This window comes from Camellia sinensis, chromosome 2, assembly GCF_055761805.1.
Source record: "Camellia sinensis isolate YWXY chromosome 2, ASM5576180v1, whole genome shotgun sequence".
Taxonomy (NCBI): domain Eukaryota; kingdom Viridiplantae; phylum Streptophyta; class Magnoliopsida; order Ericales; family Theaceae; genus Camellia; species Camellia sinensis.
The window spans coordinates 48,716,184-48,788,272 of NC_138962.1; the positions used below are offsets into that span (position 1 = coordinate 48,716,184).

The 72,089-nt window shown below is 36.8% G+C and overlaps 2 protein-coding genes and 3 non-coding genes across 7 annotated transcripts; 4 read left to right on the top strand and 1 right to left on the bottom strand.

Moving 5' to 3' along the window:
* Window positions 1-15,732: 15,732 nt before the first annotated feature.
* TRNAM-CAU (transfer RNA methionine (anticodon CAU)) lies at window positions 15,733-15,817 on the top strand. Its single transcript is given in 2 exon segments — window positions 15,733-15,770; window positions 15,782-15,817. It is a non-coding gene; the product is annotated as a tRNA-Met (tRNA).
* Window positions 15,818-16,788: 971 nt separating this feature from the next.
* LOC114286461 (chaperone protein dnaJ A6, chloroplastic) lies at window positions 16,789-33,797 on the bottom strand. Its single transcript, XM_028229631.2, has 8 exons — window positions 33,571-33,797; window positions 31,546-31,657; window positions 30,337-30,478; window positions 30,173-30,230; window positions 29,437-29,479; window positions 18,323-18,371; window positions 18,149-18,229; window positions 16,789-18,028 (listed from the first exon to the last, which is right to left on the bottom strand). The coding sequence occupies exons 1-8, from the start codon at window positions 33,764-33,766 to the stop codon at window positions 17,168-17,170; spliced, it is 1,542 nt and encodes a 513-aa protein (XP_028085432.2). The 5' UTR covers window positions 33,767-33,797; the 3' UTR covers window positions 16,789-17,167.
* Window positions 33,798-46,736: 12,939 nt separating this feature from the next.
* LOC114286476 (uncharacterized) lies at window positions 46,737-51,869 on the top strand. Of its 3 annotated transcripts, none has more exons than XM_028229642.2 (2): window positions 46,737-48,399; window positions 49,648-51,869. In XM_028229642.2, the coding sequence occupies exons 1-2, from the start codon at window positions 48,357-48,359 to the stop codon at window positions 51,582-51,584; spliced, it is 1,980 nt and encodes a 659-aa protein (XP_028085443.2). In that variant the 5' UTR covers window positions 46,737-48,356; the 3' UTR covers window positions 51,585-51,869. The 3 variants fall into 3 exon arrangements, with proteins under 3 accessions (XP_028085443.2, XP_028085447.2, XP_082770419.1); XM_028229646.2 differs by having other exon boundaries at window positions 47,592-48,509; XM_082914293.1 differs by lacking the exon at window positions 46,737-48,399 and adding an exon at window positions 49,215-49,348.
* A 7,107-nt stretch (window positions 51,870-58,976) lies between these two features.
* TRNAH-GUG (transfer RNA histidin (anticodon GUG)) lies at window positions 58,977-59,069 on the top strand. The gene is made up of 2 exons: window positions 58,977-59,013; window positions 59,034-59,069. It is a non-coding gene; the product is annotated as a tRNA-His (tRNA).
* A 7,058-nt stretch (window positions 59,070-66,127) lies between these two features.
* TRNAH-GUG (transfer RNA histidin (anticodon GUG)) lies at window positions 66,128-66,219 on the top strand. Its single transcript is given in 2 exon segments — window positions 66,128-66,164; window positions 66,184-66,219. It is a non-coding gene; the product is annotated as a tRNA-His (tRNA).
* Window positions 66,220-72,089: the final 5,870 nt, after the last annotated feature.

Genomic DNA, 72,089 nt, shown 5'->3' on the forward strand with positions numbered 1-72,089 from the left:
TAAAGTCTTCAATATTGGTGTTAGAGACTTGAAATTAAATCTTATTTTAGAAAGTAGGTTAAAAGTTAATTTTTTAATTTTGTTTTTAAATTTTTTTTAAAAAACGTGTAAAAAAAAATAATGTGATAAAAAAATTCAAAAAATTAATTAAATTTTAACCAACTTACCAAAATAAGCCCAAGGTTTTTTTTTTTTTTTTTTTGAACAAGAAAAAAAAAGATGCTCGAGGTGTCATCGCGGCATCCGTGGGCTCAGGCTCCGGGATAACTGGTTGCCGGCCTTATTTGACTCAATCCAAAAGAAGGGACCTACCACCGATGTACCAGTAGAACTCAACCATAAGCAGCAGACGAATCCAGATTTCGATGATTTAAATCGACATACAAGACGAGATCTTCAAAAAGAGCCAGCTGTAATTTACCTCCTAAAATTCAAACCTAGATCATACTTGTGAAGAATGATGCCTTCTCCACTAGACTATCACCACCTTGAGATCTTCAAAAAGAGCCAGCTGCAATTTACCTCCTAAAATTCAAACCTAGATCATACTTGTGAAGAATGATGCCTTCTCCACTAGACTATCACCACCTGGTGATAAAATAAGCCCAAGGTTTGTCTTCGGTTTATATGGCTATTCCCACATGTAACCCATGATTCTGCTTGGATCTCCCAAAAAGGGTCATCAAATCTTAGAACCACAAAATGAGAGAGAGATTTCCTCAAAAATAAAAATTAAAAAAAAAAAAAAAAAGGGTGAGAGAGAGGAGCAGAGTAAATCTAAAAACATATACTATATACATATTTTCAAAGAGAGAATAAAAGAATAAGATTTTCAAAGATTGGAATCGGATAGATCACACTAGATGACGATGCTATATGATATGGTAGGTATAGCAAAAGGTCGTATACTTATAACAGTTGCAGGTTGAAAATGGCGTTTGTCTTGTATCATCTTCCACTTGATGCAGTTTTTTAGGATTCCTTTTGCGACTTCCTTGTTCCACACTCGAAATTTTAAAATACTGAAAATTGTGACAAATAGTAAAATCCGGCAGTTTAAACATAGGTTTTGTTTGTCATAATTTAAAAAAATAAAAAAGTCAAAAAATTATTATCTTATTTAAATTATATCATCTTATTTAAGTCATATCACTTCAAACCTAACTCATACTCAACTCATATTTCATAAAAAGTCAAAAAGTACACTTATTTAGATCATCTCAAACCACCCCGTAATTTACATTGTGTCGTTTTGAAAACTTTCATAAAAATCACGTTTTTTTATCATTTTTCAAAAACGCAAGTGGCCAAAAACGCAACAAAATTGGTTTGGGAAGGGCCAAAACGCAAGTGTGAAATTACAAATTAGGGCCTATAACAAAAAAATAAAAAAATAAATTTCTTATGTTGGGTAAGGATATTTTGGTCATTTTAATTTAATTTGACACCATAAATAAATATTAAAATAAAAGCAAAAAGTCAGATTTTTACCAACTTCCCAAATCACTTTCTAAAAAGCTAAAAAGTTTGGTAAAAAGTCAAAAGCTAACTTTTTACCAACTTCCCAAAACACTCTATTATAAGTGAAGTATTATCTTCTCTTATTTAATGTAGTGCGTTTGATAAAAATAAAAAATCAAATTAAAATTTGAAAACTGAAAATAAAAAATAAAAAATTAAATGTTGAATTTTTTAAGTTAAAAAGTTGTCTGATAAAAATTTAAGTGATTAATTAAAAATAAGTTGTTTGATATGTATAAAGTCAAATTTAAAATTTATTATTTTTAAATTGTATATTTTAATTTTTATATTGCGATAGTAGTTGTGTGTGCTGTTTTTTGACCACACTGCGAAACAGGTATTCAGCTAGAGAATACCGGCAAAATAGATTGCGCCCGAACGACCTGTCACGGAAAGAAAAGACTCCGGCGGTGGTTCTTCCACCTAGAGGCACTCCGACGATCAAGTCAATACTCAGTTATCTTTCAATGATAATAATTAGTACTTAACTCCCTAGCCAGAATACAAAAAGCGTACCTTACTTTTATGGCCAACACTAACCTGATCCCTGTAGAAGCCTAACTTCAATGGACCCTAGCTCAATGCTTATCCTGGACTCTTAAATAGATAGAGATAAACTCCCTAAAAGTTTCATCTTTATCCAAACTGAAGTCCTCTCCCATTCTAGGACTCTTAGAACTTATCCGTTTATCTCGGACTCCAGCATCCCCTCAGATAACCTCGGCCTAGCCAAGATCATTGCGGTGTCATGACCAAGACATGTGGCATCTCGGCTGGCACTTCGGTGCCACCTTGGCCACGTGTCGTTATTCAAAAAATATGTCCCTACAACTGCCCCCTAGGTTCTATTACCTCGGCATCTTAAGGTGATGGAACCTATATTATTTGACCATATGGCACGTCAGCTAAGCTTGCTCTACCTTGTATTATCGAGGTTATCACACATCGGCTTTCATATGACAAAAACTTCAGTGTGTTTGCATCAATGCCTTAGAATCAAGAACCAAGTTTTTTCAAGTTCTTTAGCCGAGATCGTCCCCCTAGCCGAGGTCTTTGCTTCATTAAATCAAGAACTCCAAGAGTTTCTTACATGCGTATGAGCTGTCACGCACAGTAACTCAACCGTTTTCGCCACGCGTCCTTTCTTTATTAAACCCTACACGTGCCATCAAGTCGTGTCGCATTTGCGTGTGCCGTCTGACAAGCACGTTGTCCTAGGCACACTAATTGCGACTTGCCGCCTTTTCATGTTTTGACAAAAATACTTCCCTCTCTCTTTATATTTCCGCTTCACATTTTCTGATTTCTCTCTGTGCTTCAAACTTTCTCTCTCTCTAAACCACCATTGTCATCTTCTCAAAACTTTCTGCAATCGTTTCCGTTCACCTCCACCGGCGAAGTATCCACCGTTCTGCTACATTCGCCATCAGCGTTTAACTCCGGCGTTCCTCACATCGGCGTCACTCCTTCTGGTAAGTCACTGCCTCCCCTCTTATCAATCTGTGTTTTTCTTAAAACACTCCACTGCATTATTTGCTGTCATTGCCAACCTATTCATGTTCTTGATTATTAATTTGTGTATTGAATTCTATCATGTATTTGGGCATGTTTGTCTCATGTTTTTGCTTCTGCCCAATCTCTTCATGAGTACATACACATTGCTCATATACTTGTTTATTTTGCAACTAATCTTGGCCTCGCACCCTTATACACACTTTGTCACAGTGTTCTTGATATTTCATCACTATTCTTGATTCGTGCACATTTACATTTTATGCAATGTTCTTGAACCCCTTCTGGTTTTCTTGAGTCTGAATCACTATTCTTCTCTGTTTTCTTGTTGTCTTCTCTACATTTCTGCATTCAATTCTTGTTTGCATAGTCTTAGGTTTTGGGATTTGTTGTAGAACTCACAAATTGTAGGAAAAATTGAAACAAATTCCCCTTAGATCCTCAAAAACTCTTGCCCCAGCATACGTTTAGGTTTTGTCGAGGTCCTTTAAATCTTAACAAACCACTTCCTTCTGAGATACAACACCTCCCCCACTTAACCGATGTTATGGGTATGTTCAGGTAGAGGGTAAACACCCCAACTAAGTTAGAATACTTTAGGCAGGAGTTTGCCATCCCTGCCGACGTTCATCGTAGGTTGGCTGGGGAGGAAGACTACATCATGCCCAAAGACGACTCCATGCCCTTCCCAATGGTAGCCTTCATAGAGTGTGGATTTAGGTTCCCTCTTGACATCCTCTTTCGAGAAGTCCTTCACTATTACAAACTGAACCCAATGCAGTTTGCCATTAACTCTTCCCGAGTTATCAATGGTATAATTGCCTTAGCTAAAAAAGAGAACGCTAGGGTTACTCTTGCCGATATCCAGTACTGTTACACCATGTGCGGCTTGAAGTCAGAAAATGGCTATATCTATTACCTTAAGCCGAGATCCACGGAATACAAACTTGTCGCCGACCTCCCAGACTCCAACAAGGGTGCTGGAGACGATTACTTCATCGTCTCAGGAAATTGGGAGTTCCTACCAGATAATGACTTTCACCTCTATCCCCCAAGCCGAACAGTTTCAGAGAGGGAGATGGTAAGAGCCAAGTGTTACCTTTATTTGCTTTCAAGTCTTTTTTACTTTGATATTTTTGTATTCTCTAACGTCTGTTTGTTTTATTTTGCAGTTCCTCCTCAACCACCCAAGGACTTCCGCAAATCCTTCTATCCCAGCAAGGATTTCAAGAGGTTGTTGGGTTTCCCGTTGACCAACGGAAAGCCCCTCTGCTGCTCAACTATATCCCAACCTACAAGTCCATTTTGCCTGACGTCCCAAAGAAGAGCAAGTCCCCTCCTTCTGCTACAATTCCTGCTACAACTTCGTCACCTCGGCCAGATCAGGGATCAACCTCTGCCCTAGCAGAACAGACATCAACCTCTGCTCCACAACTGATTCCACCTTCTCAACGCCAACGCCGATGTCGAGCTCCACTGCTCGCACTAGCAGACAGGACGCGAAGCTGAAAACGCCGAAGTGCTGAGGCGTCAGCTTACGACCCAGCAAATCCACCAACAACTCTACCAGCAATTCACTTTGGTACAAGGGTCACAATCCCCGCCACTACCGACGAGATGGACCGAAAACCTACAGTAGTCGAAGATTTGCTAGCCAACCTTCCTGGCGTTGTCAACGTCCGGTCTTCATTCTCCCCGTAGTCAACCCCTAAGCCAAAACGAGTGAAGAAGGCCAAGGTAAAGGCCACAGTCACTCAGATTGATTCTGAGGACAATATGTCTATCTCAAAGTTGGCCGAAGCTGAGAAGAGCGCCCCCTCCACCGAGAAACGTCCTGCTGAGGACCCATCTTCCGAGGCCCCACCTGCTAAAAAGCCGAGGTCAAACCACCAAGAGGGCAGCAGCTACCCCCGAGGTATGGTCTGGGCGCCCGAGATCATGCTCGACGACAGACCTCTTACCGCCGGTGATAGTGCTGCCAATCTTGAGGTCTGTGCCGCCTTGTCCACGGCAGTTCTTCTGCCCGAGGACATGAACAGAATGGCCAAGCTACACGAATATAAAGACTTTGCCTTCATGATACAGCACTCGGTCTTGGTAAGCGTTCTTTCTTCCCTTTTGTTAATCTTTCCATACTTAGTGAAATTTTCCTAACTTGTGTTACTTCTTTACAAGCCATCCAATATGCCCATTCTTATGCCACCAAGACCGAGATGATGAGAAAGGATTTGGCAAAGAAAATAAAAGAAGCAGCCAAACTCCTGTCTTCGCTTAATTAGGCCGAGGCCAACAATCGTTCTCTTATGGATAAGGCCAAGGACGCCAAAACAGCTCAGAGGCTGGTCGAGGAAAAGGCCAAGGCTACAAACGGCGAAGTCGAGGCAGCAAGGGCCGACCTCAAAGCTGCTAAAGTCAAAGTAGCCGATCTGGAGGCCAAACTGCAAGAGGCCATCACCAATAAAGAGGCCGAGGTTAAGGAGGCCGACGAAAAGGCCTTTGAAGAGGGGCAGGCCGCTGTTCGCGACCAATACAAGGAGCAAGTCAACCTGGGTTGCAATCGAGGTGACTACCTCGGCTGGACGGTGGCCTTTAACAAGTTGGATGTTTCTATGGACTCCGACCTTCGCGACATCAGCAAGCTCCAAGTGCCATTCCCCCCAGAGAATAAAGAGGCCGACGTTGAAGACGAAGATGATGCCGATGATGGCGAGTCCGACGAAGAGGATGGGGAGGCTTGCCACTGATAACAAGTCTCCTACCCTCAATGAGCAAATAGACTTAACTCAAGATAAGGAGGATGACTTGGCATCCAAGGGCGTCTCCCCCGCTCCAACAACTTCTGAAGTCGAAATACTTTGTGCCGAAAAGAGTCTTGACAAAACCTTGCAAGAGATTGATGCTGAGCTTGAAGCCGAGAGGACTACAACGCTACCCTCTGATCAAGCCAAGTCTAGTACTTAGAATCTTTTCTTTTCTTGTACCTTTTTGAACAATGTTTAGCTTTTATTTGGCCAATGTGCCTTTTTGTACTCTGAACAAGTAACCTTCAATGTCAGGCCGAAGTGCCTTTTCTTTTCTTTTTTGCATGTATGCTGCCTTTTTTCGTGCTTTCCATGCTTCCAAACTTAGAATATTTTTGTATTTCTTCAAAGTGTACCTTAACTGTGCAATTTTCTCAGGGTAAAATAATTCGGATATACCTACTTAATGTTTATCTTGGCCTTGTCTTAACACTTAAAAAACATTGTAAGAAAGTTTTCACAAGTGTTTATCTAAAACTTGCCACTTCACTTTCAGTTATCAAGACTTCTGTCTTCCATTATTTTCCAAGTCGTGGCAATATGGTAATCTCGGCAAGTACGTAGATACTTCTTTCAACATAATCTTGGCTTAACTTCAACTTGTAAATTTTTCTTACAATTTCAACAAGTGTTAAACCAACTTTAACTTGTAAATTCTAACTCCCAAGCATTATTCTCCAGCTATCTGCCCCCTAATGTGAACTTAAGTTCTACTTGGGTTCCCATTAAGTATGTGGCTTATGACCTCGTTGCTGAATTTTAAACAGGGACTAGCCGAGGTTCTCAACCATGGTTCATCTGTTAATCTTACCCGAATGCACTTAGTTTCAATCTGTGTTTGACTTTGCCGATATGGCAAGTCCAGTTTAGTTCAACTCCATTATATGCGAGTATAATTCAACTCTGCCATATGATGAGTCTAAGTTATTTATCATGCTTCAATCAGAAACATCGCCAACTTAGTTCAACTCTACTATATGCAAGTATAATTCAACTCTACCATATAGTAAGTCTAAGTTATTTGTCATGTTTCAATCAGAAACATCGCCAACTTAGTTCGACTCTATTATATGCAAGTATACTTCAACTCTGTTATATAATAAGTCTAAGTTATTCATCATGTTTCAATCAGAAACATTGCCAACTTAGTTCAACTCTATTATATGCAAGTATAATTCAACTTTGCCATATAATAAGTCTAAGTTATTTGTCATGTTTCAATCAGAAACATCGCCAAGTGACTGGTTAATCGTTTTACACAAGTTTGAAATCAAAAATCGAGCTAAAATTTTATTAATTACTTCGGCGAATAACAGAAAACTTACAAAAAATAAAAGGAAATCTAATGATAGAAAAACTACAGGCTGCAAGTATTCCAAGGTCTTGGCAACTCTTTGCCTTCACTGTCTTCAAGTCAATATGCCCCATTGCCTAGGACCGAGATGATTCTATAAGGTCCCTCCTAATTTAGGCCAAGCTTGCCCTACCTAGGATCCTTCTTGTTGCCGACGACCTTTCTCAGGATGAGGTCCCCAACTTGAAACTCTCGTGGGTAGACATTTTTATTGTAAGCACTGGCAAGCTGCTGCTGGTATGCCCCCAGTTGGATTGCTGCTTTCTCCCTTCTTTCTTCTTGTAGGTCCAGATCTCGGGCTAAAAATGTATCATTAGTCCTATTCTTCACTCCCTGGGTTCTGATCCCTGGGATGCCGACCTCTAATGGGATTACTACCTCTATGCGAAAAGCTATGGCAAATGGGGATTTCCCAGTTGATCTTCTTGGTGTAGTCCAATATGCCCAGAGTACACTGGGCAACTCATCCACCCACTTACCCTTTGTTGTTTCTAGCCTCTTCTTAATCCCATCCAGGATAACCTTATTGGATGCTTCTGCTTGACCATTACTCTGAGGGAAGCTTGGAGTAGAGTAATAATTCTTGATCTTGTACTTTGCACAGAAGTTCTTGATTAGCTTACTGTCAAACTGCGTACCATTGTCTAGTATTATTGCTCTTGGGATCCCAAACCTGGTGATGATGTTCTTCCATATGAAGTTTTTTGTATCAATGTCCCGAATCTTTGTGAGGGGTTTAGCTTCAATCCACTTGGTAAAGTAATTTGTTGCCACTAGCAGGAACTTCCTTTGTCCAGTCACTTGAGACAATTGTCCAACAAGGTTCATGCCCCATTAGGCAAATGACCAAGGGCTAGACACTAGGTTCAGATCTGCTGCTGGTTGGTGTATTAAAGGTGCAAACCTCTGACACTTCCCACACTTTCTGACATATGCTTCAGCATCTTTTTGCATGTAAGGCCACCAGTACCCCTGAGTAATGGCCCTATGAGCAAGTGACCTGCTCCCAGTGTGGCTTCTACATACTCCTTCATGTATTTCATACAGGAAGTCTTCAACTTGGGGAGGATGCACACACCTCAAAAGGGATCCAGTAAAAGATCTTCTGTAGAGATGCCTTTCTGCTGTCAGACTAAATCTTGCCAGCTTCAGTCTGATCTTGTGTGCTTCTTTATGATCATCTAGCAGTTTTCCATATCTGAGGAATATTATTATTGCATCCATCCAGCTTGGTCTCATCTCCACACGCATTGCTTCATGCTCTGTGTTCAGTGGTTCTACACTTGGACTTGATAAGTAGTCAACCATTATTGTCCTTGACTCTCTTGGTTTCATTGCACTAGCCAGGTTGGCCAAAGCATCAGCATAGTTGTTGTCATCTCAGCTAACTTGCTGTAGTCGACAATTTTGGAACAATGCTATCAGTCTACCCACCTCCTTTACATAGGCCACCATCATTTCATCTCGGGTAGCATATTCGCCTGTTTCCTGGTTGATGATAAGCTGGGAATTACAGAAAACCATTATCTCGTCGGCTTCCATTGCTGCTGCCAACTTTAATCCTGCTATTAGTGCTTCATACTCTGCTTCATTGTTTGAGGCCTTAAACCCCAAATAAATGGATTGTTCCAGCATCTGTCCATCCGGCGATACTAGCACTACTCCTGCCCCCGATCCTTGTCAGTTTGAATTTCCGTCAACAAACAGTCGGAAGGAGTCGCCGACGTAAATACTGCAGGGCCAGAGTTTCTCTTCCTCTGTTTGGCTATCCCTAACTAGGTTTCTCTTTGTTCACCTGGACATCGTATACCTCAGCTCAACGAAGCCCGATGTATGATAGCGCCTGGTGTGAACTCGGCTACGAAGTCGGTCAAAACTTGGCCTTTGATTGTTATTCTGGGTTTGAATTCCAGGTCATATTAGCCCAATACCACTGCCCATCTGGCTATCCTACCTGTCAAATCTCCTTGCTGCAACAGGGACTTCAAAGGATGCTCAATTAACACCACAATCTTATGGGCTTGAAAGTAGTGATTTAGCTTCTTGGAGGCCATTACTAAAGCCAGTGTCAACTTCTCCAGGGCAGGTATCTGGTCTCTACATCTGCTAGGGTTTTACTCACGTAGTAAACTGCCCTTTGTTCTTCATTTTCTTTCCTAATTACCATTGTACTTACTGCATGTTTTGAAACCGCCAAGTATAAGAACAGCTCATCTCTAGGTATTGGATTTGAGAGAACTGAAGTGGTGGTCAAGTATTTCTTCAAGTCGGCCAAAGAGACTTCGCACTCATCTGTTCATAAAAAGTCTGCGACTTTCTTTACTAAACTGAAGAAAGGTTTGCATTTATCAAAACTTCTATTTATGAATCTATTTAGGGCTGCAGCCCTTCCAATCAACATCTGCATTTGCTTTGCTGACGTTGGGCTCTTTAACTCCAAGATGGCCTTGATTTGATTTGGGCTTGCCTCAATGCCCTTTTTAGTGACCAAGTATCCCATGAATTTCCCAACTCCAAATGCACACTTCGATGCATTGAGTCGGAGCCGAAATGTCCTTAGGATGTCAAAGACTATCTTCAGGTCGGCTAGATGATCTTCAGGTTCCTTAGTCTTCACGACTATGTCATCAATGTATACTTGAACATCTTAGTCACAAATCTCTGGTAAGTTGCTCCTATATTTTTCAACCCAAAAGGCATCACTCTGTAGCAATACAGCTCTTTTGGGGTGATAAATGCAGTCTTCTCCTCATCTGGGGGGTACATGGCTATCTGATGGTACCCCTTGTAAACGTCCAGGAAGCTCATCCTTCCATGCCCTGAAGTGGAATCCACCAATTGGTCAATCTTGGATAGTGGGAAATTGTCTTTGGGACAAGCCTTGTTCAGGCTGGTGAAGTCCACACAGACTCTCCACTTCCCATTCTTTTCTTCACAACAACCGTATTTGATAACCATGTCGGGTAGTTTACCTCTCGTATGGCTCTAGTCTCCAGAAGTTTATCCACTTCATCTTCTACTGCCTCAACATGCATCAACGTCGGCCTTCTTGCTCGCTGGATGGCAGGTTTAGCCGACCTGTCCACATTCAATTTATGGCAAGTGACCTCGGGGTCAATGCCAGACATCTCGTACGGTGTCCAAGCAAACATCTTAAGGTTTGCTCTCAAGAATGCTTATAATTCCCTTTTCTCTTCCTCGGCCAAGCCTGAGTCGAAGAGGAAGAAGCACTCTTCATCCTCTTACTAGACTAAGATCTCCTTCAGGGCTTCCTTACTTTTCTCGGCTGGTTCTTTGCCGACGTCGTCAAGGACCTCTATGTCCTCATCCTCAATCTCAGCTGTTTCTGCCTCTCGTATGTTGCAGGTGGATTTCATTGCTGCCATGGAGCAATTCTTTGCCTGCACCTGATCCCCTCTGACCTCCTCAATTCCATGTTTCTATTGGGAACCGCAACAGTTGGTGCAAGGCTGAGGGAATAACTCCCATTGCATGCAGCCATGGCCTTCCCAGGATAGCATTGTAGAGAGAGGGGGTGTCAATTATGGTGAACTCAGTTTTTACCTTCTTGGTGCCAGCCTGCATCTCCAAACTTACTACTTCTAGGGGCCACGTTGGCATTCCATTGAACCCAACGATTGGACCATTGGATTGTTCCAGATCGTCTTGATGAAGGCCGAGCTCCTTGCAACACCTGACATACATGATGTCACAAGAGTTGTCCTGGTCGATCAGAATTCGCTTTACCTGGAACTCTCCAATCTAGAGGGATATTACCAAGGCATCGTTGTGTGGATGTTCCACCATCTCTAGGTCGTCTTCAATAAAGGACACCACTAGTCCCTAGCACTCGTTTGACCTAGGTCTCTTCTGCCGGACTTGATACACATGTTGCAAGTGTTTTACCTTTTGAGTTTCCCCACGTATCTCGTTCTCATTGACCTTTAAGTAGATCACATTGATCACTCGAGGTCTGCCTGCTTGCGGCTGTGGTGCAGGAGGAAGTGGTGTTGTCGGTGCCTGAGGCAATCTCACTTGCTCTTCCCTTGTCCTGGTCTCATCTACCAGGTCCCTTAGATGACCTTGTCTTACCAGGTCTTCCAGATGTGCCTTTAGGGCTCTGCACCCTTGAGTTAGATGCCCATTCTCGTTATGTAGGCACAACGTTTCCCCAGACTTCTTCCTATAAATTCACCAGGAATCCTTTCTGGTGCTCTATAATAGGGCTGATTCTGAATTCTCTCCAAGACTTTGTAGATCAGAATTCGAAATACGATTGTGACTGCCTGTGTGGCCCTCAATCATGTCTCTTACTTATTGTATCCGTCATTACATCGACCTTGCTTCGGTGAGCTATTTCTCTTCTCTTGTTCTGACGCCTTTCTCCCCGGCGTGTCCTCATCGGCCTTAGCATACTTTTTTATCTTGGCCATAAGTTCCTCCATACTTTTTGGTAGTGTCTTTGCCAGTGATTTTCGAAGCAGATAGTCATCTTTCAGGCCGTTCTTAAAAGACACCACCGCCACCTCTTGGTTGCATCCTGGTATCCGGTTGAATACCTCATAATACCTCTTCGCATAAGCCCTAAGGCTTTCATCCTCGCCTATCCTCAAAGCCATCCGGGAGTCCACCCTCAACGGCTATAGTTTGTTTGTCACAAACCTGGCCATGAACATCTCGGCCAGGCCTTTCCAGCTTTTCACAGTTTCTTTTGGCAACTCGTGAAACCAGTCTGATGCGATTTCCCCAAAGAATGAGGGAAACACTTTGCAAAACAATGGCTCGTTCCCAGTGTACAGTGCCATTGAGTTCAGGTACAAACCGACGTGAAAGTTAGGGTCAGACTTACCGTCGTATATCTGAAACCTCGGCATGTGGCACTTTTTCGGGGTCTCAAATTTGTCCAACTCCACTGAGAACGGCGTTCTCGGCTTGACCGGAGAGGTTACCTCAACATCTTGTTTCTTCCTCTGGAGGTAATCCCTCAAATCCTCCTTGGTCCGTCCAAGAGCTCGGCTATCAACGGATTTCAGCCTTTTTGGTGCACTACTCCCGGTGTCGTTATGAGTCCTCTTGGATCTCTCTCCATTAGTTGCGTCGAAACAAAGTTCCTTCCCCTGAACATGCCGATGTTCTTCGGGGTCAACTTCTTTGGTACGATGCATCCTCCGAGAATCTCCCTTCATTGTCTCTTCTCGCCCGACCTCCCTTGAAGGCCGGTGAGAGTGTTCCTTAGTCCTAGTGTGCTGGGGGACTGTAGGGACTGTTTTTCGCCCCCCCTTTCTGGGCATTGTTCCTGGCCACTGGAATCGGCGTGTCTTGTAACAGAAACGGTGGCTGCATGACATTATTCTGAATCATAAAATTGATGACTAATTGCAGGTCTGCCAATTTATTCACTATTCCCTTCATCTCTCCGTCCTTCCGCAGGCATCTATCTTTCCATACCTGGAGATCGTTCTCGTTATAATACCCGCCTCGGTCTGCCTTCTTTGGTACGTCTCCCTCCTGGCCGAGGTCCTTCTCTCCAGGATTCTAATCCCGAGTTTCTTTATTGCAGTTATTCTCCTTTACGTTGGGATCAAAGTGTTTACCACTTCCAGTAGGGATGTCGTCCCCGACCTTCTCTTTCTGTTTGTCATTGGCCATCTATTCTTCTTTCTTTCCCACAGATGGCGCCAAATTGTGTGTTCTGTTTTTTAACCACACTGCCAAAGAGGTACTTAACTAGAGAACACCGGCAGAATAGAATGCGCCCAAACGACCTGTCACAGAAAGAAAAGACTCCGACGGTGGTTTTTCCATCCAGGGGCACTCCGACGATCAAGTAAATACTCAATTATCTCTCAAAGATAATAATTAGTGTTTAACTCCCTAGGCAGAATACAAAAAGCGTACCTTACTTTTTAGCCAACACTGACCTAATCCTTGTAGAAGCTTAACTTTAATGGACTCTTACTCAATGCTTATCCTAAACTCTCAAATAGATAGAGATAAACTCTCTAAGAGTTTTATCTTTATCCAGACTGAGGTCTTCCCCCATTCTAGGACTCTTATAACTTATTCGTTTATCCCGGACTCCAGCATCCCCGCAAATAACCTAGGCCTAGCCGAGATCATCTCGACATTATGACCAAGACACGTGGCACCTCGGCTGGCACTTCGGTGCCACCTTGGCCACGTGTCGTTATTAAAAAAATATGTCCTCACAGTAGTAATAGTGGTGGTAGTAGTGTTGGTATGATATAATGGTGGCAGTGACATGATGGTGGTGGTAGTAATTGCGTTGGTGTTGGTAACGGTGGTAATGGTGGTAGTGATGGCAGTGACACAATGGTGATGGTGATAATAGTAGCAATGATGATGGTGGTGGTGGCGTGATAGCGATGGTATGATAGTAGTAGTAGTGGTGGTGGTGGCAGCAGTGATGGTGACAGTAATAGTAACAATGTTGGTAGTAATAATAGTTGGGTGTTTAAAAAAATAAACTGGATGCATATTCAACTGAATTGTGTATTCAAAAAAAATAAGTTAGGAAGTTAAAGGTAAAACATTAGACTAAATTTTATATATATATATATAAACAAATAAATCCAAGTTGAATTAAACAGCCAATGTTACATGTAGAGTCGCTCATTCTGAAAATTAATTAATTTTATATTAAATGTCACATCAAATAATATCAAATATAACTGCTAACCATTACTCTTACCAATAAATAAATAAGACAATGTGCCTGTTTGGTGCAGCTTAAAAACTGCTTATTTCAGCTTTCAGCTTTCAACTTAATTTAAGTTATTTTGATATGTTTGGTTTAGCTTATAGCTTATAACTTATAACTTTTTGGAAGTCAGAAATCAACTTATTCTTTAAGTGAGACAGGAGATGCTTAATTTATAAGTCAGAAATCAGCTTATGTTCATAGTTATAAGCTATAAGCAGTTTAGCCATAAGTTATAAGCACTTTTCCAATATCTTCTCACTCGTTCGAAATTAGACTGAATTTTATTGTTGGACTTTGTGACTCATCACACATCTCATATTAATAATTTAAATTATTTAATATGTAAATCTCGCCGAATATTTTATATTTATAAAAAATCATATTGATCAGATATCGATAATCACTTAATTAAATCAAATTTATATTAATAATAATTATAATTTTAAAAATAAATTATTAATACAAATATAATCTAATCAAGTAGTTATCAATATCCCATTAACATAATTTCTTATAATAAAAAAATATTCAACAAATCCTATATATTGACTGCTCGAATTATCAATACAGATTCTATCACAACCCATAGAAAAGACTAACAATACACTCTAATTAAGATATCTAACTGAAGAGAAACATGAGCCAATAACTAATTCACACCGATAAGTGCGTCTAATATTTCTTTTTTATGGTTTATTTAGGCCAAGTTTGACTAGTTTAAAAAAAGTCAAAAAGTTAAAAAGTTACTCAAAAAGTTAAAAAGTCATTATTATTCACCAAAAGTCAACAATTACGGCTGCACAATTCTCAATTCTAATTTTCTCTTACAAACTAATTTTTACAATTTTTTATTACACATTTTTCCATAAAAAGTCAAAAAGTTAACCCAAACATTCATATTTTCAACCTCAACTTTTTAGTCTAAAAAGACAAAAAGTACACTTATTTAGTCTTCCCAAACTTGACCTTAAATTATGTTTTTTTCGTATCTCTCACTCTTTTCACGTCATCTCTTCATGTAAAAAGATATTATATTCCGTCAAAGAAAGTGAAATCATTTGTTTAAGAAAGTTGAAAACAAGTGCAAAATTAATGGAGCATCATCTTGACCAAATTGAAGATGCATTATTATCGTAAAGTACAAGAAGTCCTTCTCCATTAATAAAATATATATAAATTGCAATATTGCTCTAAACTACAATATAATTGAAGTTTATGTGTCTACCAAATCAATAATAATAATGTAGCCTAATGGATCAGGTTGGCATATAAATGACAAACTTTAACGATGTAACAAATAATATAGAACATACATGTTTGTTCACTCAACTATAATAATATATTAAAGAGCAATTTCTCTCCAATCTAAAAATTAATTAGATCGTGCAATTCACTCTGTCAAATTGCACCACATCATAAATTTTTGATTTAAAGAGTAAAATTACCTCATGTTTACATCTCAGAATATTTTTTTTTTCCCTTGATCTCATTATATATATATATATGACAATCGTGTCAAATCAAAATGTGTCCCTTTTTAAGAAGATAAATTAACATGTCAAATGGACATCATAAATAGTAAGTTTGTAGGAATGTGTGTATCCTTTAATCAAATGAATTTTCATAATTTTAACTTTATATATTTTTTAAGAAGTTCATTGAAAATGTTGAATGTGCGTATCCTTTAATCAAATGAATTTTCATAACTTTAACTTTATATATTTCTTTAAAAGTTCATTGAAAATGTTGAGTCTAGTTTGAGTTGGGTTAAACAGATAAATAGACGACATTAAAATAATTTTCTAGTACATAGAAACAATGGGGTGGTGGCGCAGTTGGCTAGCGCGTAGGTCTCATAGCTTCTGAGTTATCCTGAGGTCGAGAGTTCGAGCCTCTCTCACCCCAAATTCCGCTTTTTGTTCATCACACTGGAATGGCAATAAATAATTTTTTTCACAATTCATGAAAAACATGTATATGTATATATATATATATTTTTTTTCTCTTATCGTACCAAACATTATAAAATGAGTAAAATATATTTTATTAAAACAAATGCATCTAAATTTCATGACTCAAACCTAGTCGCCATAGAAGTATAATATTAGACAAAATCAAAAATCTATATAAAGATTTTGATAATCATCTTAACATTTCTCATAAAAAGTATTTTAATACTTTAACCAACATAGGTCGAGGTTTAATTTCTTTACATGCCTAGTTTTCTATTTCAAATTAAATTAAATCTCATATCATAATCAAGTGAGATTGATTATATAAATTATTTTTCTTTATTTAGTTTTATCAATAATTATATATTTAGTCAAATTAAATAAATTTATATTTTTTTTTCAAAAAAAATATAGGGTATGTTTGGTTTGATTTGGGAAGAGTAGTTTTTAAAAATTATTTTGGGAGAGAGTTTTGAATTTTTTTTGATTTGTTTAGTTGTGTATTGTGAAAATAGTTTTGAAGTTTGGGAGTTTAGAATGATTTGATATTTTGTTACAATTGAGTAGATGTGTGTGAGAGAAAAAATGATTGAGAATGAGAGAGGAGAGAGGAGAGAGGAGAGAGGAGAGAGAAAAAGTAATTGATTGATAGGTAAGAGAGAAAAAGTGATTTTTGAAATTATTTAGAAAAATTTACAAACCAAACAAATTTTTAAAAAAACAAATTCCAAAATCACTTTAGAAATCCAAACCGAACATTTTTAAGAATCTCCCCATGTCTTACATCTATAAGTCCTTCAACTATACTTGTCCAAAAAGTTGAATAATGACATGGTGCCTCTCAGTTTTAGCAGGGACAACATTCATATACCAACGTAAAAGGACCAGATCAGATCAGATCAGCAGTCTAAATTGCAAAGACAATTTTGCAATAAACTAGAATTGTACGATAAAACATGAGAATAGAATAACAAAATTGTGGGGTTTCACCCAAAATTTACAGTCCAATAAATATGTAATCAAAGACCATGAAAAGAGAAACGAAAAGGCCAGTTTCCAGAATAAATGGCAGAGAAGTCTCCCTCTTAACCTCTTTCTTCCTTCCCTTGAGTATAAATGTATGTAATACACAAACAAAAACTAACCCTGAAAAATTCCCTACCACAAAAAGCAGCTGCTGCAGCTACACCGGCTGACAATCATTGTGAAAATTCCCACTACCAACACGATCACTCCACAACCAAGAGGGAAAGAAAGAACAAATACCTATTAAACAGCGAAAGACAACCACCCCCGACTTCCACTATCTCCTGCTGTTGAGAGGTTTCGCCTTCTTTAGGTCAGCGAGTTCTTCAATAAGTTTCCTCTCTTCACCGCTCAATCGTTTTGGGATCTCAACTTGCACCTTCACCAACTGATCACCCCTGAGGTTGCTTTTGTTAAGGAATGGTACACCCTTTTTGGCCATCACTAGGGTTGTTCCGGGCTGAGTACCGGCCGGGATCTTCAAGTCAACCATGCCGTCAACAGTGGGAACCTTCATTGTAGTTCCTAAAATTGCATCGATATAAGAAACCTTGCAACTGTAGAGAATATTAGTATCGTCTCGTTTCAAGACAGGATCCGGAAGAACATCAATAATCACAAAGAGGTCTCCAGGGGGCCCGCCTCGCTTTCCTGCGTTACCTTCACCCCGGACCCTTAACCGGCTGCCGCCATCAACCCCGGCCGGAACTTTTAGGCTAATCCGTTTTGACTTCCGTAGTCGCCCATCACCACCACATGAATTGCAAGGAGTCGAAGTCTCCCCGGTCCCACCACAAGCAGAGCAGGTCATTACCTGTTGGAAGACACCCAATGGGGTTCTTGCTGACTGGACAACTTGCCCTTGTCCACCACATGTGCTACATCTCGCAGGACTGGTCCCCGGTTTGGCACCTGACCCATCACAGGTTCCACATGACTCAAGCCGAGTTATATCAATCTCCTTTTCTACCCCAAATACAGCATCTTTGAAGTTCAAAACCAGATTGTAGATCTGATCCTCGCCCTCTGTTGCCCTACTCCGAGAGCCCCGTCCACCCATGCCCATACCACCCATCCCGCCCATACCACCCAAGCCATCAAATAATGACTCAAACAGATCAAAGGGGTTGCTGAAATCCTGGCATAATGAAATGCTCAAAATAAGAAAAGAACATGCATTAAGAGGAATAGAAACAAATTTAGAAATTGAAACCAGTGATTTTGGTGTTTGTTTTCTTTCTAATAGACAGGAACTCACCCCTGTGCCCATGCCAACACCTTTAAGGCCAGCTTCTCCATACCTGTCATATATGGAACGTTTCTCATCATCTGACAAAACCTGTAATACACGTATTTATTTGCCATTAGATCTGCCACTACTCAATTGGAAATCATCAAGCAGAATAATATGCATTAGGATCCAGATGTTTACCTCATAAGCGTTACTGATATCCTTAAATTTCTGCTCTGCTCCGGGTTCTCTGCAGGAACGGAAGAAGAACAAGAGTAAAAACAAAGCATTTTACTTCTAGAATTCTAAACAAACCCCCCCCCCCAAAAAAAAAAAAAAAAATGAGCCAGTATGTGTGGACAACTTCTCCAGAGCCATAGGAAATAAAACAGCCAAGGGTTCACACCAATGACCTTCCACATAATGCAAAGGCATCGCCGCATCATATGTGTAAACTAAAGCCGTGTCTTTACTTTCCTAGGAACTCACAAACATGTAGCTCCCATTATGGTATTTGTCATTTAAATTATTTGCCAAATTTGTATCTATATGGAAGAAACAAAATATACTGGAGCCAACCAAAAAAAGGTTAAATTATCAGGTACCGTATATTTCAAATTGGGAGTATGCAAATGCTTAAAAGGAAATCAAAATTAGTGGGCAATAAGAAAGGATTGGGAAATGTAAATCCTCTAGGAGGAAATGCCCCAAAGACTCTTCAATATATCACATTGAAAAGTAAAGTCTATGAATTAATATATTAGAAATACATTGATTTCCATACTTCACAACAAACAGGCAAAGATTATCCACTCCAAAAAAAAAAATTCCACATAGCACATTCACATTGCTACCTACAATGAGTGGTGAATGCTGACACTATCCATGAATTGGGCAATTAGAGGATTAGGAAATATTAAAAAAAAATGATCATAAAAATGGTAAAAATGGCGGTAATGATGGTACAATTGGCGGTAAAATGGTGGTCCTTAGATGGTGAGTCCATTTTCTTTGATTAGTAAAGACCTATATTTTACTATCCATGAATTGGGCAATCAGAAAGGATTAGGAAATACAAAAAACTCTTTGGTAAAAATGGCGGTGATGATGGTACAATTGGCGGTAAAATGGTGGTCCTTAGGTGGTGAGTCCATTTTCTTTGATTAGTAAAGACCTATGTTTTAAGTAAAGCACTGCAAGAAAGAATCTTTTCCCCCTTATTATCCAATGGTGATGAGCCACACAGAGTATCCTCCCCTGCCAACTGCTTGCCATGTGGGGCTCAATCCCAATTCCCATGTCTCTAAACCCAAACCACAAAGAGACTTTGCCAATGAAGAGCTACCACCCTGAAGGTGGTGGGTCAATTTTAAAATCAGCATTGCTCAATCACAAGAAGGTTACTCATATAGGTTAGATCTTCATTGGAAAAACTTGGGTAATTTGAATCTTATACCCCAAGATACTAGACCAATTCAATGAGAAAAATTTCAAGTATCCCTTCTTTGAATTTTATTTCCACGCTAGTGCTGCCATCACCAGTTCAAATCACATCACTACGCCACATGAATCCTGTAGCAAATGTGCATTATGGGGAAAGGGGTTTTCTGTCTTGGCCAAGTGATATTTCAAAAAAAAAATATGATATGTCCCAATTGACAAAATCAAACAGCAAACGCATGCAATATCAAATCAAATATGTGAGCTAGAAACAAATCTTCATTCTTCCAACAAGTTTTTGGGCCACACGATCAACTAACTTCGAACATCTTTGGTCAGATAATGGCCTAACTCAACAAGCAACAGGACGTCAACAAAGCATCTTTCATAGATGAAGCTACCTGAGAACTTCTGGCCCGACGTTATCTTAACTACTCCAAGTTTATGATGTCAAAAAACTTGGGAAGCAAAGAGATAGAATCTTCACTTTCTTTTATATTATTTTGGATGACCACAATACCATTAACAGATATAATAGTAATTTTAAGCCTCGTTTGGCAAGAGGCTATTTTAGCCAATTAGTCAAAAAGTTACTAAATTAGCCAAAAAGCCAACAACCCATACCAAAAAGTCAAAGATTCTCTTTTCTCTCTACTTTTTGCACATCTTTTCGTAATTAGCTAAAAAGTCATCCCAAACATACAAGTTTTTTTTACTTACCTTTGTAGCCAAATAGCCAAAAAGTTACTAAATTAGCCTGTTCCCAAACGAGGCCTTAGTCTCCAATTTCGCATCCCTATAGCATGCTTAATGAGCTGAGTATGACAGCTTGACTTATCTATATCTTCCTTCCTTAACAGTTTTATAATAAAAATAAAAATTTGTGGAAATGTAGCTCCTCTCGAAGCCACAACATCTCTTGGTTTGTCTCTCTAAGCAGCAAGCACCTCTACCAATGTCAAACTTAAATATTCAGCCCTCAAAAAACTACAATCCTTCTCAAGATTTTACAAGTGGTGCTAAATAGTAGAACAACAACAATAACTTGCATAAATAGCAGGTTTCTCAATTCTAAAATCTAGCTTGGACCTTTGACAAAACATCATTTCTAAGGTTACAAATTGATGATAGAGTGTAGACACCCTATTTTTGACCGCCCTTAAGACTTGGGCGTTACTGATGGTTTACTTTGTGGTGAAAGTCGTGCAGGGCAAAGGGTCGATTTCTTCAGCAAGAGGAGAGTCAAATCCCAACTTCATACCCCTTTTGGACCAAAACTATCTTGATCAAAAGATTTTTAGACCTTGAAACCCTCTCTTTCAAAATAATTTTTGAAAAAGTTGATTCTACGATGTTCCGATGCTCGCATTTTGTTAAATGTCGCGCTTTTCGGTAAACCGAGCGAGGACAAAGTGGAAGTGAATGAAAGAGAGATGAAATCTTTGAAAAATCTTTCAAAACACCTTGTTTAGGGGTTTGGAATTGAAGAAAAGAGGAGAGAAGAGAAGAGAAGAAACCAAGTTGAGGGAAAAAATGGGCATGAACCGTTAAGAAAGAGTCGAGCAGCGCTCGCTGAATCGGGCCTATCCATCTGTAAACTTGGATTTCAGCTATGAGGCCACCACTGTTGGAAAGAAGACTTCCGGGCTTCATTTTTTATTCAAGAATCTCCTTGAGCCGAGTCCGGATGGGAGAGATATGGTTGTTGGAAGTTAGGCATCAATCCGGTTGGACCGAAACTGAGCAGCCTTCACTAAAAGAGAGATATCTCTTAGCACAGTTGGAATTTTGATGCAAGGCTGCCACCATTGGAAAGCTTACTTCCGGGGCTTCAATTTGCACACAAGAATGACCTGAAAAGTATCCAGATGAAGGAGTTAGGCTTTCTTTAAGTCGGGGACTAGGACTGATTTTTGCTGCTGAACTCTATGGGAGTGTGCCGGCCATGAATGGCCAATGCCGGCCCTATGCCGTCCAAAAGTGACCCCATGCCGGCCAACAATGATCAAGTGCCGGCCATTGATGCCAGAAAGCAGATTTCGACATATATTTTGCTCCAGCTGTCCTTTTTGAGATATTTTCGACCCAAACCTCTCTTTTTGCTATATATAGAGGCCTTATCTATTGTTTTGAAGGGTTAGAACATTTGGAGAACTTCTTGGACAAGCTTGAGAGCTTCTCTCACTAAACTCCCTCTCTCTCTACAAAACTTCCAGCACAAGATCTCTGCCTCTCTCTCTAGAGCCTCTCCCTCTTGCCTTTTGCACATGCAAGTAGAGAAATACCTCTCTTTTGCCTAGACATCCTTGGTGAAAGTGGTCCATCTTTGGGAGGAGGTTGCTTGAAGCTTACTTGGGACTTTGTTGGAGCTCCAAAAGGTGTTTTGACTCAGATTTTGAGCTGGTTTTGCAGTTGTGCATCAAGGGTAACATCTCTCTCCCTTTAAGCTTGTTTTACACATTTGCTTAGCCATCTTTTCACACTACTTTGGGCTGTTTTGGGGGTGGTGTTGAGCTACAAAAACCTCTATTTTTCCTCTGTTTTTCAGTCCTAAAAGTCTTGGTTTGTGCCTTGGTTGGCTAGGGGGTTGTCCTCCTTTTTGCTCCTTGGCTTGTAGGCCTTGTGAGCTAACTTTCAAACCTTTCAAACAATTTCTTTTTGGCCTTAGAACCACTGTAATCCAAAAAAATTTCAGTGGTAAAAACCTTATTTTGAGGCTCAAAATAGGAGGGGTTGTCCCCTCTCCTCTTCTCTTGTTTACTTGTGTTGATGGCCAACCAAATGAGCATGTGTTTTTACTTCTTGGAGGCTTTGTTTAGGCTCATTTTTGTGACTTATCAGACCTGTCATAACTCTGTTTTTGGCTGCATTGGTCACCTCTTGTATGATTATTGCACTTGTAGTGTAAATCCTCTTTGCTTGCCTTGTTAGCCTTGCAAAGTAGCATCTTTTTGTGGCTTGTGTTAGCTCTTTTCAAGCATATTTTTGTGACTTTTAGGACATGATATAACTCTGTCCATGGCTGGTTTGGTCACCTTGTGCATGCATCTTATATGTGTAGAGTAATCCCACTTGTGGCCCATCAAAGTAGCATGTCTTGCTAGCATGTATTGACTCCATTTCAGTGAGTTTTTGACCATCATTTGGCATGTCATAACTCTGTCTAAAGCTGTTTTGGTTGTCTCTTGAGTGGTTCATATACTTGTAGAACAAATCTTGCTTACTAGTCTTGTGCGCATGATGTTTTGGCTCATCATTCTAGCATATTTTGACTTTGCTCCAACATGATTTTGTTCTTATTTTGGGCTGTTCTAGGACTGTTTTGGGCTGCCATGGCCATATCACTCATGTTTTGTATAGCTATAGTGTAAATGCTTAGGCTAGCCTTGGGTTTTGAGACCCCTACCATGCCATACATGTGATGTTTGCATGCTTTGCCATCATTCTAAATGTTATTTCAGTCCATGAAATGTAGTCATACACTTGCATTTGACATGCCTCTAATGCCTTGGAGGCTTGGCTCTTTATGCCTCAAGGATGGACTTTTGTGCATGCCATTAAGCCTAAGCTTTTGGCTCATCATATCTGTAGAAATTTAATGTATAAAGAGAAATAAAGAATTGTATTATTGATTCATGTATTGATATATATTACAATGATTCATGATTCCTATATATAGAAGAGGGTGAGTGTGTAGTAGGTAAGGAGTAGGTGAAGTGGAGGTGGTAGTGGTGTAGTGGGTTAGGTTTAGTGGAGTAGGTGAGGTGGTAGTGGTGTAGTGGGTTAGGTTTAGTGGAGTAGGTTTAAGTGGGTGAAGTAGGTGGAGAGTAGGTGGATTTTAACAGCCCCCCGCAAACTCAAGGGGGATAGGAACTAACCAACTTGAGTTTGGAGAGAGTAACAAAACAAGAAAATACATAAAAATAAAAGAGGATAGGAGACACTGTATGGTCGTGTCAGACCATTGGTGAAGACACTGAATGGTGGTGTCATAACGTTGTAGAGGACACTGTATGGGGGTGTCATAACGTTGTAGAAGACAGTTTATGGGGTCATGTCGGACCGTTGTAGAAGACAGTTTATGGGGTCATGTCGGACCGTTGTAGCAGACAATGTTGTGATAGTTGTTGTGACAGTTTACGGAGTCTTGCTGGACCCTTGTAGAAACTAACCGGAATCAATGTCGGGACAGTTTACAAAGTCTTGTCGGACCCATGAAGGAGCTAACCGGAATCAATGTCGGGACAGTTTACAGAGTCTTGTCGGACCCTTGTAGAAACTAACCGGAATCAATGTCGGGACAGTTTACAGAGTCTTGTCGGACCCATAAAGGAGCTAACCGGAATCAATGTCGGGACAGTTTACAGAGTCTTGTCGGACCCATGAAGGAGCTAACCGGAATCAATGTCGGGACAGTTTACAGAGTCTTGTCGGACCCTTAAAAAGTCGCACCCTCAAAAGGTGTGCCAAATCTTTCAAAAGGTGTGCCATCAAAAGGCGTGCCCAATCCATAAAAAGACGTGCCATCAAAAGTTGAGCCCTCAAAAGGCGCGCCCACTTCATCAAAAGTCGTGTCCGACAGAAAGCGTCGAGCCATCAAAAGGGGCGCCTGACACGCGGCGATGCACGTGATTGACAGAGCGCGTGTCGGCCTCGTCGTCTCTGTCTTTATAAACCAAAGCGAAGTCTGAGGCTTGGAAGCATAACAAACCAGTTGAAACCTCTTCGTTCTCTGTAACATTCTGTAACCAACCCTTCTCTGAAACACTCAGCAACCCAAAAAACATGGCCTCTTCTTCCCGTTCAGCTACCCAGAATATGGCCTCTTCATCCCGTGGTCTACTCACTCTCTTTCCCGACCTCAATGAGTCAACAAGAGAGAGAACTGGTGCGGTGGCCAGTGAACCTCAACCAAACACCTCTGTGTTTGCTCCGTTGAACTTTCCGATGCGGTCGGTGGAGCAAAAAATGGCGGTGCAAACTGATATTGAGGCCAATCAGTATACTCTGAAGTCATGTGTGGAAACCATGACTGCGGTCACAAACTTGTCGCACCGGCTGCAGAGCAGGACAAATGAGGTGCAACAGTTAAACTCCCAGCTGGCTCTGCTCCAACGCATGTATAAGGATGCGCGAGCAGAGATAAGTGTGCTAAAGGCAGAAAACAAGGAGCTGAAGCGGAAGGCCACCGTTATGTTCCGATTTGGAGGGCCGCCATATGCTGTAGTGGAGGAGCAGGGAGGAGGCAACTTGCTTGGTGGTCTAGGAAGCATGGAGGCTGGGCAGTCACAGGACAATCAAGAGAAAAGCAAGAAGAAGAGACCCGCAGTAGAGTAGAGAAGAAAAATCCCACTGGGGGTGTGGGTGTTTTGTTTTTTGTTGGTTTGTTTGTTGTTGTTGTTGTTTTTTTTTTTTTTTTTTTTTTTTTTTTGGATGTAAAATGGTGATCGGGGTGAGTCCCGATATGAATAAAGCAAGTGTGTTTGGCAAACTCGAATGGTAGGTGTGGTAATGCAGAAAAATTAACTGGAATGAATTTTTTTTTTTTGTTTTTTTTTTTTTTTGATATTGGTATCATGGAGTGGGCGGTGGTACAAAAATATTGTGTAGAAAAAGAGGGAGATGGTGGAAAATTATTGTTTAGACAGAGAGAAGGCATGTGAGGTGTAAAGTGGAGGACAAAATAAAAGAAAAAAAGGTGAGAAATGTGATGATTTCTGTCCCTTCGCACAAAAACAGTACCACTAAAAGATGTTGTGGCTGCAAAGCCTGAAAAACTCAATGCATCAGTGGTTGATGGCGGAGACAATTGGAGTGTGGGACAGAGACAGCTTCTGTGCTTGGGGAGAGTCATGCTAAAACACAGCAAGATTCTGTTTATGGACGAAGCAACGGCTTCTGTCGACTCCCAGACCGATGCTGTCATTCAGAAAACCATTCGCGAGGACTTTGTGTCGTTTACAATAATCAGCATAGCTCACAGAATACCCACAGTTATGGACTGTGACAAAGTGATGGTTATGGATGCTGGATGGGCAAGGGAATATGAAGCCCCATCTCAGTTGCTCGAGAGGCCTTCGTTATTAGCCCAGCAATACTCAGATTACTATGCATTTAGAGGCCATGAGGTGTACCAAACACCATTCAAGGAGGGGAAGAAAAGAGGGTCTGAGAAGCTTGATCAGAAGCAGGTTGTCCATAGGAAGTCCATTGATGCATTTGGACAGAGGACTTCACAGTATAGAGGTGTCACAAGGCATAGATGGACCGGTAGATATGAAGCCCATCTATGGGACAACAGTTGTAAGAAAGTTGGAAGAGGCAGGAAAGTGAAGGTATGTGTACAAAATTCCAGCGGGCAGCGAAGGCAAGGTTGCCGGCCGGCTGCCCGCCGGTGAGAAAACAAAATACGGGCCTAAATCTTATGGCTCTGATACCATGTAGAAATTTAATGTATAAAGAGAAATAAAGAATTGTATTATTGATTCATGTATTGATATATATTACAATGATTCATGATTCCTATATATAGAAGAGGGTGAGTGTGTAGTAGGTAAGGAGTAGGTGAAGTGGAGGTGGTAGTGGTGTAGTGGGTTAGGTTTAGTGGAGTAGGTGAAGTGGAGGTGGTAGTGGTGTAGTGGGTTAGGTTTAGTGGAGTAGGTTTAAGTGGGTGAAGTAGGTGGAGAGTAGGTGGATTTTAACAATATCAGTGCATTTTTGGTCTTGTTATACCATGATGTAACTCTGTTTTATGTTGTCCAAGTCATGCCATGTTTGGTTTCAATAGGTGTAGTGCATTGCCTCTTTTGTAGCCTTGCATGCTCCTTTTTTTTTGGCCTTGCGTTCTAACTTATGTTGACTAGCTTCGAGCTTGTTTTTGGTCTTATTTGAACCTGCCTTGGGACTGTTTTGGGTTCCCTTAGCCCTTTGGGGCTTGCTTTGTATGGCCATGGCTTAAGTCCCTTTGCTAGTTCTTAGCTTTTGAGCTTCATGCATGCCATGCTTGTGTTATGTGTGTGATTTGGCATCATTCCTAACATCATTTCAGAGCATGTAGAATTGTCATACTTGCATGCTTTTCACTCCTCAAGTGTGCCTAAGAGTTGCATCTTTATGCCTTAATTCTTGGGCCCATTGGCATGCATGCTTGTCTAGCATTTTGTACCACCAATTCAGCACCTTATGGCCACTGATTGGGGCATAGTTAAGGTCTGCCCATATTGGTTTAAGACCATCCTTGCATGTTGTTGCATGCTTGTCTTGCATATTGTTGTATGCTTGCTCCATCTTTGCATGTTGTTGCATGCTTGTTATATCACATGTTGTTGCATGCCATTAGCCTTGTTAGGTTGTTCATATTGCATTGCATGTTTGCTTGCTTGAGTCGCATGTTTGCCATGCTTGTGTTGCATTGTTGTTTGGATTAAGTGTTAATCTGAGCACGAGAAACGAGGAACGTTTCATACTTCAAGTGATGAAACATGTCTCAATTCTTGGTCGCCGACGCTCTCCATGATAGAGTTCTAGGCTTTATGAGTTTATTTGTGCATTCATTTCATATTGATTTGCACAAGTTGGATCTTTGGCCATCATGCATCGGGATGCGTGATTGATGGTCGTGGATCCGATTATGCCTCTCCCTTGATGTTTCGAGGTGATATGAGGTGGCATACTGCGTACATATCCTTGGGAGATCCTCCATTTTCTCTATTTTGTGCTCTGCTGCAGCTTGGTGTCACAGCACATCAGTGGTCAACAGTGCCCTACAGATGGTCGGCACCTCCTCATCCTTGGCCGGCAGTGTGCCATCTTCGGCCGGCAAGTGGTCGGCAGCATCTCTCCATGGCCGGCAGGCCACTGATGCATTCCCCAGACTAGTTTTGGTAAGTTCCAACAGCAAGGTCTCAAGTACACCCTGTAGACAGAGCCTCTAAAGAGCAACCGGAGAGCTTACCGGGACAGGAACCGAGCATGCATGTTCGCCTTCTTCAACTTGCCGAGGCAGCATTGTTTAATTGCTTACTTGTTAGTTAGCATTTGGTTTTGTAATTAATTAATTTGTTAATTAATTAAGTTTTGTAATAATTAATAAGTAGTTCGCTTATTAATTTGGTTGTGTAATAATTAATTAGCTTGTTAGTTAGTTAATTAGTTGGTTTGTATTATTTATTCGAACCCTCCGTCGAGAGGGCTAATTTTGTAATAAGTGTGCGTGAGTGTGTGAATGTCTTCCAACCCCACGTCTTTCTCCCTTTTACTTACCTGCTTTGTTGGCTAGTTCTAGGACATATTTTCAATTAGCATCCTTATGCTTTGCATGCGTGCATCCATTCATCTATATTGCATGCACCGGGCTCGGCGCATCATACTAACTGCATTATATTTCAATTCCAAGTTGAATACATATATCAATTGTTGCACCTCATATGCCATCTTAGAATAGCCGAGCCTATTTTTAGTTGCATTTTGCATGTGTTGCATTAGTCATCTTAACATGAACTAAGATCATGCATTGATTACTAACTAATTCTCTGTTTTGGCTCAGAGTACACTGTGAGTGTTTACGCTTTAGCATACTGCATGTGTGTGAATGTTATCATGAAAGCATGCTTGCCATGAGGCTAACTGCTTATGTGATATAACTGCCTGAATGCCTGTGGGTGAAGGTTGGATTACTTAAATTGGAACGATTCATTGAAATCTGTGTTTTAGCCTACTTACGAATAGCAAACTTCAAACCATTTTCCGAACAAACGGATATGCAATGCTTTGTTCCAAATTAGGCGATCTAGTCTATACTTGTTTTGCTGTGCGCATCACGTAGTAAGATTAGCTAATTAACCAGAATAAGAACACATGTGTTTTAAAAAACAAGATATCATGTTTAGTAGTGGCCGATCTTTGATCGGGCAAGCGGGGGTGCTCATAGCTGACCTTCCCCAATCGTATCCAAGTTCCCGAGCCGAGGCAACTTTGGTGATGACGGACACGTGGCCTTAGGCGCGAATCAGGGTTTCCTAAATTCCCCCAAAATAAAATATTTAGGTGGCGACTCTGTATCTGGCAAAACAGTCCATGTTTGGCACTTCTTTCTTAAAAATCAGTTTTCGAAAACGATTTGTTGGATTTGGACTCTTTGGTGATTTATCGGGTCTTGCATTGCACTTTGCGAGACTAGATTCAAGACCGTGACAATTTGAGTCCGAACTATAGCATGAGGTCCCTGAGAGCGCGTCTACATAGAGGAGAGAAAGGAGAAAGAGGGAAGGCGGGGGGACGAGGCTGTTGGGAAGAGTAAGAGTGGAAAACCTAACCCTTGGCAATATTTACACAGTGGCTGCTCTCATACTCAAACATGCATTCCCATGCTTGGTAGCCCCAAGCATTTACCATTACAGCAAGCAATGAACCTAAGGTTTTAAACTATCTTATAGATGACAATTCACTATCAACTAGATTAAAGGAAAAAATACAAAAGGTTTCAAACTGGTAACAGACTACAATTTCAAGGAGTTGTGTTAATGGTTTTGAACTTTTGGCCGTAGTTTAATTAAAACAAGCAAAAATGTTTGATGGAATGAAATTAACATATTAAAAAAAGCATATTAATAAGAATTAAGAAATAAGAATGGTGAGTGGAAATATTACGAGAGAGAGAGAGAGATGTGACTTAACAAATGAAGATTTTTCATCTCCAAGAGAAATTAATGCAGTCCTCTTTATAAGCTTAAAAAATTTTCAGGGTGTGAAAAACAAAGAAGCTTGGCATACACAACCAACATAACCGAGCAAATCAATGGTGGAAAATAAACAGACATTGTTGAAATTAAAAGCCAAAGAATTTGACAACAGATTGAAAGTTCAGTTCAACTTACTTGTTCACATCAGGATGATAACTTCTGGCAAGCTTCCGATAAGCTAAAAATGAAAGAAGAAATAGTTAGCAATATAATATGAACCAAAAATTATTACTAAACAATGCCTAGAGTTAGGATTGAAGAACAAATATAGACAAAGAAAGCCAAATCTGAACTGGCACAATAAGTTAAGATCCTTTTAATAAAAGGTAGAAATACTTTTTTATGAGTAACATCATTAAGCTTTATTGACAAGACGTTGAACAAAAAAGGCCACATCCAATAAGGGAAAGAAAAAATCCAAGCAAATCGCCAAATAATGCCATAGAAAGAAGCACAAACACTTCTATGGAGGAGGCGCGTCATGTCATACACCCGTGTCGGACAACAACACTTTGCAGACGCTCCTAAAAGCATGTCCGACACAAGGCACTAGATACTCGAAGGTCTCTTTAGAATGACAGCAAAAGACATGTATATAGAAGAATAAGAAGAAAAAAGGAAGTAATCTCAAAGAAAAAGGAACAGTAAAAAAGAAGCAATCAAAGAAGTAGCAGTAATGTATGTAAGCATGTAGCACACCATTAACATGTCAATAATGTTTGTTATCAGATGATACTCTATAAGGGACAACCCTTGTAGCACGAGAAATAGTTACCCAAAAAAAAAGTGTGCACATACAAATTATATCCCCCAAATAGGAACTATATCACAGCAATGAGAAAATCATGAAAAGAATCAAGAATCTACTTACCACTTTTGATTTCAGACTTGCTAGCATTTTTTGGCACCCCAAGGACAGCATAAAAATCCTGTATGTACATAATATTGGTAAAAGTAGATATGATGGTAAACTCTCAATAACACAGCAAAGCACAAAACAGAACTCCCAAGAAAAAATTCAAATAGAAAACTCACACTATTAGCTCTGACAATCAAACGAGCTCCCCTATGGTGAATTGGATTCCTAGATGACCCCATATTAAATAGTGCACGCAACGAATCTTGAGAAAATATGCTTGAACTTGGTGATGCCAAGGCTCTTATCTTGCTTGATACACTACAACAAAATGATAATGCATAAAAAATGGAAGTCTAATAAAGGACATGTGATCTTTCCATGAATAAGAGAAGTGCAAAGCAGGAAGATTCAATGTAACGCATGCCATATAAAGCCCAGATGAACATGAAATGGGTTACTATAGGCCATTCTTAGATATGTTTTGCCAAAGAAATTAGGACAATTTCAAGCACCAGTTCAGTTTTCCTTGTAAAACTGAATTAAGATGTGATTCCTTTTCAGTCCAAAAGCAGATTGTAAGCAACCATCTGTACAACTTTTCTAAGCTATGATAACTTGCACGAAAACAAAAGAACAAACCAAAAAAGAGAACATAATTATAAGTGAAATGGAACAAAGTACAAGAACATTTTTTTTCTCACTCCATAGTGAGATATGATTTTCATAACAAGGGAAGAAAGATTCATCTCCCAAGTTTGAAATGAATGAACAGTGAAAGATAGTAATGTGACAATAATACCGAGTGAAGGCAGGACTTGAGTTGTTGGAAGTTGACACGTTTGCAATTCAAGAGGTTGGTCTCTTGTGTTTCATTGTTTCTCAAAAAATTTAATACAACGTTATGTTAAGAGTTTCAATGCAACACGGAAAGAAACATTTGTCAATTTTCACAAAATACAAAGAAATCTGGATAAAATTGCCATGACATGTCTATATATAAAAATTCTATTTGGACAAAATAGTCAAGTGATTTTATGGATATCATTGTAGACTTGCCATAACATGTCCATATACAAAAATGCTATTTGGACAAATAGTAAGTGATTCTATGGGTATCATTGTAGAATGAACACAGAAATTCTGTCTGACTTGGACATTGAAAGGACAGATTTACATCAGGATTCATTTTCACATCAACTCCTGCTGAGAGAAAAATTTCCAACCATTATTCCTCCATTGATTTAGTCACTTGTACACCATCACAAAGACATAACAGCAAACTTGAAGTTAAAAGAATGTGTAAACAACATGAGAAATTTCACTGGCCAAAATGTTCCATAATCAATAAGTATATTACTACCAACAAAAATTAACTAAATACTCACCAATTTGAAGATGTAGGCAACTTGTTTGTAACAAAAGATCTTAATACAAATTGAGGTTGTCCCCACCGAGCCACCCATGTACTTCCACAAGGTACTATCGCCATTGAATGTACTGTATATTAAAGAAAAATGTCTTAACAAATGGCAGCATTTTTGTGCCAATTTCGTAAGATGAAAATGGTAGCTCAAAATGATAAGGACACAATGCTTGAAACAAAAATATTAAAGAGAAAGTCTCAACCCACACAGACAGATACTATTTACAACAGGGTTAGTTCACTTTAAAAACAAGTATTATGCCACCATTAGTGAAATTAATATAGTTAAATTGATAATTAAAAAAAAATAAGGCTAATGGAGAAATTGACGAATAATTATAATAATAGTAATTTTGCTCAGGTCATCAGAAGGTCTCAACCGACATAGACATACACCATTCACAACATCTATTAGGTTAGGTGACTAAAAAAAAAGTATTAAGCCACTATTAGTGAAATTAATACAATTACATTGATGAAACAATGCTAAGGAAAACAAAGAAAACTGTGTACATAATGCTCTGCTCAGGTGAACAAAATGTCTCAACCTAGATAGACATACACCATTCGCAACATCCATTAGGGTTAGGTGGCTATAAAAACAAGAAATATGCCTCTATTAATGAAATTAATGCATTTACATTGATGAGAAAAATGCTAAAAAAGAAGAAGGGAACCGTGTACATAATGTTGCTCAGATGAGCAGAAGACACACACCATTCGCAAAGTCTATAATGGTTGGGTGGCGTTAGAAACGAGTATTCTGCAAGTGCCACTATTGGTGAAATTGATAGTGTTAGATTCATGAAATTAACGCCAATGGAGAAGAGGTAAACGGTGAACGAAATCTTGCTCAGGTGAATAAAAGGTATCAACCCACATAGACATACACCATTCGCAACATCAATTTGGGTAAGGTGGTATTTTGAAGGCAAGAGTATTATTCTAATAACATTGATGAAAATAATGCCTAGGGAGAAGAGAGGAGAAGGAAATTGGTGAAAATAATGCTTGCTCACATGAGCCCAATGACATTAAAGTAATCATAAACCAAATATGAGATCATTGCCACACCAATTGGTCAAGTATGGTTCAGAATTCAAAACTATTCATATCAGAACAAGCCCTGCACACCAAATTACAAGACTCAAGACAGCCAACTTGAGAAGAGGCAATGCTTGGATGTCAGACTGTCAGGGCTATTTTTCCTATATATATATATATATTTTTTTTACATCGGAGCCTTTGGAGTCTTGCCTGTGGCAAAAACCAAACCATTGAACTCCTAGGCCCCATTTGGAACTTTATAAAATTGAAGAAGGTTGATTAATGTAAGTAGATTGATAACTCTAAAGTAATGGATGCATATATTGTTAATATTTTTGTACACGTAGAATCATTCATGAAATGATTTTAAATAATTATCAAATCCATTAATCTAAAAGCCTCAAATCCATTATTGAATCCAATACACTGAATTAAATGTTACACTCCATCAATGCGTGATACCAAATCCATTCATTTCAAATCCAAGTATCCAAATGAAGCTCTAAACTCCTAATAAGATACAGAGATTCTGGCCAACGGGGCTGCTATTTCCTAAAATACTTGTTTCCAGCCCAAGGACAAGAGAGCATATCACTCCGCATCCTCCCAAAACATTCACAATAAAATTCGAGCTCCAAGAAAACAACTTTCCAGGAAAATCTATCCAAGCTGCAATTTTCCCAAGAAAAAACAGTGTCTTTTGGAGAAAGCATGAATCTTGATATACACACTAAACCCAAACGTGACGAGAGAGAATACCTCATTTTCAATAAACCCTCTTTTACAAAACCTCAAGTTTCTGAGATTAGGGCTTCCTACCGATTGAAAACGAAGAAACACATATGAAGCTATACAGATAATATAAATATATATATAGATAGATAGATAGATAGATAGATAGATAGATAGAGAGAGAGAGAGATTGAAATCGATGAAGAACCTGGAATTGAATGTGGAGACTTGCAGTCCGTTGGATTTGCGGAGCTTTGCTTGGGTGTTGAGTGGTGGTGCAGTTGTGGTAGTTGGTGGAGCAGTGGAGAGAGAGAGAGACTTGTTGGGTCGAAGTTTCGAAGATGAGGCTCTCCAACCACGAAGAGAGAGAAAAAAAAGGTATTTGCATAACGATGCGAATACATATCTATTGAAATATCACTGACACCATTCTATTCCTTGGACATCACATTGACACCCCTCCATTTATTGAAATATCATTGTCCTTCATTATTATTATTATTATTATTATTTTTTTTTTTTTTTTTGGAGAAGCATGAAAAACTGTTAAAAAAAAAACAAATCAAACAACATACGGATAAAAATAAAAACAATAAAATCTCAAAGGGTCAAACAAACAATAAATTACAAGCAACAAAAATAAATTTCCAAAAAATCATCAATCTTCGCATAGATGTGATTTGAAAAACTAGATTTGGATCAATATCCATTATTGTCATCGATGTCATCTCTATTGCCGTTATCCAACTCTACCACCGCCATATTTCGAACACTACTTGTAAGAACCTAAATTTTTAGACAACTAATTAGTTTAATAATAATAATATTAAGCCAATCAATAGTGATTGTTAAACCATTAAATTATAATATTAATAGGACCATAATTAAGATCAATATTAAATTCTTTTAAATAAAAATTATTTATCTTGATGTGATTAAAATTCTGTATCAAAATACAGTTGTGAAAACTAAATGGATTAAATTGATAGTAAATAAGCTAGTTAGAATTTAGTAGGAAGAAAAAAAACATCCAGTTGAAAATAATTATATTAAATAAGTAAACCAATAAATAAATTATATATACATATTAATATTGTATTGACACCAATTTCAATTCAATTCAAAAAAAAAATGATCAAGTTGCAAGGAAAGTGGCTGACTGCCACTTCCTTTTCTTTTTATCTAGGTTACCTGGCTGCATGCTTATTTTTCCCAAGTCCACACTCAACCTCCCTAAGAGAAGTAAGCATGCAATGGCATTCCAAGCCTTGATTAAGGCAGCCACGGCAGGCACAACTTGTAAGCTACCATCTAAGCATTAGATGAGAGCTCCTAAGCAAAAAGGAGAAGTAAAGTAAAATAATAATAATAATAATAATAATAATAATAATAATAATAAATAAATAATAATAATAATAACAAATTAGGCCCTCAAACTCCTATATTAGGAGCACTATTCAGCCTTGTTACACACACTTGTAAGAGCAAAACAAAGAGAGAAGAGAAGGAGAAAGAAGGGCCCAACATTTGGGATTTTTTTTACTTCACTAAGGTAATAATACATCACCTCTATCCTCCCTTAGATATCTCTAACTGAATTTATATAATTTATATATGCAAGACTAAGCATGGTTAAGTCATATATGGCAAAATAGTACCATGCATGTTTAGAACTTTGATGGGATGAGAGTTTCATTATGTTATAATTTCCTATCCCTTCTTGCAAATATAGATATATGGCTTAGCTACTGTTTTTAAGTGTTCAATATTCTCCATTGTTGATAAAATCTTGCAAAAGAGTAAAATGAGATGAGAATGGCTTCCCTTTACCTGAAACTTAGATCCTTCCTCACTGTTTCAGACCTTATCGGATGAAAAGAGGGCTATAATAAATTGAAAATAATTGAGGTTAAAAATCTGTGTATACTGGAAGCATATATAGGTGTTATGCACTGTGTAAAATTTTTATAAAATCATTGGATACCATTTTTTTACCGAAACAAATATTTTCCCTAAGCGTCGCTTACAACACAGCAGAAGCAGTGGCTTCAAACAGGTCCCATTTTCTCTACAAAGGGTATTTTTTTGCACGACTACTTGGAAAAGTTAGATTTTTAAGTTATCTTTCGAACGCCACTGGTTTCATAATTTTTTATTAAGTATTGAGAGAGAAACGCCAAATTTTCCAAAATGTGACAGAATCTGTCCAGTTTTCTTATAAAAATTATTTGACCTCCTTCGACTGGTTTTCAGTCTTCATACTCTTCTGAAAATATGTTCTAAACTCAAAAATTTAGCAAAACGTTCTGACCATGCCTCTTTTCGACACTATTTGAGGACCCTTTTTATTTTTCGAACACAGAACACCTGTGCTGACGTTTTCATGGCCTGAATATTTTTTTTTTATTTCATTGCTGTTTGGAGGCAGCAGCAATGCTGACTTTGCCAGGTCACCGTTTATTCCACAGAATAAATTTTCAAGTGGTTCAAATTGGAAAAGTTATATTTTTAAGTTGCCTTTCAAACGCCGCTGGTTTCGTAAATTTTTATTAAGTATTGGGAGAGAAACACAAATTTTTCCAAAATGTGATAGAATCTGTCCAGTTTTCTTAAAAAAATTATTTGACCATCTTCTGTCGATTTTCAGTCTTCGAATCCTTCTGGAAACATGTTCTAAACTCAAGTGTCTAACATTCTGTTCTAACTATACCTTCTTTTGACACCGTTTGAGGCCGCTTTTATTTTTTTCAACACAGATTACCTGTGCTGGAAGTACTGTAACTCACTGTCCCAGAAAAACCAGTTTTCTTCCAAAATTTATTTCTCCCTTTAAAAATCGTTTTTAGCTCAGGTATCCTTCTCGGAATATTTTCCTAACTCAGTGAATTAGCACCAGTTAAAATATCGTAATGATTGAATATCATTTGGTATGGGTTTCATATTTTTACATACAGTGCTGAAAAAAAAAAAAAAAAAGGTAGTGTGTGAATTATTAAGAAATTTTGTGATAATTCCTAAGACATTCTATCATGTTTATTTTGGTTGCCATACACGATTGTGTTGTGCTATATAAACATTATGTCACTGTAGTTTTCAAACTAAAACTCGTACATGCATCAAAATGTGAAATGGACAAAGTAAAAGGACACGGAATCGAACAGATACATTAAAATTTAAAAGTGATGGGGTGAGCCCGGTTTAGAATTTTGCGCAAGTGAATTGCGAACCCTAACATGGCACGGGAAGGTATTTCGGCTCTTATCGGTACAGGCGATATAAGGTTGGTGGTGCGGGTGTCACAATGTAGACCGTTCCCTTGGGGCAGACCGTGATGTCACGACTCGGGTACGTAACCCTGGTGCGTGGGCATCATTGGTAGTTACAGTAAGTAACATTTGAATATTTGACCAAGGGGGAGTCAGAATTGCCCGTGGCTATTGCTTAGCGGTTGAGTGGAAATAGTGCTCCGCGGGGAGTTACTTAAATTTATCTGATAAACTGAATCTATGAGAAATTAGAAAGAAAAGCATGCATTTTCCCTATGATGAATCACTATTTCCATTTTTCATTTTTATTTATTTATCTATTGTTATTATTTTAACTATTAGCATTTCTGTTATGCTTATTAAATGTTGTTTACTATTCTGTTGTTATACGATATTTATTATTCATGAGTATTATTATTGGAGTGGGTATTTTCGGGTTGTAGTATATTACTGAGCTCGTCGCTCATTGGCATTCTCGTTGCCATGGCGTTTTATGCTAGGTACCGAAGAAAACGAAGGAAACACTGAAGCCGTGCAAGGTGACATTCAGCCTTGGTTAGCTTGAAGAGTCCCCAAATTCCACAAAACCATTTCCTATATTTCTCTATCTTTCTTTCGCAGTGGTTTTAAATTTCTTTTTGTGTACCGAGACTAAGTTTTAAGTTCTATTAGAATTGTACTTTGAAAACTTTAAAATTTTTGGGTTGTTAATTAATGGATATTAGTGATGTTTGATGGCAACATTGATTTTAAGTCCTAAATCTTATTATGATGTCAAAAAAAAAAAAAATTTGGGACGTCACACTACTAGAAACTAAAGTTGAAGAATAATAACATCCATAATGATATGGAAAGAAGGTTTGAGAGAATAAAGAAATATTGTGAGTGTCAAAAATCTAAAAATCTATGCCAAAATCTGAAGAGAAATATTCAAAATCCCTATATTAAATATAAAAAACTCAGGTCTACACTTTATAAGTGCATATCTATACTCTAGAAATATAAATTTACATTTTAAAAGTGCTCGTCAAAGTTTCGCCAGAGCACTGTTGAAAATCTCTAGAAAGAGAAGTTTTACTCTCTCTCTCTCTCTCTCCAAGCTCAATAGTTTTTCTAAAAAATTTAATTTTGTTTGGGATAACCTAAATAAGTGCACTTTTTGTCTTTTTACGAAAAGATGTGCAGAAAAGTAGAGAGCTGATGTGATGAAAAAAAGATAAAAAGATAAAAAGTGTGTACTTATTTTAGGTAGCCAAACTTAACCTTAATTACTCTTTATTAATCAACGTTATGTCAATTAAAGAAATAATTTTATTTTACCATGAAAATGTGTCAAAAAAACACTTGGGATTGAAATTAGTGTATCGTGAAATTTATTATTTAATAAATTTGAGCCATATAATCATAATTTTGAGTACAATTTATGAGTATGTATTATTGAAAAACAATAAATTACACTTTGTTCCATTGCACGTTACACTAGAAAACGATTACGGATGCCAAACAAATGACAGAATAATAAGGATCAGCCTCTTCTCCTGCACTCTTGCCTCCGGCTCTTTCCTGCACCTTTTATAAGATTGAGACACTTGGCATCTAACAGATTCAATCATTCCAAAATAAAACACGTATTGCACACCGCCTTGATAGAAAAAAAACGATGTCGTTTAGGGTACAGTTTCTCACTCCTTTCCACTTCCAAAAATTAAATTTTATTTTTTTTAATAACTATGCATAAACATGTTCATGTATATTACTTTATTATAAAAATACTAAAATATATTTATTTACCAATTTAATAAATAAATGAGCTAAGTGGTTTATGTTTACGCATAGATTAAGACAATTCTCTAATGATTAAGTCATGGTTAAGTTGAAATAAATGTTGAGTCAATTAGATTATGTCACTTTTAATGTCTAACACAACTATAATTCATCAAACTGACTCTTATATATTTTATCATAAAAAATACTAACATATATTTATTTATTAAATTAATAAATAAATGAGTTAAGTGGTTCGTGTTTAGGTATAGACTAAGGCAATTCTCTAATTATTAGGTCATGGCCAAGCTGACATAAATGTTGATTTAATTAGATTATGTCACTTTTAATGTCTAACATAACTATAAATTCTTAATAATTTTAAATATAATTATAAAATTTTATCCAAATTTTAATTTTTTTAATAACTATGCATAAACGTGTTCACATTTATTATTTTATTATACCAATACTAAAATATATTTATTCATCAATTTAATAAATAAATGAGTTAAGTGATTTATGTTTAGGCATGGACTAAGACAATACCCTAATGATTAGGTCATGATCAAGTTGAGATAAATGTTGAGTCAATTAGATTATGTAACTTTTAATGTCTAACACGACTATAATTCCTCAAGCTAATTCTTATATATTTTACTATAAAAAATACTAACATATATTTATTTATCAATTTAATAAATAAATGAGTTAAGTGGTTCATGCTTAGATATAGACTAAGACAATTATCTAATTATTAGGTCATGGCCAAATTGACATAAATGTTGATTTCGTTAGATTATGTCACTTTTAGTGTCTAACATAACTATAAATTCCTAATAATTTTAAATATGAATATAAAATTTTATCCAAATTTTAATTTTTTAAATAACTATGCATAAACATGTTCATATTTATTATTTTATTATAAAAATACTAAAATATATTTATTCATTAATTTAATAAATGAATGAGTTAAGTGGTTTATGTTTAGGCATAGACTAAGACAATTCTCTAATTATTAGGTCATGGTCACGTTGAGATAAATGTTGAATCAATTATATTATGTCATTTTTAGTGTGTAGCACAACTATAATTCCTCAAGCCAACTCTTATATATTTTATTATAAAAAATACTAACATATATTTATTTATCAATTTAATAAATAAATGAGTTAAGTGGTTCATGTTTAGGTATAGATTAAGACAATTCTCTAATTATTAGGTCATGGCCAAACTGACATAAATGTTGATTTAATTAGATTATGTCACTTTTAGTGTCTAACATAACTATAAATTCTCAATAATTTTAAATATAAATATAAAATTTTATCCAAATTTTATTTTTTTTAATAACTATGCATAAACGTGTTCATATTTATTATTTTATTATAAAAATACTAAAATATATTTATTCACCAATTTAATAAATCAATGAGTTAAGTGGTTTATGTTTAGGCATAGACTAAGACAAATTTCTAATGATTAGGTCATGGTTAAGTTGAGATAAATGTTGAGTCAATTAGATTATGTCATTTTTAGTGTCTTGCACAACTATAATTCCTCAAGTTGATTCTCATATATTTTATTATAAAAAATACTAACATATATTTATTTATCAATTTAATTAATAAATGAGTTAAGTTGCTTATGTTTCGGCAGAGACTAAGAAAATTCTCTAATGATTAGGTCATGGCCAAATTGAGATAAATGTTGAGTCAATTAGATTATGTCAGTGTTTACTACAACTATAAATGCTTAACCCAACTTTTATATATTTTATTACAAAAAATACGAATGTATATTTATTCACCAATTTAATAAATAAATTAAGTGATTCATACTTAGGCATAGACTAAGACAATTCTCTAATAATTAGGTCATGACCAAGTTCAAATAAATGTTGAATCAATTAAATTATGTCATTTTTAATGTCTAGCACAAATAAAAATCCTCAATAATTTTAAATATAAATATAAAATTTTATCGAATTTTAATTTTTTTATAATTATGCATAAACATGTACTTATTTATTATTTTATTATAAAAAATACTAAATATATATTTATTAAGTGTCTCCCCCAGACGACATCGTTTTTTTCTGTCAAATGAGGTGTGCACTACGTATTTATTTTGGAATAGTTGAATTTGTTAAATGCCACGTGTCTCAATCTTATGTAAAGTGCAGAAAAAGACCGGAGGCAAGAGTGCAGGAGAGGAGGCTGATCCGGATAATGATGGGTAGTAAGGAGCTAATAGAGAAATGATGAAAGTGATGAGTAAGGAGTAAGCAGTTTTTATAAATAGTGAAAAAAAAGAGACTGCATAAAAATGAAAAATGTTTTGAAGTTTTAATTCTTGACCTTTAAAGTCAACTCTAATGAGTTGGTAGTAGGTTTCTTTTATTGTGATGTGATACTTTCATCTTTTTTCTTTTTTTCCCTGTCATGTCATTAGTGCTCCATTAGAACGAGCAAGGATCCTCTAGAGTGATTTTTTCCTAAAGTTTCCTAGAGTACTACATTGTGTGGTTGAGATTTATTGGCAAGTCACATCAATTTTTCTGATGTGACTTGTCAGTAAATCTCATCCACACAATGTAGCACTCTAGGAAACTTTAGGGAAATTTCACTCTAGAGGATCTTTGGTGCATTAGAACACCCAAATTAGTGCTCTGAATTATTATTGAATAAAAATATGGCGAGTAACAAAAAAAACAAATAGTTAATAGAAGTACGTTTAGAAGATATAGTATGGATCAAGGTTTTGAAAAGCAGTTGTAGTTACTGTAATGCTTGCGGCAACACGGTAGCGGTTGTGGAGTTTAATGGTCGTAGCGTAACGGTTACAGTAATTAGAATCACGAATTTTTTTATTTTTCGTACAATTTGAAGAAAATTTTTTGATACGCATATATATATATATATATATATTTTAGAGTCATATTTATTTGGGTTTAAAATAAATTTTGATAAATTTTTATTAATTTTTAAGTATGATTCAATATATTTTATATTTTCAAATCACTATAAAGTGAGTTTTTTACATTCTATTTCAATAGTTAATGATTTTAAGAATTATTGATTTTGAATATCTACAAATTATTTTTTACCAATACCTGAACTAACTGAATAAAATTTATTTACAATTATTACATGAAAGGATTATAATATAAAAATTGTGCCATAAATAACAAAAAAATTCATAAAAGATTTTTTCTTTGGATCTGGATTACTTGCATTTGTTTTTTTTTTTTTTTTGTAAGTTTTTTTTTTTGAGAAAATAAACTATTTAGAATATTGTAAAATGGTGTAACAATATCTAATGGACCGTTATGGTTCCGCTACAGTCGTTACGTAATACCGAAATGGTCATTATATATGTAAATTTTTGTCACACCACTATAGCGACAGTAACGAGTAGTGGTAACCACCACAATCGTTACGTAACGAGTACAACCACTTTTTAAAACCTTGGTAAGAAGAAATGAATGATAAAAATGTGATTAGATATAAAATAGTTGATTGTGTTCATGAAAAATGAATGATCAAAATAAGATTAGACATAAAATATAGTGGTGCAACCTGTTATTGTTCTAATTTCTATTAATAGATTTAATACCATATTAATGAGACTCGTTTGCCAAGTGCAGAAAATAGTTAAAAAATTATTATAATCTACCACATAATTTTCATTACTTTTTTGTATGTTTTTTTTATAAAAAATTTAAAAGTCAGCTAAAATAGTAAACTTTAACCTTAATGCTGTGTTTGGTTGATGGATTTGAGGAAGAATTTGAAAAGGGAAAGGGAAAAGGTGTGTGAAACTATGTGAAATATAGGCATGATTTATTCACATTTCACCTACCTTTTTCATTTTCCTTTCCAAATCTCTTTCAAAATCCCCTAACCAAACAAAGCATAAAAGTTAGATTGTTAGATTAAAAAAACATAGGACTAAAGTGAGATTATATGCACCGCAACGGTGCAAAGTGTAATTTACCAAAAACGAAAAACCAAAACCAAAACGGGACTGCCGCCTCCCAAGGAAGCATCGCCGCAAGAAGAAGCATTTCCCGGAGATGATCTGTTCGGCATGTTTTCAGGGTTAGGGTTGCTGAGGACCCCCAAAACCGAATGCTCGTTAATTGGCACCATTCAAATTTAATGCCACATTGATGTTGAATGTGTCAAATGGGGCATTTTGGGAGCAGGAGTTCAGGGATGATCCGTATGAGTTGGGTTGGTGATGATTGTTTCATTACTGGAGGGAATGAGATGGCTTATCTGGGTTTTGGTGTATGCTGGTGAGCAACAGTATTAAGGGGACATGGTTTCTTTGTACTGTGCCATTGGGTGTGCTCAATAAGGGATCAATTGAGTTTGTCCCAGAACTCACATGGCCCAAAAAAGACCCAATTCAGAGATTAGGATTTGGGTTTTCTAAATAAGGTTGCAATGTTGTTTCCATATGAGTTCTTTTTGTTTTATTGCTATTCTTATCTCTCAGGAGACCCACTTCTTGTAGCTCTTGATTTTGAAAAGATGTCTCCAGTGGGAGTGTTTTGGACAAATTGAAGGGTATATTCAATATCAGTTGCCACCTGGTTCTTAACCATATGTTGCAATTGGGGATTGGAGAGTGTTCTTTGCTGGAGAGGCGACTAATAAGCAGTATCCAGGAGGTCATTTGTTTGTTCTGGCAGAAAAAATCAAATAATTTTAATGGGGAAAGAAAGTGATGATGTTGATAAAATTAGTTTGAGACCCTTGAACTTAAATTTGGTAGCTTTTCTGTTTTGTTTGAGCTCATGTCAAATTATCTTGAATTTATTTATTTGTTACAAGTTGTATTCGAAGGCGAGAAATTGGATTCAGGTTTGTCTGCATCTTTATGGCTTGATCCATAGGAATTTCCCCAATGATGACTTGAAAACCTTATTTATCTGTACAGCAATAGTGCATTTTAGCGATTAGATTTGTAAAATAATAAATTGAGATGTATATTATTATTGATGTTTTACAAGATTGTTATGTATTCTGTATTACAAATGAGGGGTTCCTTATATAGATGTAGGTGTAGGGAGTAGGTGGTGGTAGGTGAGTGTAGTAGGTGAGTGTGTGGTAGGTGATGGTAAGTGTGTGGTAGGTGATGGTAAATTATACAATGTACATTAACAGCCCCCTCAAACTCAAGGAGGATAGGTACTAGCCAACTTGAGTTTGGAGAGAGTAACAAAACAGAAAAAAAAATAAACTGATAAATAAAATAAAACAGGATAGGAGACACGGTATGGTCGTGTCAGACCGTTGTAGCAGACAGTTTATGGGGTCATGTCGGACCGTTGTAGCAGACAGTTTACGGGGTCATGTCGGACCGATGTAGCAGGACAGTTTACGGGGTCATGTCGGACCGTTGTAGAAGACAGTTTACGGGGTCATGTCGGACCGTTGTAGAAGACAGTTTACGGGGTCATGTCGGACCGTTGTAGAAGACAGTTTACGGGGTCATGTCGGACCGTTGTAGCAGCTGACCGGAATCAATGTCGGGACAGTTTATGGGGTCATGTCGGACCGATGTAGAAGCTGACCGGAATCAATGTCGGGACAGTTTATGGGGTCATGTCGGACCGTTGTAGCAGACACTGTGTGGTCGTGTTAGACCAATGTAGAAGACAGTTTACGGGGTCATGTCGGACCGTTGTAGAAACTTGTGGTGGTGCACCAAGGGGGCGACTTAGGGAGTGCGCCATGAGCGACTTATACATGATACTGTGTATAACCCCCCCTCAAACTCAAATAGGTGTGAAGATAGAAACCTATTTGAGGTTGAAACAAAGGGATTGATAAAGCTGACCGGTGTAGAAGACACTGTATGAGTGTGTATATAGGCTGCCCAAAAAAAAATATACATGGATGTAGATATCGAGCCCTCAAAAGTCGTGCCCTCAAAAGGTGTGTCATCAAAAGGCGTGCCCGAGTCATGAAAAGGCGTGCCATGAAAAGGCGTGCCAGGTTGTCGGCGTCAAGAGGCGCGCGATGCGCGTGGCTGCCTCGGCTATATAACCAAGACTGAACCTGAGGCTGAGGCTGAGGCTGAGATAAAAAACCTGCGAATTTCTCTGAAAAACTCTTCGTGGTGCTGAGAGAGAGAGTCTGTAACACTCTGTTGCGAGAGATAGTCTGTAATACTCTGTTGCCCAGAAAATGGCCTCTTCGTCCCGCCCTCTGCTTACTCTCTTTCCCGACCTCAACGAGTCCACAAGAGAGATAACTGGTGCGGTGTCCCATGAACCTCAACCAAACACCACTGGTTTTGCTCCGTTGAACTTTCCGATGCAGTCGGTGGAGCAAAAAATGACAGTGCAAACGGATGTGGAGGCTAATCAGTATACTTTGAAGGCATATGTGGAGTCCATGACGGCGGTCACAAACTTGTCGCACCGGCTGCAGAGTAGGACAAATGAGGTGCAGCAGTTAAACTCTCAGCTGGCTCTGCTCCAACGCATGTATAAGGATGCGCGAGAAGAGATAAGCGTGCTAAGGGCAGAAAACAAGGAGCTGAAGCGGAAGGCCACCGTGATGTTCCGATTTGGAGGGCCGTCATATGCTGCAGTGGAGGAGCAGGGAGTAGTGATCGTGTCCAGTGGAGTGGGAGACACGGGGGCAACACCGGCAAGGGCCGGCCAGGACGGAGGCAAGAAGAAAAGACCGGCGGCAGAGTAGAGAAGAAAATCCCACTTGTGAATGTGGTTGTTTGTTTGTATTTTGTTTTTGTTTTTTTGTTTTTTTTTTTTTTTTTGTGGAAAATTGTGATCGGGGGTGATCCCGGAGATGAATAAAATATGGGTTGTTGTGCAAATTTGAATTTTTTTTTTTTTTTTTTTTTTTTTTGAGCATGATGATGATGAATAAAAATAATAAAGGTGGCAGTGGGAATGGAATAAAAAAAAAAAAAAGAGTGGTTTTGTGTGATGAAAAAAAAAGAGTCGGTAGGCAATATGAAATTAAAAAGAAAGGAAAAGAGGGGGACAAAAGTTGGCGGATGGTGTATCATGGAGTGGTGGATCACAGTGTGTTGAAAAAAAAAAAAAAAAAAAAATTAAAGAAAATAAAAGAAGGTTGGATGGACAGAGAGAGATTAATAAAATATGAGAGAATAATGATAAATATAATTAAAGTGGGTCTGGTGGAGAGAATCCAATGAGCCTCCACGCGTCCCAACACGTCTCTGTCTCTACATGAAAGCCAAGGCAAGGAATGGTCCAGTGAGTGCAGTCCCAGCAATAGCGACTCTGCTCACAGCGGACGCACCACTTGTCGGTGGCGTGGTACTAGATGTGGGCGCCACCGTCGGAGATGGGGTGGAGCCGGAGACGGGGGAGGGCGACGGCGACGGCGACGGCGTTGGTGTGTGAACCGGAGTCGGTGCCGGCGAGGGAGTCACCGGAGTCGGATCCGGAACTGGAGCTGTAACCGGCGTCGGAGAAGGAGGAGAAGGAGCAGGAGAAGAAGAAGGAGGAGGAATTGACGGCGGCGGAGTAGGTGTGGCGGTGGGTGAAACCTTTGGAGAAGCAGCAGGGGCTTGTGCTAAGCATGAGGTGGTGAAGAGAGAGAGGAGAAAGAGAAGTTGAAAACCGCGAGAACCCATAATCTTTTCTGTTTTGGTTTCTTTCTAGAGAGAGAAACAGAGACTTTTAGAGAGAGAGAGAGAGAGAGAGGAGAAAGTTTGAGATGAAGGTCATGAGACCGGCGCGACCGAAGAACTTGGCGACGAAGACGGTGGCGTGGCCTTGAGATTCAGGGGAGTCGATCCACTGAAGGCATGGTCGGAGGATACAGTTTTCGCTGCAACCCTTTCGAAGAACTCGACATCCATTGCAACTCATGATTACAAGCTCAACATATCAGATTCAAGCTATAAACGAGGAAATGAATTTGGTAGCCAGACGCAGAAACTGGAGAGAGAGAGATTTGTGTGTATGTATCGAGTGATGGCAATGGTGGTGTGTTTCAGTGAGGTGCCGAGAGGGAGAGGGAGAGGGAGGTTTGAATTGGTTGAGATCCGACGGGCGGTCAAGGCAAGGTTGCCGCCCGCCGGAAGGCGAAGAACACCAAGATCTTTAACCTTGCTCTGATACCATGTAAAATAATAAATTGAGATGTATATTATTATTGATGTTTTACAAGATTGTTATGTATTCTGTATTACAAATGAGGGGTTCCTTATATAGATGTAGGTGTAGGGAGTAGGTGGTGGTAGGTGAGTGTAGTAGGTGAGTGTGTGGTAGGTGATGGTAAGTGTGTGGTAGGTGATGGTAAATTATACAATGTACATTAACAAGATTATTGAATTCAAAAGTGACACATCATAATTGGTTCGGTTTTGTAATGCTTGCTAGTTACAACTTACTATTAAATTCTTGTTGGCAGCATCTGAATGTAATTCATATATGTGCCCACATTTTTGTACATTTATCTTTGTGAAGTATAATGATAAATTACCATTCAATCTCGTGTCTTCATTTAAGTCTTCTGATAATTGTTACTTGCTTCAATCATTAGTTGGTTAGGTGCTTTGTTTTTTATTGTCAAAGTGAATAGGCTAACTTATATTATATTGTAAATGATCCTTTAAATTATTGTTCTTGTCATTTTGAAGGATTGTTTGGTACTGTTAGGAATTGTTTTGGTTAGTTCTGGTGCACTTTTATTTATTATATCTTAATGCCAGAAATCAGAGAAAGATTGACTATAATGTGCTTTTGTTACTGGTATTTCTTACGTGAAACGCCACTTTTTTTAGAATATTGTTGTTAGAGCAAAAAATTTGTTCTAATGAAATATTTTAGTGCCTGCTTGGCTTTGTTGTGGCTTTTAGCGAAATGCTTTTTAAGAAGAGCTTCTGTAGAACCAAGCATCTTGAACTTGCTTCCCCAAGAAGTGCTCAGGGCCTCTATTTTTGGTCATCTGAGGCCTCGTTTGGGAACTGGCTAATTTAGTAACTTTTTGGCTATTTGGCTAAAAAGGTAGGTAAAAAAAACTTGTATGTTTGGGATGACTTTTTGGCTAATTACGAAAAGATGTGCAAAAAGTAGAGAGAAAAGAGAATCTTTAACTTTTTGGTATGGGTTGTTGGTTTTTTGGCTAATTTAGTAACTTTTTGGCTAATTGACTAAAATAGCCTCTTGCCAAACGAGGCCTGAAAGTGCTTTCGTTGTGTTGCCAAGCATAATTAAAATGTGGTTTTGGGCCGCCTCACTGCAATGAAACAACTGGCTTTGGCTTGATTTGATTCAGGCTGAAGCAAGAGGTCAGCCTTGAGCATGAGTTCGGAAACATGTTCCTTGGAAAACTTTGGATTATGCTCTTGCTCAAAATTGTTTAGGAGCATTTTAAGAAACCATTAGTCTGATCATGTCTTATAATAAAAGCTCTAATTTTTTGAGTTCCAATTTCTGAACATAGTACCCAAGTTACCCGGTTAATACATGAGCACTCAAGATATCTGAAGCACAAAGGTTATACATTTCTGCCACTTCCTTTATGTTAATTGAATTGTAGTATTCAAGTCCAACTCTTGGAAAATTCATATTACTACTGCAAGTCGTGTAGACTAGCACCCATCCGAAATGTTTGCTGCAATAGGAGTGGGTGATAAATGACGAATATAAACTTTTCATTTTATTGTTCCCCCATCTCAAAGTCATTCAACTTCATTAGATTAAGAATTTGATCCATGTCGCTTTTGTTATTCACCAGGTCCTAAAATGGACCATATTATTCTCTGCATAACCAATGATTCATTGTTTGCGAACTGTTGTTTTCCCAATGCCTTGAGTTGTGTGATTAGCCATTCATGGGAGGAGGGATCAATTCCATGGAAGAAGGGATCAGATTCTTGAGAAACCTAAAGCTTTTAGCCACAGAAGAAAAGAAAAGCTGGCTGAAATCTTAGTGCCTCAATGGGTTATTGTACGATTCAAGGGATTCCATTTCGATTGATGGGTAAGTGTAACTAATCTGATATGTTTAATCTTGCATAGCCCATGCTAATTCATGGGATCAGAACTACAGTGCGAAGTTGCGGATTTGGACTCGAGGATTCATCATCTGATGTAATTTTTCTGCTTATTTGGTGTTATGCTTTTGGGCTTGTCATATCTATTGTTTTATGCTTTTGGGTTTAATGGTTGTTTTAGGTGTCTAAGTCATCTCCTTGTACTCTTTTGGATCGTCCTCTTTTATTTGCCTGTGTTTAGTTAGATTCTCTTATCTTCCTGCATTAATTCTTTGTTGTATTATTTTTTGATGTAATGAAGTTCTTACCTTTCCTAAAAAATAATCCAAAAAAAAAAGAAATTAAAAAATTCAATGGATTCCATACATAAACCAATTATGAGTTCTCTTCTTTCTTGATCTCATGTTCCTTAAATAAAAAAGAAGTTGAGTGTGCTTATTTGCTGTATCAGACCATGCATGTGTTCCTTGTTCTTTTGTTGAATAAGAACATAATCTAGTAATAATCTTACTACACCAAGTCAGAGGCCATAAAAGCGGACCCGAGTCGTGAAATTGCGGAAGGAATATACCGCTAGAAAGTTTTACACTGAGTCTTGACCTGGCTTCAGAACCATGTCTTACCAAAAACTAGTGTATTTTGCTTTCTAGCTTTGATATATGTGGTCAAGCATAGGGTTCTTTCTTTTCAGCAGAAATGCTAGCCCACCATGATCAGGAAAGTAGTAATCTTTATTCTCAAACATTATTCAAGCTTAGATTCTGATACACAGTAGTCTCCCACTAATGTGTTGAATGAGAACATGGTTCTTCCCCACAAATGTGCCTTTTACTAAAGTGGATTAACATTAAAGAGAAAGTGGATAAATGATTGTCTTCTGTTTACTAAATTAAAGACTAAAGACAACTGACTTGGTTCCATGATAGTGATATCAAAGTAAGCATGTTGTCCTCTTCCTTCTGTCTCTCTGCCGTTATCTCAACTTCGAATAAAAATTACAGACACGAAATTTTTGGCACAGAAAGTGAAGTGTGCAGTCCAGATTCATCTCTGGTGTAGTAATGGAATTTATTATATAGGTTCTTAATTTGTTCCATTTTGAACTGCTAAGACTATAATATATTAGGCTCGTATCAAAATAGTAGTAAACAACACAAAGGTGAAGATGCTTTTTAGCTATTGTATGCTCCTATCTATTTTCTTCTTCTTACTTTCTGTCTCTGATGCATTGTCAGACCTTGAAGTACTGTTGAAGCTCAAGTCCTCCATGATTGGACCAGGAGGATCAGGACTCGAGGACTGGAAGTACTCTTCCTCTCCTTCTGCACACTGTTCATTCTCTGGTGTAGCTTGTGATGAGAGCTCACGAGTGGCCTCTCTCAACATCTCGTTTGAGCCTCTCTCTGGTATAATTCCACCGGAGATTGGGCAATTGAATAAGCTTGTTTATCTCACTATCATCGAGAGCAATCTCACCGGCGAGCTTCCACTAGAGATGTCGAACCTAACATCCATCAAGTTCATCAACATCTCTTCCAACGCCTTCAACGGAAGCATCCATGGAAGCGTGATAGCTTCAATGACCGAGCTCCAAGTTTTCGATGTCTACAATAACAATTTCACTGGAACGCTCCTGACAGAGTTTGCAGGGCTGAAGGGGCTCAAGACTCTTCATCTCGGAGGGAACTACTTCTATGGGGTGATTCCAGAGGCTTACGCCGAGCTTCAGAGCCTGGAGTGTTTAGGTTTACAAGGCAATGGACTTACTGGAAAAATTCCAACGAGTTTGGGTCGGTTGATGAACCTTAAAGAACTCTATCTCGGGTATTTCAATGCCTACGAAGGAGGGATTCCATTCGAGTTTGGACTATTGAGCTCGCTCCAAGTCCTTGACATGGCGAGTTGTAACCTGTCAGGAGAAATTCCAAAGAGTCTGGGTAATTTGAAGATGTTGCAGTATCTGTATCTCCAATTCAATGGACTCACTGGTCACATTCCTTCTGAACTGTCTGGCTTGGTTGGCTTGAATTACCTGGACCTCTCAGTTAACCAACTCAGCGGTCAAGTACCCGAGAGTTTGTCAGAATTGAAGAACATGAGGTTATTAAATCTGTTTCGCAACCGTCTTCATGGTCCTGTTCCATCCTTTATCGGCGAGCTTCCCAATCTCAAGGTCTTACAGATATGGGATAACAACTTTACTTCTGAACTGCCTGAAAATCTTGGGCAAAATGGGAAGCTGCAACTACTTGACGTTGCCACCAACCAACTCACCGGAACCATTCCTCGTCATTTGTGTGGAGGAGGGAGATTAAAGACATTGATTCTGATGGAAAACCAATTTTTTGGACCCATTCCTGAAGAAATTGGAGAGTGCGAATCACTAGTTAAGGTGAGAATCATGAATAACTTCTTCAATGGAACACTTCCTGCTAGGCTCTTCAGCCTGCCATTGTTAAGCATGCTTGAGCTCAGCAACAACCACTTCACAGGAGAACTTCCACCACAAATGGCAGCCAACAAGCTTGAATTTCTCTCTCTGTCTGACAATTCAATCACGGGTAAAATCCCACCTGCAATTGGAAATCTGGTTAGCGTGGTGATGCTTTTGCTGGATATGAACAGATTTTCTGATGAAATTCCCGAGAAAATCTCCAATCTAAAGAAGCTTTCAGTGCTCGACATACGTGCCAACAACATTAGTGGTGGCATTCCAAGTTCAATAGTTGATTGTCATGAACTAACTTCGATTCATTTGAGTGAAAACAGTTTGGATGGTGAAATTCCTAGAGGAATCTCAATGTTGAGGAAATTGAACTCACTCAATTTGTCAAGAAACCATCTTAGTGGTCAAATACCGGATGAAATGGGGTCGATGATCAGCCTGACATTCTTGGATCTGTCTTACAACAACTTCTCGGGAAGACTTCCTAGTGGCAATCAGTTTCAGTTCTTCAATAGCAGATCATTCATTGGAAACCCCAACCTCTGTTTACCACACGACTCATCTTGCCCTTCATCGCGAGAGATTCCCAGAGCACATTCAAAGTCGTTTGGTGCAACAAAGATTGTTATTATTACAGTAATTGCACTTGTTACATTCATGTTGTTGTTGGTTGTTACATGTGTGGTAATCTTGAAAAAGCGAAGGCTTCAAAAATCAAGGATGTAGAAGCCCACAATATACCAAACAGGTCAGTTTTAAAGCTATTGCAGACTCATTGGGCATTTTTTCATAGTTCAAGATAATAGTAGTTTTAGTATATGTTTGTACTTGTGGGGCTAATGGGGTTGTGGTGAAAGAACTAAAAGACTACTTGTTATCAAATTAAATGTATGTTACTGTTGTTTTCCGTAGAAGAAAAATTGTATAGGTTTATGGTTTTCCCTTGGTGGATTTTGATGCATAAGTAGCTGCCTGTTGATGAAATATAAGGAAAATTTTCATTTGTTTCTACCCTATTTTGCTTTCTTCTTCCCCTGTTCTGATTTGGTACTTTGGTAAGTTTAAACTTTGTTTCTCTGCATTTTTATTACATTATAAGCTGCCAAACACTCAAAGAACATAGAGGCTAAGAAGGGCTCTCTTGCAGATTAATCATGGCCACCGTAAGCAACTAATCTTCTATTCATAGATTTGCAATGGAAATTATGATGATTGGTGTGTTTCCAATAATATCATGATATGAAGGGTTTGGTGGCAAAATGGGTATGTTGATCTAAAGTGTAAAACAACATAAATTCACACACAAATTTAGGATATTGAGACAATTCCCTAGAATTCATTAAAATATTGTTAAAATCTTATATAGGAGTGTGTGTGTGTCAGTGCTTTCCAATACGAAGTTTTTTTTTTTGTTGATTCATTCGAAGGTTAAAGACAAAGTTAAAAGTTAACAGATATAGTCCTGGGATAATTCAATTCCTACTAGAGTTAACAACGCTCATGTCAGTGATTAAAAAAGAAAGAATGGAGCTTGGTGGATCTTTCAGAAAGATAGTATAATCATGTTGGTTTACACCTAGGTTGGCCAGGGCATCTGCACTTTGGTTAGCTTCCCTGGCAATGGCTTTGATTGTGCATTAACAGCGCCTTAGGAGGAAATTGGCATCTTCAATGAGTGCTCGATAAGGAGAATTCGCTTCAGCTCCATCCCAAATAAGCTCCATAGCTCTCTGTGAATCTCTCTCAATTTCAATGTTGGTTAGCCCCTTCTGCATGATAATGGTTAGTCCTCTGTAGATGCCCCACAGCTCAGCTTCTAGGCTTGTGCAATTTCCTAGATAGCCATAGTACCCCCACACCGAGGTTCCAACTTCATCTCTGAGCAGCCCTCCATATCCGGACTGTCCAGGGTCTCCTTTGGAGCTTCCATCTGTGTTTAGCTGAGTTTACTTGCAATAGGACAAGACCGCATCATTAATTTGGGATCTCTAAAATGTGGGTTCAAGATGGCCTGGAAGGCTTCTTGAGTTTCCATAGCTTGTTTAAAAATGGAGTTAACATTGATATGGATAAGTTGTGATAGATTTTCAAACACTTCCTTGTTTCTCTCTTTCCAAATGTTCCAGAGTGTTGTTAAGAATACGGTAGGCCACTGAATGTTATGCACTTGATCCTCACTTCTCATATTGACTTTGATCCATTCCTGTAGAGGGTTGTTATTGCTATGTTGCCACCATTCCATACTTTTGAGGTTGAGCCATATTGCCTTGGCTTTAGGTTAGCCTTGAAGTAGATGTACATATCTTCTCTGTCAATTTGGCATCTGGGACATATCTTAGAATTTAAAAGGTTCCTGATGGGCCTTATATGGTTAGTTAGAAGCCTCTCATGCATGACAAGCCAAAGAAAGCTTTTGAGTTTGTGAGGGGCCTTTATTTTCCATATCTACTACCAGTTCACTTCCTCTTTTTCTTCATTTAATATAGCTTGGTAAGCTACTGTTGTTGAATAGTTGCCACTAAGGGAGCCTTTCCAATGAGGGGTGTCACTAAAAGTCACATACCTAGGTCTGTATATACTGAGAATTTCCTCTTGCACTAGTTGGGAGATAAGATCTTGAATTGAGGTTAAGTCCCATTTCCCTTCTTCATCGATTATAGAGCTAGCTTTGGTTGTGTTATCAATGTGTGCCCCTGGTTGAGTGACACACAGGGGTTGACTCCCACACCACCAATCGGTCCATAAGGCTATGTTCTCCCATGTGCCAACATTTCATTTTATATTCCTGTTCAGGACCTTCTTATTTCTGATAATGCTTTTCCAAGTGTGTGATGCTCTTCTCTGGGTGGGCCAGTTAGAGACTGAGTGATCCTTGAGATATTTTGCTTTTAGAATTTTGCACCAAAGCTCATCAGAATTGGTAGTCAATTTCCATCCCAACTTAGAGATGAGAGTGGAGTTCTGTTCTCTGGCTTGCCTTATGCCTAGGCCCCCATTTCTTTTAGACTTACACACCTGTTGCCAATTAACAAGGTGAACTTTCTTCTTATCCTCTGTACTACCCCAAAGAAAATTTATGTTCAGCCTATCAATTTGGTCACAGACCTTCCTTGGAATTTCCATGGTTTGCATGAGATGATTAGGCATGGAAGAGGTGACAACCTTGACTAAGGTAGTTCTGCTTGCTAAGGATAAATTTTTTGCTTTCCAACCAGATAGTCTTTTGGCCATTCTGTCAATAATGTCTTTCAAATGATTTTTGCTAATTCTGTTGTAAAGGAGAGGAGTACTCTGGTATTTCCCCAAGTCATTAATGATAGAGATGCCACACATTGCTGAGAGGAAGAGCTTCTCTTCTAGGAATGTTGGGGGAAATGAACATTTTGGATTTATGAAAATTAATTTTCTGACCAGACATGTCACAGAACTCATGTAGCACTTCCATAATACAATCACAATTACTTCTATTAGCTTTAGCAAGTAGGATCAAATCATTAGCAAAAAACAAGTGGGAATTGGGAGGGCTATTATTGGAAGCTTTAAGGCCCTTCCATTTTCCACTTTCAGTTTTGAGTCTAATCATGTTGGGAGCAAATGGATGAGATCTTACAGGAGATACCCGTAGGAGAGAACCTGGTTATAGGTGGAGATTTTAATGGCCATGTGGGCATAGATAAAGTAGGTTATGAAAGGGTGCATAATGGATATGGTTTTGGCAACAAAAATGAGACTGGAGAGAGAATCTTAGATTTGGCGTTGGCTTCTGACCTGGTGGTGGCCAATACTATGTATAAGAAGAGGGAGGAACATTTGATAACCTTTAAGAGTGGATTAGTTAAGAGCCAAATAGATTATTTCTTAGTGAGAAAAGTGGACTGCCTAAAATGCAATGATTGTAAGGTGATTCCTAGAGAGAGTCTGGTCTTTCAACATAGGATTTTGGTACTAGATTTATGTTTTAGAGGGCAATACCAAGCTAGGAATGATGGTGGGCGTCATAGGATGAGATGGTGGGACTTGAAAGGGGATAAATTAGAAATATTTAAAAATCGAATGGATAAGGAAGGTACTTGGGACTTAGAAGGTGATGCTAACACTATGTGGATTTCGATGGCCAATTGTATGAGGAGAATCTCAAGGGAAGTGCTTGGAGAGTCGAAAGGAACGGGACCCAGCTCTAGGGAAACTTGGTGGTGGAGGGAAGAGGTCCAAGCGGTAGTTAAGGCAAAAAAGGAGTGCTTTAAAAAGTGGCAGAAGGATAGAACTGAGAAAAACCTTAAGAGCTATAGATTGGCTAATAAGGAGGTCAAGAAAGTAGTGAGAGAGACTAAGTTGAAAGTTTATGATGACCTATACACTAGACTAGATAGTAAGGAGGGAGAGAAGAGGGTATACAAACTTGCTAAGATACGGGAGAGGAAAATAAGAGATTTTAATCAAGTAAAGTGCATCAAGAGTGAGGATTCTAAGGTATTAGTGAAGGATGATGAGATTAAGGAAAGATGGAAGAATTATTTTGAGAAACTGTTAAATGAGGAACATGGAAGTACGACAATAGGGGAAGAAATAATTAGTAATACGATAAACCAAGACTATAGGTTCTATCGCAGGATTAGGAACTTTGAAGTGGAGATTGCACTTAAGAAGATGAAATCAAATAAGGCTTTAGGACCTGATGATATCCCTATTGAAGCTTGGAAGTGTTTGGGTAAAAAGGGAGTTGCTTGGTTGACTAGGTTGTTTAGCAAAATTTTGTTGACTAGGAACATGCCAGATGAGTGGAGGAAGAGTATTTTAGTGCCAATCTATAAGAATAAAGATGATGTCCAGAATTGTAACAACTATAGAGGAATTAAGCTAATGTGTCATATAATGAAAGTGTGGGAGAGGGTGATGGAACGCCGATTGTGAGACATAACAGAGGTGTCAGAGAATCAATTTGGGTTTATGCCTGGTAGGTCAACAATGGAAGCGATCTATCTTTTGAGGAGAGTAATAGAAAAGTATAAAGAAAAGAAAAGAGACATTCATATGGTGTTTATCGACCTTGAGAAAGCATATAACAGAGTGCTCCGAGATATAATATGGTGGGCGTTAGAGAAGAAAGGGGTGACAAAAGGCTACATTGACGTGATTAGGGACATGTATGAAGGGGTGGTGACCACTATTAGATCGCCAGTTGGAGAAACAAATGAATTTCCTATCGCTGTAGGGTTACACCAAGGATCTACCTTAAGTCCTTATCTTTTTGCTTTAGTTATGGACGAGTTGACGATAAATATTCAGGATGACGTACCATGGTGTATGCTTTTTGCAGACGATATTGTGTTAGTGGATGAGACTAGAGAAGGAGTTAACACAAAGTTGGAGATTTGGAGAAAAGTTCTTGAATCTAAAGGATTTAGGATAAGCAGAACTAAGACAGAGTACATGGAGTGTAAATTTAGTAACAGTAACAATGAAAGCAGAAGAGAAGTGAAGATTGAGAACCAAGAACTACCTAAGAGTGAACATTTTCGTTATTTAGGGTCAATTATCACAACAGCTGGAGAGATTGATGCAGATGTGGCCCATAGGATTAAGGCGGTGGTGTAAGTAAAGAAGTGCGTTTGGGGTATTGTGCGATAAACGAATACCCACTAGACTAAAAGGTAAGTTTTATAGAACGGCTATTAGACCAGCTATGTTGTATGGGATAGAGTGCTGGGCAACCAAGAAATATCATGTAGATAAAATGAGTGTGGCTGAGATGAGGATGCTAAGGTGGATGTGTGGTAAAACTAGACAGGACAGGATTAGGAATAAGTGTATTCGGGAATGGGTAGGAGTAGCACCGATAGAAGATAAGTTGAGAGAGAATCGTTTGAGATGATTTGGTCATATTCAACGGAGACTAACAGAGGTAGTAGTGAAGAGATGCGATGCTGTAACGGTAGATGGAAGTGTTAGGGGACGGGGTAGGCTTAGATTAACGTTGACTAGCGTTATAAATAGAGATATGAATCTACTTAATTTGACTAATGAAGTGGCCTTTGATAGGGCCGCGTAGAGAAGAAGGATTCATGGAGTCGACCCCATTTGATGGGATTTTAAGGCTTGGTTTGGTTTGGTTTAGAGAGGATCCCCTTGCCCTAGGCCTCTCTCCATACTAATATGAGGTAAGGTTTCCCCATTCCAAATTATAGCAGAATTAACAGAAGTCACACAGTTCATGATAAGGGTGATCTAGTCAGGAGTTAACCTGAATTCTTTAAGGGCATGATGAATGAAATCCTAGGAAATACGATCATAAGCTTTCTCAAGATTAATTTTGATGATCATACCACCAAACTTGCCTTTTTTACATCTAAGTGTATGGAGGATCTCTTGGGTTATGACAATATTATCAGTGGTGGTTCTGCTAGGGATAAAACTGCTTTGGTTGGGACTGATGAGATCAGAGAGGAGAGGTCTGAGCCTGTTGACAATGATTTTGGTGATGGATTTATAGATGACATTGCAGAGGCTAATAGGTCTAAATTGTTTTGAAGACTCAGGATTGTCCAGCTTGGATATAAGAGTAATGAGGGTTTCATTAATTTCTTTGGGAACATTTTTATTGTTAAAGCACTCTTGGATGAAGTGGCAAATAGAGGTGCTAATAGTGTTCCAGTGACTACACTCCAAAAGCCAAAAAATGGAATCAAGTCATAAACAAAAAAAAGGAGGGGATGAAAGGATCTAAATTCTTTTGTATAATATCACTTTTCATCTAAATCCCAATGGTAAAGGCTAGTAGTTAGCATTCTGGTGGTGCTGGTTTGGGACTTCTTAAGCTTTTTTTTGCCAATTCTCACTGTCATATTGCTTCAACTTCTTTGGGCACCAAAATAATGGAGCTTATACCTGTGTTGCGGCTTTGATTAGCCTTCTTTCTCCAACCAGAAGTACTATTCTAGTAGTATCAACAATGACATTGCCTTCATCTTGGTTGGGAGTTATGGCCAGAGCTAATACACCTCCCGTTGTGTTGCTTAACACCATATATATATACATAATTTTTTATAATGTGTGTTCGGATTAATTTGTGCGTACCTCGACTAATTCCAGAGCCCTAAAGTTAACGACCTAACAAACCTTTCACTGGCCCTTTAGAATGACTCGAACTTAAGACCTTAGATTTTATCTTCATGTCTTTTACCGTTCGGCCAACACCTTAAGTTTTGGACCAAATATTTGTTAAAAAAAAAAAAAATTGAAGAACAGAGGGAAAAAGAAAAGAAATATGCCACAAGGCCCACAACTGCATATTCCAATTTTATTAAACTGAGAACGCAAATTGAGATTTGATGCTAGCATTAATAATCATTATTCATTTGACATATTGAAACAAACACAATTGTTCATACTCAATATATATATATATTTTTACAAAAAGGTTATTAGAATTTGAATATCTGGTGTAGAATTTGTTCAACATGTTTTAAATTTTGAATAAATTTCTAAATATTTTTTCTGGGTACATGACATTTTTGTATAAAATAATCTTACAATCCCATTTGAATGCTTGTTGACATTATTTTCTTCAACCATAAACCAAACTGCTACAATATCTTGGTCTTGTAAGAAATCATGAGCCATGTTTTGCTCATCCAAACCAACCCATGGTTCAATCCTCTCACCACACTTGTGTCTGTCAAAGCTACAACTTCCACAAGCATATGACTACTACTTGCCCAACTAGGCTTTCCCATCAAAATCAGTTTTCATAAAATGGAAATCTACACCAAGAATTGTGAAATAAAGTTTTGAACATATGAGTAAAATACTATACTCATCACAATTTTATGCAATATTAATTTTTTAGGATTAATTACACTTTTCACTTCTGTAATTTAAATTAAATTTCATTTTGCTCTCTAGAGTTTCTAATTGTACAATTTGTTCCCTACACTGTAAGTGTGATTTCAATTTGAACCCATTACATTACATCAGTATTGTACTAACTTATGAAAATAGTTAAATGTAATGTAAAAGTATGATAAATGTAACATTAGTTACATAGCTTGAGGGTTGTTTATGTAAAATATTGTGTGGTATGTCTTCATAAATATTAATTGAGAAAGATGACAAACAAAACCGACCTTAGCTCAGTTGGTAGGGCGGAGGACTGTGTTGGGCTTGACCCGATTGGTAATCCTTAGGTCGCTGGTTCGAATCCGGCAGGTCGGATTTCACATTTTGATTTTCCCATTTTTCAATAATAATTTTTTATTAAAACTGAAAAATATAAATTTAGTTTGTTAAAACAGTCAAATCTTATATTTTTTGTAGTAATTTTTCCTTTTTATGTTGTCTTCACTTTTACATTTTAATCTTTGTATTTTCACATCTTCTACATTAATTTTAGTTTCTTTAATTTTACTGAAATAAATGTCAACGTAGTTATATTAAAATTATAAAATTTATTATATTTTTTTCAAACATCATATATATATATATATAAAGAGTTATTAAAATTATAAAATTTATTATATTTTTTTCAAACATCATATATATATATATATATATATAAAGAGTTAGTTCAAGATGGTCCTTTATTTTCGTCTTTGAAGTAAAATGAACTTATTACCCATACTACACCATTCACTTCGGTTTTCATATATATTTTTTATTTATCTCAATTATGCTTCTTCTTTTTTTCCCTATTCGTTTCATGGCGGCTTGCCCTCCCTTATCTCTTTTACATGGTTTACTTTCATATCTTCTATCTGATTTCTTCTTTTTAATCCACCTTTCTTTATTGATTTGTTCTACATATGTTATTCTCCATCACAATCACTTTATCCAAATTTTCTTTCTTCATTGTTGCCTCATCTATACTCTCATACAACTAGCTAGGACTATGCAAAATACCGTCCAACTAGCTAGGACTATGCAAAATACCGTCCAATCCACTAAAAACGCACTGATTTGTATCAATCTGTACTGCTCTAATCGCTAACCGCGGTTTAAACTTTAAAATTTATAATCCGCCAATAGAACCGCTCTGCTCTGCTCCGCTATAGTTAATATATATATATATATATTTTTAATTTTCAATGAAATATCAATATAAAAATGAGTGTGAGAGAAAATTAAGATATGAAATTTATTACAAATTAGTAGTTGAATATATGAAACATATTATGCAAAATTACTTCGTGTTATATATCTAAAAAATATTATACAAATTAGTGTTATATATTATACAAATATATAGTAATTAGTTAGAATATTTTTCAATCCGCCAATCTGCTAAAAACTGTCCAAACCGTAATTTGTCAATCCGCTAATCTGCTAACTCACCATTCGATTTGTAATTTTACTCTCAAATGGTTTAAATTGCACCGCACACACACTTACAGCTCACTATTAAATCATTCCATTCCTAATCTAGCTTCCTCGTGACTCTTGAGCAAAGAGTGATAATTTAAATAAGAACGTATAGGATAGATAATTTAAAAAAAAATAAAAGAGAAACGAAAAGAGAAGGTAATAAAACTTTCAACCGATGTTGTAATTATAAAATATTTAGCTTAATTTTTTAATATTTTTCCCTAAAACCTACTTTTTCCATAAATTTCTCTTTAAAAAGTAAGGTTTAACCACGTCCCTAATTAAGCAAATTAATTATCTTAATGATATGCTTACCGTTACTTATATGGTTATGCGGTAATTGTGGATTATGTGCCATATGATATATGCTTGTATTGATTGGTATTGTATTGGTATTGTCATTATGTCCCATATGAAGTAAACTTGTCTGACTTGTTAAATTTTGTCAGATTGGAATTAAGTAATTGAATAGGAATAGAGTGTCACAAACCAAACCCGCCCCTATAGCTTTAGCATCGTAACCGGTCAGTAGTCCTGGGATTACCGAAGGCCTCTGAGACAGATTAACATAATATTAGGAGCTAGCGGAAGCAAATAACAATATACAACGTCCATTGAGCTGTGTAGACTTACATGAGACAGAAATTTTTTTAAACTTTATATATACATATATACACATTATCTTTAAGTCATCATATATATATATATACAGATTAGACAAAAAGGGACTTAGCCCCTTTTTCAAAATACACAAGACTTGTTTAACCAAACAAGAAAACAGAAGTTAAACTTTAAATCACATGGCAATAATCACTTGACATATCCGGAACCTCCACGGGAGACACATAGGTTGGCTGACAAAACAGATTCTAGGCAGGTGCCTCTAAGCCTGGTCACGCGCCTGATCACCTACATACATAAATAATACAGTGAGCTAGAGCCTAGTGAATAATAACAAAGTAAAGGGTTTTTAATGAATGAGTCCGTACAGATTCAAAATTCATAATTCAGTTTCGTATCAAATTCATAATTTGTCCAGATCATATACAGAAATCATAAGTCGTGCTTAAGTATACGTGATACATCCATTAGCATTAACAGAGCAGATACAGAACAGATACAGACACGTGAGGGTTACGAATAACCAGTTCCATAAAGGAACCTCCGGATCCGGGTAACAGAATAGAAGCTGAGCCCCCATGACGGGGCCTCCGGTACGAGTAATAGAGTGTTGACAGATTAAGTTCCATAAAGGAACCTCCGATACCAGGTAACAGCCAATAGATATCACATGATGCTAAGGATGTCACGAGTACATATTAGAAATTGGACAGTCATTTATTGTACAGAACATAGCACTTTAGAAAAACAGATCTCATTTCATCACACAGAAAATAAATACAATTGAACATAACTTTACTAAGTTATTACTCACAGATAGCCGCAGAAGCAAATCAGACGGACTGGACATATCAGATAAATCAGGCAGACAATGGCGCGTGACCTACACAAGCACATAACATATACACATTGAAATACAATATTACTCCCTTTGATCAAACTTGACTCTCCCAGTCTTTTTTCGTCCAAACAGTCTGAAGTTCTACTATGCTTATTCTTTTTCATTCAAATAAACCGGGTTCTTATTTCACATATTCTTTTATTACTGAACCCTTTTGTTCCAAATAGATTGATCTTTTACTTGGCTTCTTAAACAATTACCACTAGATCAATGATTCATTTCTCAACTAACTAATCCATGTTGATTGGTAGCTTATTAATCTTTATTGAGTCATAAATCATGTCTAGAATGCTTTGGAAAGAGATGAGAATAAAAATGTGAACTAAATGCAATTTTTCAAAATATGCTGAAAATGGGTCTCCGCTCGAGTGCCACTTTGGTCGCTCGAGCGGACTGTTAAATTTGAAAAACTACTGGGAGCTCGATTTTCACACTCGAACGAGACTTTCCTCGCTCGAGCAGACAACGTAAATTCTGAAATTCTAAAATTGCAATTGAAGTTCAAATTTGGTATTCAAAGCCTCAAAACATATACTTTTGGTACACAAAAATGGAGAACTATTGTATGATTTAATAAACACTTTCAATTAGAAAACATTCATTCAAAATCATGCTCCAATTGCCCAAATTTAATTTTAATTCATCTCCTTTATATCAACCCACAATTGTAAAATATAAATTAGACTTCCCAACCTCTTGAAATTTCATGATGTATGTAATATAAATAGATCCAATTTTATTATTAATAACAAAATCAACTTAACTATGAATTACACAAATCAATTTCTTAGAAATTCAATTTAACTCAATTTCCAACCAAAACTTAATTTATAATCATGGGTGTTCTAAAACGTATCTAAATTGAATAGAATTCTTAAATTATATCAGATGCATGGATTAAATAAAAATCTAATTATAACATCAAAACTTTAGGATTAATTCCAAATTTCCATAAACTTGGTTTTCTTAAAACATTTCCTTTGTCTCTTCAAAATATGAACTTGAATGGCTCAATTCCCTTAAAACTCATGTATTACAAGAAAATACTACAAAATCAAACCAAAACAATTAATTTTCCAAATTAATTTCCACAACTATGAGTCTACTTAATTTCTTACTTAAAACCTTATTTCTTACAAAATCCATGAGACTAATTTCATAACTTTCTTAATTCATGACGCATGGAGGGTTATCTAAAACATGAAATCAAAGTTATAAAACTCTTAAAAAATATTTGCATGTGTGAAATTATGGTCAAAATTCAAAACAATTACATCCAAAATTCCTTTAATTCAATATTAAGTTCAAAATGTTCATGAATTCATAATTTCCCAAGATGAAGCCCAAATTCATGAGGAATAACACAAATTAAACTTAAAATAATTAATTTCTAATTTATTTTCCATAATCATCCACATACATGTAACCCATTTCATGTTTTGAACCCAATTCCAAATTAACTTCCATAATCTCATACTTAAGTTAATTTTTCTTCATCTTCTTGCTATTGATTCCAATTTCACCTTTAATTTCAAGCATAATGTAAGGATTCTATATAATTTAAACATAAATTCCATATCTTAAGTTTGCTAGCTCTTCTTCTTCCTCAAAAACTAGAGCTCCTCTTCCAATTTTTTTCTTATCCTCCTTTGTTTCTTGTTCCAGCAACATTCTCTCTCTCTCGGTTTGATTTCAATTCACCCCAAGGATACTCCAGCACAAAAGAAATAACACACACACACCTACACACCACATGCACACGCGCACAATGTTTAAGGCTCCCAACACAACACTTAACATGCAAACACATACACCACCAGATTTCTCAGTACACCCACTTGGGTTTCTCAGCACACCCTCCCTTCATATACACCCATAATTTTAGATCCTCCCATAATTCAATTTATGGTTGAGATTGATTTAATTAAATAATACTTATTCTTAATAAGTCTTGATTAACATATAATTAAATTAACCATAACTAATCATAAATCTCTCATAATTTAATCAATCTAATTTGACTTCTTTTAGTGCCTAATTAATTATATTTAAATTTATCATTTTGAATCTGATTTTTAATCAAACTCTCAAAAGGCTCCAAATAATGAATCAAACTATCATCAATTTTGATTTCCCGAATCATCTAGGCCTTCAATTTTTGATTGGACTCCAAATTTCCGTCAATTAATTTACATATTCCAATTGGACATCCCATAAATAAATTTAATTCGTAATAATTACAATTCTCAATCTTCATAATTTAATTAACTTGATTAACTCCAATTAGGATCTAATTAATCGAATATCAATTTCACTAAATTGAAACGAATATTTTATTAAACTCCCAAATGGGTCCGTAATTAAGATTAAATTAATTCAACTTCTTAACTTCACTTCCTTAAGCCATTTGGACTCTTAATTTCTAATTCCAAAATAAATCTTTAATAGAATCATATACAAGTCAGATCCCACAATTCCCATAAATCCCAAATTAAATTGTAATACTCGGCAATTAATTTCAAATCCTCTTAATAAATCAAGTACTAATCATTATACGTGATGGGGTCGTTACATAGAGCCTAATCCCCATTAGGACAATTAAATTCAGTTTTGCTTTATGCCATAAAATGATAAGATTAATTTAATTTACGTGAAGTTAATTTTACTCAATTTCTCAGCCTTAGTTGCACGAATTGAAAAATTAATAAAACAAAAAAAAAAAAGAAAAGAAAAGAAAAGAAATTGAATACAATAAGGTGTGCATGTGTCCTACTTATCTATGCATCCATGTAGTTGGTATAAGGCAAACAGTGGGTCTTGTTGGGTTTACACTATTCAGACACGTAGAGAGAGAGAGGGGGGGGGGGGGGGGGGGGGGGGGAGAGGCTTTGAAGGTGAGAGTTCAACTTAGAGTTCAACATAGAGAAGAAAGTGGGAAGTAAATGAGAGACTTAAGGAAACATACACCTACACCTTCTTCTTCACAATTCACCCACTCTAGGTAAGATTTCTCCACTCTAATCCCATGCCTTTGAAGAGTCATGCTCATGACTATGGAATTCAAGATTAACCAAGAAAAATATAGGTTAAGAGAAAGATTAGTTCTTGTAATAAGAAGGTTGTTACATGCATGGCTTTAAGTGAAAGGAATGAGTGAATTAACTCTTAAATTCACCTTGCATGGCATGAATTCTTCATATCCTTGTTGTTGCTTGTAGGTAGACATAACTTCATGCATGAGCCTCATGAACTCAAATGATTTCTTCATGAGTTTGTTTTGTAATTCAATCGAAATGTAATCTTTGCAAATTGAAACTTTGGGAGTTGATTTCAAGTGTCAATCTCTAGTTTGATCTCCCTTTACTGTTGAAGTTAACGACCTAACAAACCTTTCACTGGCCCTTTAGAATGACTCGAACTTAAGACCTTAGATTTTATCTTCATGTCTTTTACCGTTCGGGCAACACCTTAAGTTTTGGACCAAATATTTGTTAAAAAAAAAAAAATTGAAGAACAGAGGGAAAAAGAAAAGAAATATGCCACAAGGCCCACAACTGCATATTCCAATTTTATTAAACTGAGAACGCAAATTGAGATTTGATGCTAGCATTAATAATCATTATTCATTTGACATATTGAAACAAACACAATTGTTCATACTCAATATATATATATATTTTTACAAAAAGGTTATTAGAATTTGAATATCTGGTGTAGAATTTGTTCAACATGTTTTAAATTTTGAATAAATTTCTAAATATTTTTTCTGGGTACATGACATTTTTGTATAAAATAATCTTACAATCCCATTTGAATGCTTGTTGACATTATTTTCTTCAACCATAAACCAAACTGCTACAATATCTTGGTCTTGTAAGAAATCATGAGCCATGTTTTGCTCATCCAAACCAACCCATGGTTCAATCCTCTCACCACACTTGTGTCTGTCAAAGCTACAACTTCCACAAGCATATGACTACTACTTGCCCAACTAGGCTTTCCCATCAAAATCAGTTTTCATAAAATGGAAATCTACACCAAGAATTGTGAAATAAAGTTTTGAACATATGAGTAAAATACTATACTCATCACAATTTTATGCAATATTAATTTTTTAGGATTAATTACACTTTTCACTTCTATAATTTAAATTAAATTTCATTTTGCTCTCTAGAGTTTCTAATTGTACAATTTGTTCCCTACACTGTAAGTGTGATTTCAATTTGAACCCATTACATTACATCAGTATTGTACTAACTTATGAAAATAGTTAAATGTAATGTAAAAGTATGATAAATGTAACATTAGTTACATAGCTTGAGGGTTGTTTATGTAAAATATTGTGTGGTATGTCTTCATAAATATTAATTGAGAAAGATGACAAACAAAACCGACCTTAGCTCAGTTGGTAGGGCGGAGGACTGTGTTGGGCTTGACCCGATTGTAATCCTTAGGTCGCTGGTTCGAATCCGGCAGGTCGGATTTCACATTTTGTTTTTCCCATTTTTCAATAATAATTTTTTATTAAAACTGAAAAATATAAATTTATTTTGTTAAAACAGTCAAATCTTATATTTTTTGTAGTAATTTTTCCTTTTTATGTTGTCTTCACTTTTACATTTTAATCTTTGTATTTTCACATCTTCTACATTAATTTTAGTTTCTTTAATTTTACTGAAATAAATGTCAACGTAGTTATATTAAAATTATAAAATTTATTATATTTTTTTCAAACATCATATATATATATATATATAAAGAGTTATTAAAATTATAAAATTTATTATATTTTTTTCAAACATCATATATATATATATATATAAAGAGTTAGTTCAAGATGGTCCTTTATTTTCGTCTTTGAAGTAAAATGAACTTATTACCCATACTACACCATTCACTTCGGTTTTCATATATATTTTTTATTTATCTCAATTCTGCTTCTTCTTTTTTTCCCTATTCGTTTCATGGCGGCTTGCCCTCCCTTATCTCTTTTACATGGTTTACTTTCATATCTTCTATCTGATTTCTTCTTTTTAATCCACCTTTCTTTATTGATTTGTTCTACATATGTTATTCTCCATCACAATCGCTTTATCCAAATTTTCTTTCTTCATTGTTGCCTCATCTATACTCTCATACAACTAGCTAGGACTATGCAAAATACCGTCCAACTAGCTAGGACTATGCAAAATACCGTCCAATCCACTAAAAACGCACTGATTTGTATCAATCTGTACTGCTCTAATCGCTAACCGCGGTTTAAACTTTAAAATTTATAATCCGCCAATAGAACCGCTCTGCTCTGCTCTGCTCCGCTATAGTTAATATATATATATATTTTTAATTTTCAATGAAATATCAATATAAAAATGAGTGTGAGAGAAAATTAAGATATGAAATTTATTACAAATTAGTAGTTGAATATATGAAACATATTATGCAAAATTACTTCGTGTTATATATCTAAAAAATATTATACAAATTAGTGTTATATATTATACAAATATATAGTAATTAGTTAGAATATTTTTCAATCCGCCAATCTGCTAAAAACTGTCCAAACCGTAATTTGTCAATCCGCTAATCTGCTAACTCACCATTCGATTTGTAATTTTACTCTCAAATGGTTTAAATTGCACCGCGCACACACTTACAGCTCACTATTAAATCATTCCATTCCTAATCTAGCTTCCTCGTGACTCTTGAGCAAAGAGTGATAATTTAAATAAGAACGTATAGGATAGATAATTTAAAAAAAAATAAAAGAGAAACGAAAAGAGAAGGTAATAAAACTTTCAACCGATGTTGTAATTATAAAATATTTAGCTTAATTTTTTAATATTTTTCCCTAAAACCTACTTTTTCCATAAATTTCTCTTTAAAAAGTAAGGTTTAACCACGTCCCTAATTAAGCAAATTAATTATCTTAATGATATGCTTACCGTTACTTATATGGTTATGCGGTAATTGTGGATTATGTGCCATATGATATATGCTTGTATTGATTGGTATTGTATTGGTATTGTCATTATGTCCCATATGAAGTAAACTTGTCTGACTTGTTAAATTTTGTCAGATTGGAATTAAGTAATTGAATAGGAATAGAGTGTCACAAACCAAACCCGCCCCTATAGCTTTAGCATCGTAACCGGTCAGTAGTCCTGGGATTACCGAAGGCCTCTGAGACAGATTAACATAATATTAGGAGCTAGCGGAAGCAAATAACAATATACAACGTCCATTGAGCTGTGTAGACTTACATGAGACAGAAATTTTTTTAAACTTTATATATACATATATACACATTATCTTTAAGTCATCATATATATATATATATACAGATTAGACAAAAAGGGACTTAGCCCCTTTTTCAAAATACACAAGACTTGTTTAACCAAACAAGAAAACAGAAGTTAAACTTTAAATCACATGGCAATAATCACTTGACATATCCGGAACCTCCATGGGAGACACATAGGTTGGCTGACAAAACAGATTCTAGGCAGGTGCCTCTAAGCCTGGTCACGCGCCTGATCACCTACATACATAAATAATACAGTGAGCTAGAGCCTAGTGAATAATAACAAAGTAAAGGGTTTTTAATGAATGAGTCCGTACAGATTCAAAATTCATAATTCAGTTTCGTATCAAATTCATAATTTGTCCAGATCATATACAGAAATCATAAGTCGTGCTTAAGTATACGTGATACATCCATTAGCATTAACAGAGCAGATACAGAACAGATACAGACACGTGAGGGTTACGAATAACCAGTTCCATAAAGGAACCTCCGGATCCGGGTAACAGAATAGAAGCTGAGCCCCCATGACGGGGCCTCCGGTACGAGTAATAGAGTGTTGACAGATTAAGTTCCATAAAGGAACCTCCGATACCAGGTAACAGCCAATAGATATCACATGATGCTAAGGATGTCACGAGTACATATTAGAAATTGGACAGTCATTTGTTGTACAGAACATAGCACTTTAGAAAAACAGATCTCATTTCATCACACAGAAAATAAATACAATTGAACATAACTTTACTAAGTTATTACTCACAGATAGCCGCAGAAGCAAATCAGACGGACTGGACATATCAGATAAATCAGGCAGACAATGGCGCGTGACCTACACAAGCACATAACATATACACATTGAAATACAATATTACTCCCTTGATCAAACTTGACTCTCCTAGTCTTTTTTCGTCCAAACAGTCTGAAGTTCTACTATGCTTATTCTTTTTCATTCAAATAAACCGGGTTCTTATTTCACATATTCTTTCATTACTGAACCCTTTTGTTCCAAATAGATTGATCTTTTACTTGGCTTCTTAAACAATTACCACTAGATCAATGATTCATTTCTCAACTAACTAATCCATGTTGATTGGTAGCTTATTAATCTTTATTGAGTCATAAATCATGTCTAGAATGCTTTGGAAAGAGATGAGAATAAAAATGTGAACTAAATGCAATTTTTCAAAATATGCTGAAAATGGGTCTCCGCTCGAATGCCACTTTGGTCGCTCGAGCGGACTGTTGAATTTGAAAAACTACTGGGAGCTCGATTTTCACACTCGAACGAGACTTTCCTCGCTCGAGCAGACAACGTAAATTCTGAAATTCTAAAATTGCAATTGAAGTTCAAATTTGGTATTCAAAGCCTCAAAACATATACTTTTGGTACACAAAAATGGAGAACTATTGTATGATTTAATAAACACTTTCAATTAGAAAACATTCATTCAAAATCATGCTCCAATTGCCCAAATTTAATTTTAATTCATCTCCTTTATATCAACCCACAATTGTAAAATATAAATTAGACTTCCCAACCTCTTGAAATTTCATTATGTATGTAATATAAATAGATCCAATTTTATTATTAATAACAAAATCAACTTAACTATGAATTACACAAATCAATTTCTTAGAAATTCAATTTAACTCAATTTCCAACCAAAACTTAATTTATAATCATGGGTGTTCTAAAACGTATCTAAATTGAATAGAATTCTTAAATTATATCAGATGCATGGATTAAATAAAAATCTAACTATAACATCAAAACTTTAGGATTAATTCCAAATTTCCATAAACTTGGTTTTCTTAAAACATTTCCTTTGTCTCTTCAAAATATGAACTTGAATGGCTCAATTCCCTTAAAACTCATGTATTACAAGAAAATACTACAAAATCAAACCAAAACAATTAATTTTCCAAATTAATTTCCACAACTATGTGTCTACTTAATTTCTTACTTAAAACCTTATTTCTTACAAAATTCATGAGACTAATTTCATAACTTTCTTAATTCATGACGCATGGAGGGTTATCTAAAACATGAAATCAAAGTTATAAAACTCTTAAAAAATATTTGCATGTGTGAAATTATGGTCAAAATTCAAAACAATTACATCCAAAATTCCTTTAATTCAATATTAAGTTCAAAATGTTCATGAATTCATAATTTCCCAAGATGAAGCCCAAATTCATGAGGAATAACACAAATTAAACTTAAAATAATTAATTTCTAATTTATTTTCCATAATCATCCACATACATGTAACCCATTTCATGTTTTGAACCCAATTCCAAATTAACTTCCATAATCTCATACTTAAGTTAATTTTTCTTCATCTTCTTGCTATTGATTCCAATTTCACCTTTAATTTCAAGCATAATGTAAGGATTCTATATAATTTAAACATAAATTCCATATCTTAAGTTTGCTAGCTCTTCTTCTTCCTCAAAAACTAGAGCTCCTCTTCCAATTTTTTTCTTATCCTCCTTTGTTTCTTGTTCCAGCAACATTCTCTCTCTCTCGGTTTGATTTCAATTCACCCCAAGGATACTCCAGCACAAAAGAAATAACACACACACACCTACACACCACATGCACACGCGCACAATGTTTAAGGCTCCCAACACAACACTTAACATGCAAACACATACACCACCAGATTTCTCAGTACACCCACTTGGGTTTCTCAGCACACCCTCCCTTCATATACACCCATAATTTTAGATCCTCCCATAATTCAATTTATGGTTGAGATTGATTTAATTAAATAATACTTATTCTTAATAAGTCTTGATTAACATATAATTAAATTAACCATAACTAATCATAAATCTCTCATAATTTAATCAATCTAATTTGACTTCTTTTAGTGCCTAATTAATTATATTTAAATTTATCATTTTGAATCTGATTTTTAATCAAACTCTCAAAAGGCTCCAAATAATGAATCAAACTATCATCAATTTTGATTTCCCGAATCATCTAGGCCTTCAATTTTTGATTGGACTCCAAATTTCCGTCAATTAATTTACATATTCCAATTGGACACCCCATAAATAAATTTAATTCGTAATAATTACAATTCTCAATCTTCATAATTTAATTAACTTGATTAACTCCAATTAGGATCTAATTAATCGAATATCAATTTCACTAAATTGAAACGAATATTTTATTAAACTCCCAAATGGGTCCGTAATTAAGATTAAATTAATTCAACTTCTTAACTTCACTTCCTTAAGCCATTTGGACTCTTAATTTCTAATTCCAAAATAAATCTTTAATAGAATCATATACAAGTCAGATCCCACAATTCCCATAAATCCCAAATTAAATTGTAATACTCGGCAATTAATTTCAAATCCTCTTAATAAATCAAGTACTAATCATTATACGTGATGGGGTCGTTACATAGAGCCTAATCCCCATTAGGACAATTAAATTCAGTTTTGCTTTATGCCATAAAATGATAAGATTAATTTAATTTACGTGAAGTTAATTTTACTCAATTTCTCAGCCTTAGTTGCACGAATTGAAAAATTAATAAAACAAAAAAAAAAAGAAAAGAAAAGAAAAGAAATTGAATACAATAAGGTGTGCATGTGTCCTACTTATCTATGCATCCATGTAGTTGGTATAAGGCAAACAGTGGGTCTTGTTGGGTTTACACTATTCAGACACGTAGAGAGAGAGGGGGGGGGGGGGGGGGAGAGGCTTTGAAGGTGAGAGTTCAACTTAGAGTTCAACATAGAGAAGAAAGTGGGAAGTAAATGAGAGACTTAAGGAAACATACACCTACACCTTCTTCTTCACAATTCACCCACTCTAGGTAAGATTTCTCCACTCTAATCCCATGCCTTTGAAGAGTCATGCTCATGACTATGGAATTCAAGATTAACCAAGAAAAATATAGGTTAAGAGAAAGATTAGTTCTTGTAATAAGAAGGTTGTTACATGCATGGCTTTAAGTGAAAGGAATGAGTGAATTAACTCTTAAATTCACCTTGCATGGCATGAATTCTTCATATCCTTGTTGTTGCT

Bases quoted from the DNA above. Each gene is read 5' to 3' on its own strand.
- LOC114286461 (XM_028229631.2), bottom strand. From the start codon at position 33,766: ATGTATTCGCATCGTTATGCAAATACCTTTTTTTTCTCTCTCTTCGTG. The intron at 31,658-33,570 runs GTTCTTCATCGA...TTTAATATACAG, and splicing joins GTCTCCACATTCAATTCCAG to TACATTCAATGGCGATAGTA. The intron at 18,372-29,436 runs GTAAGTTGAACT...CCGTTCCTGCAG, and splicing joins TATCATCCTGATGTGAACAA to AGAACCCGGAGCAGAGCAGA.
- LOC114286476 (XM_028229642.2), top strand. From the start codon at position 48,357: ATGGGTTATTGTACGATTCAAGGGATTCCATTTCGATTGATGG. The intron at 48,400-49,647 runs GTAAGTGTAACT...ATGCATTGTCAG, and splicing joins GATTCCATTTCGATTGATGG to ACCTTGAAGTACTGTTGAAG.